The sequence below is a fragment of the Cucurbita maxima genome, unplaced genomic scaffold (assembly GCF_002738345.1).
Source record: "Cucurbita maxima cultivar Rimu unplaced genomic scaffold, Cmax_1.0 Cma_Scf00052, whole genome shotgun sequence".
In the NCBI taxonomy this organism is placed as follows: domain Eukaryota; kingdom Viridiplantae; phylum Streptophyta; class Magnoliopsida; order Cucurbitales; family Cucurbitaceae; genus Cucurbita; species Cucurbita maxima.
In genome coordinates this window covers 183,061-255,149 of record NW_019272068.1, presented here as the reverse complement: position 1 = coordinate 255,149, position 72,089 = coordinate 183,061, and the positions used below count along the sequence as shown (strand labels likewise).

Genomic DNA, 72,089 nt, shown 5'->3' with positions numbered 1-72,089 from the left:
ACGATGAGCATTTTGTATGTTTTTATTTATTCTTATGCATTGATTTGGGGTTTGGATAGCCCATTATTTCTCAGTTGTGAGTTTGACAAATTGTTATGTGCTAGAGATTGTGAATTGTGAATTTCATAGACTATGAGCTACTGTTTTCATATTTGTACTGAGTTATGCTTTCCATAGTTGCCATGGGTGATTAGGTACCTTGTAGGGACGGGTAGAGTGCAACCCCTATTCATGAACTAAACAACGGAGGTTAAGGTCTACTTGTTACATTTGATTTAGTTGTCACCCATAGAGGATATGAGTACCATAAGGAGTATATTACTAGTACCAAATCAGGGGTGCCTAGTGGGGAGAGCCATGACCTTTTTGCTGACCCAACCCGAAACGATGTAGAGGCAGGGTAGTTTATTGTTCTCGCCTGAAAAGGCAAAGTAATAAGTAGTTACTGTTCCTAAGAAAGGTAGTTTTACTGTTCTAAACCCGACTTGGGTTTAAGATAGTGGTAGGTAGCTACTGATCTTAGGAACAAGTAGATGTTGCTCGACACTACTTGGGAGAATCATTGATTTGAGCTCAGTAGGTAGATAGGTATGGAGAATCCATGTCAATGAGTAAACATAGGATTGGAGTAACCGCAACAGATTTTGTTAGAGATAATTTCGAGCACATAGCCTAAGATTCCGTGAATAGGATTAAGTCCGACAAGAGCCTACAGTAGTTGCTTACTGAGTATTTTTATACTCATTTCACGTTGTTTCTATTTTTTATAGGTGGGAAGTAGATCGGTGTCGGTGGCAGGAATATGCGGCGTCGTGCGGCTGCAGAAGAGGCCCTTAGATCGAGTCCTCTCTTTCCATGTCATTTTTAATATCATTTTGATGTTTATTTTGTAATTGTTTTCTTTTTTATATGACCCTGCGAATCTCGTTATGTTTTTTTTTATAATTATTTTGGATTTTGAAATGCATATCAGAAAACTTTAATTTTCTTGTGTCCCCTCTTTTATGAAAAAAGAAATATGGTATGGTTTTTATCCTTGATTCCACGTAGTGCTTTGTGATTCGATGCATCAGAGAGGGGTTGTTATAATTTGGTATCAGAGCCCTAGGTTGTTAGGTACTATAGATCCTCCGTTTAAGTAGAGTGTCAGTTGGGTCCTTTTACAACTCGACTGGTAGCCACGTTCCTCCTTGAACAGGTAACCATGTGAGTAAGTTACAAGTGATATATCATAGTTGTATCTTGTATTATAGTTTTACTTTTTATGATGTGACATTGACTCATAAACCTATTAAGGCTAAAGATTTGAGTTGACACCTATTAACTTGCTTGTTGTATAATGTAGATTCAGCCTGAGAACAGACATCACCTGTTTAGGCGCCTGAGAGAGTGCAACCGCAGCCATTACAGATACAGGGACAAACATGAGCCCCACCTTCAGACCTAGTATTGATTTCCAACAAGACCCTCCCGACGCTTATATGGGCAGCTGGGGCCAACAAGGGGAGGATAGCGCTGACATGATGAGGGAACAAAAAGTTATCAGAGATTTTTGGAAGCATAACCCTTTGACCTTCGAAGGGAAAGTAATTGGTCCAGCATTGGCAAAAGCATGGGTAAATGCAATTGAGACCATATTTGACATATGAATTGCAACGAGGATCAGAAAGTGAATTGTGCCTCATACATGCCCAAAGGCGAGGCACACATTTGGCGGAAGACTGCCCAAATAATGTTGAGGGGTGGAGACACAGACGAAGAGCAATATGTTGGCATGAAATAAAGAGGGCATTTTTTCAAAAGTATTATCCACCAGTGAGTCAGTATAGGAAGCCGCCTTCCTAAACCTGAAGTAGGAAAATAAGAAGATCGAAGAGTACGACATATAGATGACTCAATTTTCCCGATTTGTACTTGAGCATGTCAATACAGAGGGAAAACAGATTCAAGGGTTATTATAGGTCTTCGAGAGGAAATTCAGGGAATAGTGGGGGTCGTAGCACCTTCTACCTATGCAGGCACCTTACATGGCGCTACCATGATGGATGCCCAACTCCAGAAGATGTTAAGTAGGTTTGGAAATCTCCAGGATAAGTGAGAATAGAACGTGCATCCTGATAGGTCATCATGGCATGGGAACAAAGGAAGATCACATAGGCCACCTCAAACAAAGAGGCAGTAGAGCATTAAAATTGAGGCCCCAAGGCAGGTGGGGTAGGTTCTGACGCATGCTTCCATTGCAACAAAAGCGGCCACAAGAAAGCGGATTGTCCTCACAAGAGGCGTCTGGAGGAGAATAGTAGCACCGCTAGGGCAGCTACCGAAAATAGGGTAGATAACATGGACACTGTGGTGACAGGTACCTTACTAGTACTTGGCTTTCATACTTTCGTATTATTTGATTTTGGATCCATACACTTTGTTCATATCTACTACTTTTATAAGATAAGAATGGTTAGGACTAGAGCCTTTAAGATATATATTATTAATGTCTACGCCGTCATAAAAGATTTTAGTAGTTGATGAGAGGGTGCAAGCAAGCTAAATAGTAATATCAGGATGAAATAATCTCACGTACACTAACGATAGAGGGAAATGTCACGTACACTAATTTTTCTTTTTAGAGTGGAGAGACAAAGAACACTGAGTTTATCTGAAAAACCTATTCTATTACTTCTCTTTTTTTTCTTTTCCAATGCCTTACTTTACCATAGAAAAACTAACTTATTCCTAAGCTTTACTAAATCTAATCATATGACCCATATGCTACTATTTCTCTTGACCTTTTCTTTCCCCCACTAACTTTTCAATTTAAATACTAACAAATTAACTAAAAATGTCATTTAATGTTTATTCAACAAAACTTCCCCATAAACTTAAATACTTTTACGGTCTGTCATATCAATCATCTTCAACAACTACACTTGTGCCGTTTTCGTTTTCTCGATCTCAGCCATGGCTTCTTCAATTTCTTCTCCTTGTCCTCGAGCAACAAACTAAGCTTATCTCTCTCTAACAAAACTCCATTTAGAGTTTCTCGAAGACAACCCATTTAAGACAACTCCTCATTTCTCCCATTCTCAACCTCGCTCGACTCAGCCACAAACGTCATAACTTCTTTCAGTTTACTTAATTCCCTTCGCAAGTCCACAACGAAATTTTCCACTTCCACTTTTGCCTCCTTCATTTCGGCTTTATCACGAGTGATTATCTCAATCATGCGTCGTAAAATCATTGTCTCCTGTTGGACTCGATTCAGTTTCACATCAAATGAATCTCTCTGTTGAGTTAACATCTCTACATCTTTCTCCTCCCTCACTAACTCTTCCACTAAACCATCAACCTCCATTAATAGGTCATTCTCTTTCTCCACACCTTCTTCAATTCTCTTCATAAGCTTAGAAATTCCCTTTCCATTCTCTTCCTTCTTCTATTTGAGAAAGAAATAACTCACTCAGCTCAACCACTTCCTTCTCTAACCTTTCAATCTCCATTTCTAAAGCTTTCTTTTCTTTTCTTTTTCAATCTCTACTTTCTCCTTCGAAAGGAACTCGTTCAACAATTTCAACGTCTGCAACGGAGACTTCTCCACAGATTTATCCACGACAGATTTTGGTTGTTGCTCTAAATATCTGTTCTCCTCCTAATGATCCGACAATTTCTTTGGCTCGTTCGCCGATCGCGTGTTCAATCTATAGTTCTTCTTCGATTTTCTGGTCTCTGATATTGCGATTTAGCTAAATAGCGCTACGTATCCCCTCATTTCTAACAGTTTTCACCACCTCACGACTACAACTATCGTCTTTCACGCCGCCGTGTTCTTTCGCTTTCAGATCTTCATTTTGAGCCATCAAAAGAAGACCTTTGTTTGTTGCGTCTTTCATTTTGAGCCATCAAAAGAAGACCTTTGTTTGTTGCGTCTTTCATTTTGAGCCATCAAAAGAAGACCTTTGTTTGTTGCGTCTTTCATTTTGAGCCATCAAAAGAAGACCTTTGTTTGTTGCGTCTTTCATTTTGAGCCATCAAAAGAAGACCTTTGTTTGTTGCGTCTTTCATTTTGAGCCATCAAAAGAAGACCTTTGTTTGTTGCGTCTTCCAAGGCTAGGTTGATTGTTTCTTCCATCTTTTTATCAGCTTGACAATCTTTTGCAAAATGCCCCACTCTGCCATAATTGCAACATTTGCCGGAGTTACAATCATTTGCGTGACCACATATTTGTGACATTTGTAGAACTAAATGTTGGAATAAGTTAATCGGTCGCCTCTTTCTCGGCTGAGTCCTCTTCCACACCAATTTTCTTGACTCGACTGTCCCTTCTCCTTATAGTATCCTTTATGATTGTTGTCTTGACCACTGCGACCATTTCCATTACTTCTATGACCACAACCTCTACCTTGAAAATTTTGATTGATGTCTTGGTTTGAAGTGCTTGATCGAGTGTTTTCTCCTCCTTGTTCTTACATTGCACATGTGCCTCGAGAGAAACGGTGAACTCATTGATCGTGAATGTCGCTAGGTCCTTTGACTCTTCTATCGCGCATAAAACATTCTCAAAGTTGTGGGTTAATGATCTCAAAATCTTCTCCACAACCTGCGTCTCGGGTAATATTTCTCTGTTTCTATTGAGTTGGTTTACCATAGTCTGTACACACGTGATGTAGTTGGATACATTTTTTGACTCCTTCATCTTCATGCTCTCCAACTCGCCACAAAGAATTTGGAGACGCACTTGCTTGACTCAGTCTGTTCCTTTGAACACTTTTTCTAAAGTGTCCCACACTTATTTTGAAGTAGTTGCACTGACAATCTTCTTAAAGCCCGACTCATCAACGGCTCGGAACAACATGTTTAATGCCGCCTTATACTTTGATTGCAACTCTTTTAACGCCTTGTTTTGTGCCGCCGTATAACCCGTGGTATCTTTTGGTTCTTCAAAACCTTCTTCAACCACCTCCCATGCATCTTGAGAACCTAGAAGAGCTTTCATTTGGATGCTTCAATTCTTGTAGTTTGTCTTCGTTAATCGTAATAACGACATTTGACCCATCACATTCATCATTGGCTCTGATACCAATTTGTTAAAGAAAGCTCACAAATTTGTGAAATAAATCCCACACACACTAACGATAGAAGGAGATGTCACACAAATTAATTTTTCTTTTGAGAGTGCAGAGACAAAGAACACTGAGTTTATCTGAAAATCGCTCTTCTATTACTTCTCTTTTTTTCATTTCCTCTGCTCTCACTTTACAACAGAAAACAACGTATTTATAAGCTTTTCTAAATCTAATTATAGCTATAAGAATGTCACCAATAAACTGCCCCTATTCCTATAAAGGCTCTTGTCATTTTCTTTCACCATTAACTTTTCAATTTAAAATCTACTAACAAATTAACTAAAAATGACATTTAATGTTTATTCAACATAGGGGTGGTGTTAATCCTAAACCCTCTTGACATTAGTGATTTCAACTTGATCCTCGACATGGATTGGCTGACTGAGAACCATGCAATTATCAATTGTAGGGTTAGAGAGGTGATCTTTAGACCATTTGATGAACAATATTTAAATTTAAGTGTAGATTCTCAAAGCACCCCAAGGATTATCTCTACCCTAAAGGAAAGAAAGTTAATTGGTTATGGAGCTTGGGCTTTATTAGCTAGCGCATCAAACACGAGGTGGGGTACATGTAGTGCAATAAATGTGCTTATAGTACAAGAGTTCAAGGATGTGTTCCCAGAAGAGCTGCCTGGGTTACCACCAGTTAGGGACATGGATTTCGCAATCGAGCTGGAATCGAGAACAACCCCGATTTTCAAAGCACCATATAGGATGGCTCTTGTCGAGTCGATGGATGTAAAAGAGCAATTGCAGGATCTTCTAGATCGAGGTTTTATCAGGTCAAGTGTGTCGCCATGGGGGCCAAGTGCTATTTGTTAAGAAGAAAGATGAGATTGCATTGATTACAAAGAATTGAATAAAGTAACAAGTAAAAAATAAATATCCATTGCCTTGCATTGATGATTGATTTGACCAACTACAAGATGCTTCAGTATTTTAAAAAATTGACCTGCAATTGGGGTACCACCAGTTGAGGATAAGGGAAAGTGACATCCCCAAGACGGCTTTCAGAAGTCGGTATAGTCATTATGAGTTCACTGTGATGTTGTTTAGCTTGACAAACGCCCCAACAACATTCCTGGATCTTATGAATTGAGTGTTTAAGGACTTCTTGGATACGTTTTTCATAGTATTCATTGATGACATATTAGTATACTCCTGGACCGATGAAGAGCATGAAGCGCACTTACATCAAGTGTTGTTCAGGCTAAGGGCACATTGACTTTATGTTAAGTTTTCTAAATGTGAATTCTGGTTGTAGAAAGTGACCTTCTTGGGGCATGTTGTGTCAGGAAAGGGCTTATCAGTGGATCCAACAAAAGTCAACGCCAATATAGATTGTCTCTGACCTACATAAACAATTGAAATGAGGAGATTCTTAGGCTTAGCAGGATACTATAAAAGATTTATCTAGGATTTCTCCAAAATAGCTTCTAGCCTCATACAACTAACAAGGAAAGGTAAGGCGTTGTCGTGGGACAGTGCATTGGAGAAAAGTTTTAGGGAACTTAAGCACCTATGGGTTATAGTGCCAGTACTTGCAATACTAGATAGCTCAGGCAACTTTGTGGTCTATAGCGATGTGTCATGGAAGGACCTTGTTTGTGTCCTGATGAAGAATGGCAAGGTCATAGCCTACGCTTCGAGACAGTTAAAGGACTATGAGAAATACTACCCAACGCATGACCTGGGTTAGCTATTATTGTATTTGCTCTTAAGATATGGTGACACTACCTGTACGACGAGCATATAGACCACAAATCACAAGAGCCTAAAATACTTATTCACTTAAAAGAAACTCAACATGAGGCAAAGACGCTGGTTGGAGTTAGTAAAGAACTATGACATTGAAATAATTTATCACCCAAGTAAGGTTAATATCTTAGCTGACGATCTAAGCAAGAAGACAGTTCACTCTTCGAAATTAGTCATGAAGGAGTAGAGGTTGCAAAAGGATATGACGAAGGCTGGAATAGAAGTGGTGGCAAGAGGTGCAATAGGAAGACTGAGTCAGCTAAGGGTTCAACTAGATCTGAGACAGCGAATCATAAATGCTCAGAGCAACGACCCTCACTTATACTGATTTTCTAACAAGACGAGGCAAAAAGGGAAGAAGTATTCACCATGTCTTCTGACGGAGGGCTACTTTGGCAGGGACAACTATGTGTCCCCGTGGATGAATAGATCGAAGAAGACCTCTTTACTAAAGCTCATGAATCTTTATTTTCAATACACCCAGGTAGTACCAAGATGTATCACAACCTAAAGAAGTACTACTTGTTGCATGGGATGAAGTGGGATGTTACCCTCAGAGTTAGTAGATGTCTAACCTGCCAACAGGTGAAGGCCCTAAGACAGAGACTCAAGTCTATTACACCCCCTAGACTGTTGGGATTTATGCCCTAAAGCCTTGTAATTAATTATTTAGTTTTTAGCAATAATTTATATTACTTTATTTATAATTTAATTGTTATCTATGGTATGAAATTTCAAGGTTATTAATGTAATCTTGAATAGTATGTGGTTGACATACCAGAGGATCGTGTTCAAGTAATAACCTAAAGAGTCTATAGTGTATGGATAAGGTTGGGTGTCTTATCCTGGTAACACTATTGATACGACCCACTTTATAATCGTTACAAATGATTTGATCCAAATCGTTCATGTGGAGACATGTAAGTGGGGGTATTCTATATAATGAGTTTGTATAAGACTGAACCAAGAAATATTTAATCTCTCTTTATAAATCCGTTAATTGAGAAGATTAATATTTCACATGATGATCATATGCGACTCGATCTTAATCCTGAGTGAGTTATGAACTCCTGCCTGTGAGGGCTTGTCCTTTAATTTCCCTGGGTGAGAATGACTCTTTTAGCTCATTCAATATGCATACCATTTTGGGGACTTCACCAAATTGGGAGTTGGGAACATAATATCTTGAGATGAATTCACTCCTTTCCATATAAGGAAAGTAGATGAGTTATTCTCTTAAGTACTAATTTCGGGACTTGAACAATGGGGCCCCACCCTCTCATTGGCGCGAGAGGGACTTGGTTTATGTTGGATCATAAACAAATTGTTCATTAGAGAACCAGTGGTACTTAAGGTGAAAGATGTAATTACAGGGGTAAAATGGACTTTTGACCCAATTGTAATTATGAACAACTCGTGAAGGATCGACTTGCTTGTAATGATTAAATCAATGGATATAACTTGTCCTACAGTGCATAGGAGTCAACTCTAGGTCTATAGTGGAGTAATATGTAGTTAATGAATGATAATTGATTAATTAAAGAGTTTAATTAATTAATTTTGTATCATTGGAGCTTATAATCGGTAGATCTATAAGGTCTCCTTACTAGCTCATTGTAACCCTAAAATGTTCAATTTATTTGAAAGAAAAATTGAAGTGTTCAAATTGATCTTTAATATATTAGATATATTAAATATAAAGGAGAAAATAAATTTAATTTAAAATGTCATATTAATATTTAATATATTAGATATATTAAATAAATAGATAAAATATATTTAATTTGGAGGGTTCAAATTAATATTTAATATATTAGATATATGTTAAATATAAATGAAGAAAAATATATTAATTTGAAGGGTTAAAATTAATATTTAATATATTAGATATATTAAAGGAAAAATATATTTATTGTATTTGATACAATTAAATATTAAATTAATTAATGTATTTTGATACATTTGAAATTTGAATAGATTCAAATTAGTAAATATAAATTAGGATATCTCATAATATCTAAATATGATTTATATAAGGTATAATATTCTAATATATTAAATATGAAAATATATTATTTGGCAAATATTCTCCAAGAGTCCCTATAAATAATAAGATCTTCGGGTTGAGCTAAAATATGAAAATATAAATATGAAAATATATTATTTGGAAATCTCTCGCACTTTCTTTTGAGAATGAAATTACATCTCTAGAGAATTCTAGAAACTCTTCTTCTCCAACAATAAGCCTCCAACAGTAAGCCTCGAGTTGTTGTGTTATGTTCATTGTTTTGTTCCCAAAACCCTAATTGTCTCATGGTTCTTCATGTGTATAGGGTTTGACGTCGAAGGGTTTTTGGCTGATTTTTTGAAATGGGAAATGTAGTGAAGGTAGAGGGAGAAATCGAGAAGAAGATTGAAGGAGGTGACTAACCCGATCCATTTCTACGTAATTGACTAGACCCAAGCGTGTACCGCTCCTACCCGCTGGACCGACCCGCCTATACATGATCAAAACCCGAGATCTTTTTCTTCCCTTTCATACAATCTGGCCCATTTTCCATTCCAATTTTGGTACTTAACTCACAAATTCCATAATGACTCATTTTATAGGGCAATTTCAAAAAGCTTAGCTAAGTGAGATCAATCTTGAAGACTCGATATAATCGCGAGAAGTCTACAACCAAGTAAATAACCACATGGAGAAAGTTTCTAAGAAAGGCTTGTAGAAGTCGATTTGGAATGAGGGCAAATGATTTAATATCATACTTAGGGGTTGGTTAAATTTAGTCCCATGAGAATTATATTTTGATGATGTGAATGATTATCCCTCATTATAGTTACATTTATATAGCTTCCGCATGCATGAGTATGAAATCTCTAATAGAAAAGTGGAGTTATATGCTTCATAATATGTTGAAATTAACTATTATTACTTAATTCCCATGATGAGCATGTTGTTGTTGGGTTTTATGTCCTAAAACTCATAGTTTGTAAACAAAAATATATTCTATTTTCAATAAAGTTATTAGTGTTGTTTATTCAGTAAAGATTGTTATTGAATAAAGTGAACTTTACGATCATTAATCGAAATCCAATAAACTAAGAACACTCTGACTATAGTATGATTACTTGAACTATATGTAGAGACATAAGAATTGATCAAGTTCAAGTATATAGTCAAAATGATCTATAGTATAAGGATAAGACTGAGTACCTTATTCTGGGGACACTATGGATGCGGCCCACTTTTGTATATGATATAAACAATGTGATCACTAAATTGTACATGTGGAGACATGTGAGTGGGGGTGTCCTATGCAATGAGTATTGCATAAGATCGGACCATGAAGAAAATCACTCTCACTTTATAATGTCGTTTACTGTTGAGACTGATTTTCTTTTCATTCAATGACCTAGGTAACTCGATCTTAATCCTGAGCTAACCATGAACTCCTGTTTATTCGGAATTATCCTTAGATTTTCATGGGTGAGAGTGGCTCAAGTTCGCCGACTCAATAGGCCTCCCATTTCAGGGGTAAGACTAGGTAAATGGCTGGGGACGTGGGGTGTAAGATGGAATTCACTCCTACCCACTTTTAGGGATAGAAGAGAGGTAGTTCCCTTAAGTACTAACTCCAGGTCTTGAACAAGAGGCCCCACCCTCTTATTGGCCTGAGAGGGATTCGGTTTACTAGTTGGACCACAAACGAATTGTTCATTAGAGGATTAGTGAGACATGAGGAACAAGTAACTTCAGGGGTAAAATGGTAAATTGATCCACCTCTATTTACGAACAACCTGTGAAGGATCGACTTACTAATCATGGTTATATCAAATGGACATAAATATATCTATAGTTGTATGCCTTTATTCATTGTTATGCGCTGATATGGAGTTTGGATAGGCCATTATTGCCCAGGCAGTTAGACCAATTGCTATTGTTAGAGAATGTGAATTGTGAAGGGTGAATTTCATAGACTAGAGCTACGGTTTACATATTTCCATAGTTGCCATGGGTGATCAGATACCTTATAGGAACGGGTAGGGTGCACCCCGTATTCATGAACTAACAATAGAGGTTAGAGTCTACTTGTTATGTTTGATTTAGTTGTCACCCATAGATGATAGAATAGTCATATGGAGTATACTAATGTAGTACCAAATCAGGGGTGCCTAGTGGGAAGAGTCATGGTCTTTTTACTGACCCAGCCCTGAAGGGGGTAGAGACAGGTAGTTTACTGTTCTAATCTAAAAAAGTAAAGTTACAGGTAGTTACTGTTGCTAAAATAGGTAGTTTTACTGTTCTAAACCTAACGAGGGTGTAAGACAGGTAGTTTACTGACCCAATCTGGAAGGGCATAGTGACAAGTAGTTTACTGACCCAATCTGGAAGGGCATAGTGACAGGTAGTTTACGAGAATCCATGTCAACGAGTAACCATACGGTCTTCTCTTTATACTGTAGCGGATTTTGTTAGATACAATTTCAAGCGCATAGCCTAAGATTGTGTATAGGATTAAGTATGACAAGAGCCTACAAGTAGGTTACTTATGGAATATTTTTATACTAATTCCATGTTGTTTTTATTTTTTTTTCAGGTGAGAAGTAGATCGGTGTCGGTGGTGGGAATGTGTGGAATCATGCGGCTTCAGAAGAGACTCTTAGATTGAGTCCTCTCTTTCCATGTCGTTTTTAATATCATTTTGATATTTATTTTGGATAACTCATAATGTTTTGTAATTGTTTTCACCCCTCTTGGTTGAAAGGTGTTTGTTTAAATAATCGTTGGGTTAGATCCCGTTACTACTAAATATTTTTCTAGGGGCATGAGAATGACTTTGTATTCTAGTAGAAAGTCAATCTCTAACACAATATCAAAGTCATCCATCTTGACTATTATAAAGTCAGTTTGTCTAGTCCAAGTCTCTTAGAGTTCTCTTTGCAACTCCTAAGATAGGTAAAACAGTCAAATTGACGACCTTTAGTTTCATGTATTTTGATGTGAAAGGATGTTCAAGCATTTTGCTTCGGTCTCCGTCATGTAGTTGTGGGTGACTCTAGAGTCGACAATGGCATTTCTGATCGCTCTGTGATTAACCTAAACCTCTACATATATAAGACCACATTCCACTAGCTCCTCTATCTCTTCCACTCTCTTATGGAGTGCATGCAAGTACTTTAGTGCCCCCATCTGGGGTGTTCAACATTCTCAACTAACAGTATTTTTGTTTCTAACATCTCATACTCAGCTTCTAAATTCACTACTAGTTTTGCTTGGAAGGGGTATAGTGTCCCCTTCTGTGGGCATTCAGATTCTCGATGGGCTCCCTTGCATATGTAGGAGGAAAAGAAACCTTGACCATGACTATTCTAGATATGAGGTTTCTGCCATTGATTTCTACCTCTCTGTTGGGAGGATTCACTTTTCCGTCCTCTGCCTTCAAGTCTGTCATCTCCCCTACTTTTGGGGCAGTTTAGTCGATAATGTCTATCACTCCCAAATGTGGAAGTTTGGTTCTGCCTTTCATCTTGTGATTGATCATTGCTAAGGTCAAATAGTCATTCGACTGTAGCATAGGTCGTGAAAAGGTCTTGAATATTTTGTTCATAAAGCTTGGCCTTAGCCCATGGCTTCAACCCCTCAACAAAAATGAAAACCTTGTCTTTCTTGGACATGTCATGAATATCCAACGTAAACCTAGAAAATCACTTACGTAGTCTTAGATATTACCAGTATGTCTCAACTCCCTTATCTTCCTCCTTGTGATTATCTCGACATTCTCTCGAAAGAACTAAGAGTTGAGTTCTTTTAAGCTCTTCCAAGTGTCCACAGTACATCAACCATCTTTAATGTCCATGTACTTATATCACCACCACAACTTTTGATCGTCAACTAGATGCATTGTTTCCAACGTGACCTTTGCTTCATCTACTATGGGTATTTGTCGCTTTAAAGTATTGTTTTAGGTCGAAGATAAATTTCTTTAGAGCCTTGGCATCTCGAACTTCACTGAAGGGCTCGGGCTCTAGGACTTTTATCTTGTTGAATTGCACTACACCTCAGTTGGGGTGTGGTTCCCCACAACTCTCATGTTGAGGTTTTTTGACACTTAGATCTGCCAATTCAACCTTGACCACTCCAAAGGCTGCTCTCAAATTCTCAAACATTTCTAAGACCATATAAGTGATCGCTAGTTGGGTATTGTCTAAGCCTTCGATGCCTTTTTCCATTTGGACAACAAAGGTCGTCGAGCTATCCCTACGATCAAAGCTACCAACAATTGTGGCCTTGTCTTCTAGGGCCTCAAGCCTAATTATTCATTTGAGGACAACCATTGCTTCAAGGCGGAAATCTCATTCATGCGAGACTCTAAAAACCCTATTCCATCAGCAACTTCACTCATGTAGAGTAGCTGTTCTTTGATTTCTACCAATCCAAGGAGCCGAATCGACTTTGATACTACTAGTAACATCCTATGTAGTACATTTGCCCTATCTACATATAATGAAACCATACCATGTGCCCTAAGTATTGTTTAATTCATACCGCTCAATTGAGTATGTTTAAACATGATTGACAACTAGTCACATCCCATTATACCATGTGCCTTGAGTAGGAAGAATTAACAAATAGTCATATCTCAATATAGTACATTTTGAGGCATTTTACCCGTGGGAGGTAGAAACATGATTCTGGTGACCAGTCATACACCCTGCATTAATAAAGATCTATCTAGCATGAAAGAAAGTAAAAAGGGGTTGGAACGGGCATGCAGTCATGGATATCATGTCCTAGGCAAGCATGACCGGGACATCCAACATGAGGCTACATGCAACATGTTTTGGACAAGCATGACCGTGACACTTGTCATCATCAGCTTGGCTCCGCTTAAACAACTCCATTGGGTGTTTTGGTCCCCTCCTATCATTTTGGACCGTTCTTGAGGAATTTTATGATTTTAGAAACATTTGAGGTTAGTAACATTGCAATTGTGCAGATTTAACATATTTGGAGCGAAAAGAATTGTTAAAGAAGTTAGATAAATTAATTTTATTAGTGAGATCCTAAATATGATGTCATGGGATTTGGAGTTAGACTTCTAGGAGCGAGATCATGCTAACACAAAAAGTATTTAGTGACTTCAGCATAGATTACCTACTTTATGTCAACCAAATCAGCTTAGCTTAACTGTTTTATGTCAACTAAATAAGTAGATTTACTGTCGGAATGTCTTCGAGGTAGGTTGGATGAATTGAGTATTGTAGGAACGAAATGTACCATGTGGCCTATCTACGTGTCATATATATATATATATATTCGTTTTCAATAATATTATTTTTTTGTTTAAATGTATATTTAAGTCGATGACAATATTAATAAATAATTTTTTCATACAATGCCATAACATGCATATAATAGCGACAAAAACCCCTTTGGAAGGTGTGTCCCCTCCCACCACCTTACGGTTGGTTAGGCATATGTCGCCACTCTCCCATCTCCCACTTCCTTGGCAAATGAGAGGAATCCAACGTTTCTCTTACGTCGTCGTATTGCGCAAAATAATTATTTAATTGATGCTTTCATTCCGTACAATTATTGAAATATTCAATTGGATGGACGAAAAAGTAATTTTTTAATCATTGGATTCCGAGCCTAAACCGACCTACAAATAATTTAAAAAGTATTCTTAATATTATATAAATTAAATTTGGGAAAAATTTATTAAATATTTTTTAATGCTAATAAAAGAATCATGATTAATCATAATGTTTATTTTATTTATTATGGTTTTAAATTTTTTTAGTAACAGCTTAGAAGATAATAAGAAAAAGTAAGCTAAAATTAAAGTGGAATTTATGCTCAAATATAAATATTCCAAAAGCAAATCAAATTAGGCTAGTAAAAGTAGATTATATGCATTTGGAGTAAAAACTGGAATTTGCCCAAATATAAATATTTCAAAACTAAATAATAATAATAATAATAATAATAATAATAATAATAATAATAATAGTCTAGAAAGATCTAGATCAGGTTAGAATTTGATCCTAGGAGATTTGATGAAACTAGATAAACATTATTTTAAGGTTAGCGTGTTGCTGGATGTTTTTTATGCAAATAACATGAATATGGATAAATGATGTAACAATACAAGTGTGCCTGTGTTATATTCTATCTCTGGTATGTCATATGTTTGTCCGTTGTGGTAACTAGTGGAGCATTATTAGATACCTTTTTTTTTTTTTCTGATGAATAGGTCCACTTTTGTACTCACCACCCGTGCAAACCGTAGGATAACATGTTCTCTGTGGGTTTAGGGGTCTCCAACTACTCCATAGTCATGGTATTGCCTAAGTAGAGCAAGGGACTACATAGAGACTACGAGAGTTAAGATAACTACTTGGCTAATGAACTTAAATAAATGAACCAATTAACTAATGAACTACCGATATTTTTTTTATATACCATTAGTATCAAATGATAAGTAAATATAAACAAAATAAACATTTCATGGTAGGTAGGAGACTATACAATTTATATTGGTCACATAATGAGATTTGTAAATTACACAAATTAGATGTCAACAACATGCTAACTCCAAATAAGAATACATCATTTGATAGGTGCACAACAAATGTACGTACGTACTAGCTCGAACTCTCTGTCGAACACTCAACCCATCCACTTTTTAAATTTAATTAATTAACGAATTTCAACGTTTCTCTAGTAAATTCTTGTTCAGTCACCAATGAAGTAATTTCTTGAATATTTTCATTGACATTTGAGAGATGATTGCACGTTACATTCTCTAACCCATTGATTATTGCTACTAAGAAGAAGTCCACGATCTCCTTTCTCCATCTTTACTAGAGATATGTTTAATGCATGAGCAGTTGATTGTGTATATATTATATTTTGGTGTCACTCATTTGGTACCAACATTTCAACCTATATTGGATAACAAAATTTTTCCCAAAGAATAATCCATAGACCTTTTAATAGTCCAATGCTGGTTCTATTACAAATTCAATTGGAAGTTCTTGGTTAATATCCATGCATCAAATCATTTAAATGGTATTGTTGTCGAATACTTTAGAATGTATCTGCGGTATTTTCTTAATCCAAATTTATATATAAAAGTCCAATCTAAACTATATATAACTTGTGTAATTGTAATACAGAGTGAAGAAATGTATTAAAATGTCTACTAATTGTTTCTCCTAAACGTGTAAAATGTCGACGTATAACACTCTTTTTAACATCATGTGCAAGGATGGGTAAAGATATTGCAACCATATTTGTAAAAAACTCAGGTTCGAAAATGAAATTAAAAAAATATATATGTATGTTTATTTTTAGCACGAGTTTTTGTTAGTAAAAAAGAAATCAAATGAATTCAATGCGGGCTGTTTGAGAACGTATCAATAAGCTAGACCCATGATTCGAGTTGCTTCATGCCATAAATAAATACGAACACTCAAGAAATCCGTCGGACAGATAGATTTCCATTTCTTACAACCAACACCGTCTTCTGTTCTTGAAGTCGAAGCTATTTGTTTAACTTTGCGTCCTTTCCAATATATCATTTCTAATACATTTGTGGGGGCAAACTCGGACACACTAAATTAAGCATGGACGAAAAGTAATCTACACCATTTTTTTTTTTTTTTTTTTGTTGAATATTTTGTTTTTACACCAATGGGTTCTTTCTCTCCTATCACATTTACATTATATTCAAAAGGAAAACAACAAAACACTATAGAAAGAAAAGAAAATCTATCTTTTTGAAAGAAAAAATCTATCTTTTTGAAAGAAAAAATCTATCTTTATGCTCCAATAATTGATGCAAAAGAAAAAAAAAAAATGTTTATACAACCCACTATGACATATAACCTTAAAAGTTAGAAGAAAATTGAAAAATTAAATGAATATGATGTTGGGGAGAAAGACAAAAGTGGAAAATGGTGAAAGAGGATGCAAAAGAGATATGTTTATGCATATAACTTTTAGGTTTAAACTATGGATGGAGATATATTTTCTACTACTTACCCAATAGAGTTATACTCATTCATGCTATTTTTCTTTTTTAGATCTTAACTTATCTGTGTGGTAGCGAAAATCACGCACGATGAAGCCTATACAAAAAATCACGGGACTTGCAACTTTGAACTCTATGGATATCAAGGCTACAACTTTGATGATGAAGGAGGTAACTCAAGTCGAGGCCTAGAACGCTAGAATAAATTCAATATTCAAATGCACGAAGAATGCCTCACGTGCGCATTTTGCAAGGTGGAAGGATGAAGGCGCTAATCATTTCACCGATCAGCATTGGCGAAAGTCAACGGTCAACTTCCGATTTTGACTTCTCAATTATTTTAACCTATTTGGACCTTTTGAAGTCCACTTTCAATATGTTTTTCACTAGTTTCTTTATTTTGACTCAATTTAGGAACTCCTTCAAAAATTTGGTGACATTTGAAGTTTCAAAAGAAGAAAATCGGGCTCCAAAACACGCCCGAACAAGTCAATATTCACTTTAAGAATTTTTTGTTCATATAACTTGAGGATGTAATTGAATTCCGAACATGTTTTAGTCCAATTATGTCATTGAATGAGATTTTTGAAGCACGATAAGTTTATGTTTAAGTCCATAGGACGTACTATGCCTACTTAGAATATGAAACATTGATTTATGGCCTTTTGTTAGTTAAATTAGTCTAATATAAAAGAATTTGGCCGTTATACCTGCTTTAATCGAACTGAGCTTATTGAATGACTTGTTTGTGTATTAAATTGTATGTTAAAAGTTTTATTATGATTTATGAGACATCGACCAACTCTAACTCTAGAATCATGAATAGGGCTAAACAAGTTTGAATAGTACATTGTATTCTCTAGATTGAACCTGTTTAGCGGAGCATAACTAGATAGTTAACAAGCAATGAACATATGAACCAAGTAATAAGAATAACGACATCCACACAGGTCTGATATTGTCCACTGTGAGCATAAGTTCTCATGGCTTTCCTTCTAGTTTTTTCAAAAGGTCTAAAAAGTTCTTTCCTCGAACAAAGTATATCATAGAACCTCCTTTGAGGCTTCATTCTCTAGAGTCTTCAAATAGTCTCCTCTTAATTGAGACTTGACTCCTTCTTTGGAGTTATCGAAAAAAGTACATCTTTTGTTCCACACTTAAGTGCCTCATTCTCTGGAGTCCTCAAATAGTCTCCCCTTAATTGAGGCTCGATTTCTTCTCTAAAGCCCTCAAACAAAATACATCTGTTTTTGACACCCAAGTCACTATGATTACACCTTCAAGATTTGTAATTTCTTTGTTCGACAGTTGAAGATTTTATTTGCATGTCTAAGTTGACATTAGAACACACCCTTATTATGAGATATAATTTAGGTGTAGGGCAGTTAACGGTTGATTAGAATGTGATAGAACTAGGTAACCATTGAAATGTCGGTAAGGACAAAGAAGCTAGATACTATACTAAGCAAGAGGAAGCCCTTACTATAAGAAATGATTTAGAACTCTGTTCATATATATTTGGAACGTTGTTTAGTATGCCTCCAAGCTCCAATATGTGTCAAGATCCTAAAGTGTTCTAGCTTTGGCCTTGATCATAACCCATAGTGCTGTTGGATGATGAAAGTCCCACATCGACTAATTTAGGGAATGATCATGGGTTTATAAGTGAGGAATACTAACTCCATTGGTTTGAGGCCTTTTGGGGAAGCCCAAAGCAAAGCCATGAGAGCTTACACTCAAAGTGGACAATATTCGTCTAACAAGTGCAACTCACTAGAATATGCTTTATCCTTCTCTCGAAGCTTGCTCGCATCTGCAAAGTTAGAATTGAAAAGGAAATGTCAAGTAGCTTTAATATCGTTTCTATTTCCTCAAACTCCTTCACCTTCTCAAGTTAGGTGAATCGACTCTAGGACATTCCCAATGGCCCATCCCTGCTTGAATATTTTTTTTTTGAGGTTATTCAAATATCATCCCTATCACTATTCTAATTCTAATAGGGTTAAACCCAATAAGTATTTTAAGGAAAAGATTTAGGTATTTTATTCAAAGAGATTTAGGTATTTTAGTATTTTAGAAATAGAGATGAGTAGATATTCTAGTAAAGTGATTTAAATATTTTAGGAATAAAGATACTATTTTACAGAAAGAATTTAGTTCCTCTACAAATAAATTAATAGATATTTTATGAATAAATTCTCTAGCCTCTCCTATACATCCAAGAAATCCCAAGTAGCCTCAATAGAGCAAAGTGTAATAGTATTCTATATGGTGTCTTGTAATATCTTTTCAATTCGTCTTAAAATAAAGAGAGCGAGTGTTTCCCACAAAGAGTTGTGTTCAACAATTAGTATTAGAGCGAGGTTGTGTATGTTTTTGATCTCATAAAATTCTTAATATGCTATGTGGTTGCAGCTCTATCTAATCTTCCACATGAAAGATGATTTCTTAAGATTATTAGTGAGTGAGTTTCTTTGTGACGTGTGTAGTCTGTGACTCTGCAAGTTTTGTGTCAAAAGGTTTGTTTGGTATTTCTAACAAGATGGGTGATTTCCAAATCGTTGGAGGAATTAAGAAACTCAACAATAACTACAACGTGTGGGCAACATGCATGATGTTCTATTTACAAAGACAGGACCTCTGGTATGCCGTTGCCGGGAGTGGAACTACGATGCCAGAGAAGGATCCTAATGACGTCTTGCACAAATGGAGAATCAAAGCAGACAAAACAATGTTTGCCTTGAAAACCACAATTGAAGAAGAGATGTTAGAGCATATTCGGAATGACAAGACACCAAAAGAAGCATGGGATACGTTTAAGCTGTTGTTCTCAAAGAAGAATGATACGCAACTACAACTTCTGGAAAACGAAATTTTATCAATCTCACAACGTAACATGACGGTTGCTCAATACTTTCATAGGGTCAAGTCAGTTTGTCGGGAGATTACTAAACTATATTCAAAGTTTGTTATTGGAGAAGCTCGAGTGAAGATGATTATTATCCATGGATTGCGACCAAAATATAGAAGCTTTGTTATTGTTATACAAGGATGACCTGCTCAAACATCACTCGTACAGTTTGAAAATTTGTTAGCCAACCAAGAAGCCACAACTAAGCAAATGGGAGACATCACGCTGAAGAGTGAAGAAGAAGCAATTTACACAAGTAATAGTTGGAGCAACAATAAGCCACATGGATACAAAAAATGCGACAAAGGAAGAAGCTACCAAGAAACTACATAACCTTGAAGAGCTCAAAAGAATGACAACAAGAATTCTCAAGGGAAGAGATTTGAAGATACTTACTACAATTGCAGGAAGAAATGCCACATGTCCAAGGATTGTTGGTCCACGAAAAGTCCATTGAAAATAATGTGGCAACCTCCAAAAAGAAGATGGAGGATGAGTGGGATGTAGATGTACTAAGTGCCATAGAAGAAGACGAGTTAGTGTTCATGGTATTGATGAGAGAGCATATCGATTATGAGAATGACTGGATCATTGATTTAGGGTGCTCAAACCACATGACTGATTATCAGAGCGACACAATGGAAGTGGGGTGGCCCTCGTAAAAAGACATTTCGTGGTCATATCGTTCCCTAACTTATCACAGCCTTAACATTTTTATATCTATCACGATCATAACGTTACACGAACATACCTTAGTCATATCATCACAAGAATGTATTCTAACTCGCTATCGTTCTATCAATCTATCATAATATTATCCCTTTCTACCCATAACCTAACCATATTCTTTTATCAATTGATTGTGACCATATCATTTTTATCAATCTCTCATATCCATAGCACTTCGATACATAACCTAACCTTAACGTTTCATGAAAGTATCTTACTCCTATCATTACATTACGTTTAGTGCATCCTTCTCGTATCCTATCTCAAACATATCATTGAACACATCGTACCATAAGTATTATCATACCACTCACATATTATACCATACACATATCATATCATAAGCATATCGATTCATATCAATATATATAATATGTGCACAACCATAGGGCATGTGTCAACATCAAATATAACTATGCCGATAGTAAGCCCACTTATCTGATTAGCTTAGACTAGTGTCACCAATTTATTCTTAAGAAAGTTCGATTTTGTTCATTGTATTCAAGTCAACCTCTTCAAATGACATATCTCCTCGGGTAAAACTATTTCTACTTGACCTTTCTGTTTCTTTATTTGTTTTTGTAGGAAAGAAGGGAGTTTGAAATGGGTAAATGTGATGTTGTTTCTACAGGAAAAGGAATTTTTTATCTGTTGACAGATTTATTAGGAGAGTTTGGGTGTGAAAGCTCCCATTAGAAGAATAGAAAAAAAAAAAAAAAACACATTGTTTCTTAATGCTTCCAAACATGTTCCTTAAATCATGCTAATACATCCACATCCAAACCCATCCCTTTTTTAACTCGAGATTGAAAAATTAGGTATATTCCATTATGTTTTGAATTTTCAATTGAGATCTAAGTTCAATTTTGATTCATGTGTTGTGCTCATTTGATCACCATAGTACTATATAAAAAATGTGAAGTAGGAGGCAACATGCATGTTTTAGTGAATCACCCATTTAAAAAAATTGATACTGATGTCTTCGTTTGTATCATCCATAGTTCTAACCTTTGTTTTTAATTTTTTTTTTAATTATTGGCTACAAAGTACTAAATATATAATGACATGTACGTTATTGTATGAATGTCATAACGTTTTCAAATTAACTCAAGCAAAAAACAATCATACTTTAAAGTCGTTAGAAAAAAAAAATGAGTATTTAAAAATACTCAGTAAGTGATATAACTGATAGAGTCGAGAATTGCAAACACACACACAACATATATCATGACTATTGGGACCTAAATTCATGATTGTCTTTGGGCTCTTTTTGCATTTTGGATACATTCTACTTCTCTAAATGATTGTCTCTTAGAGAATTCAATCTAACAATCTTATGGAAAAATATGACCTTTAGATCTAAAATATACCAAATCTTCAAAACAATAAGAAATTAACTTAAAGAAAACTTTTTTTGTGAATCGAATCACTTCATAAGCATAATCGATCCTATCATGCTTAAATGATTTTAAGCATGCAGCCTAAACTACATATAATTGCAAAAAAAAACTAACACTTGGCTAAAAGACAACTTAGGTGGCTTTATATAGTCTCAAAATGAAACCATTGACCATAATTAACAACTTTGTAAATGGAACCCTTCTCGAAGGAATTTGAAGAGTGGAACTTTCATACTTTATGACTATAATTAGGCAGGGTGTAAATGTAGCTTAGACTTCAAACACATTAATAAAATACTATAAATCTAGATTTCTATCGTTTCTCATCAATTTGTAACCATCTAAAAATAAATTAAACTTCACTTAAACTATCTTGAACCCTTAGCTTGTTGCATAAATAAAGCTTGATTCTTCTTAACGAGACATTAATGGTAACTTAAGTTCAACTTGTCCTCTTAATGTAACTTGACTTTATGTGGTAGTAATTTAAACAGTATTCTTCACACTTCCTTAAAGTTCACATTGTATGATTGAAATGTTTAAATTATGTCAAAGAATCGGTCATATGTCTATCACTTTGTCCTTTTTAATAGATACTTTTGGGTGTCGAATCCATATTCTAAATCTTGAATATGGGGCGTTACAAATGGTATCAGAGTGGTACCTCTCTTAATAGAATGTGATTTAAGGACGTACCAAGGCGTAAGGTAGTGGGCAGGTGACACCAGAGTAAGGGGTGGGTATACGAAATAATTGAGATCTCTAAATGAGAATGAACCTTAGGGTATAATCCTTGAGAGGTTTAAACGAATTGAAACTATTATCTATACCAACATGGTGCACCATTCCTTACGAGCCTTTTTATCAGTAATTATGCAAACTCACCATTTTTTCATGATTTGCTCCATTTATTATAATTAGTAACCAAGAAATAGTCATTATGATTCCACGTGAAAATATGATCTGAACGTAGCCTAATTGTATATTTAATTGAGTTATTTTACAGAGAGACAGAATGCTACAACAACTAGGGGAACCATCCAATTAGGATGACATGCCTCTCACTCGGAAGACCCTTACGTTTCTTACGTCACCATCGAAACTCGAGTTCCAATTGACTCAGAGATCAATGAATTTGTGGTTTTAGGTACATTTGGAGACTTAAGCAACCGTGGAAGTGAAGGAAACAAAGAACAGAAGGTCACGAGAGATGAAGGAGTGACGAAAACGGCTGCAGTGAAGAGAGAAATTTGAAGAAGAAATCGTGAATTCGACGGATCCAGATCCGGGTCGAACCCATGCACTATACCCAACCTGCAGCAACTCGCAAGAAGTCCACTAGCCCATTAACCTTTGAGCCCAAAAGCCCAAAAGCCCAAACACTGGCACCTAGATCTGCGACCCGCGCGTCTATAACAAATCGTCGGCCCAAAAACCCGCAGCGACCTAAACACCTACAGCCCGCGCACCCGAATCAGTGATCCGAAGTCTGCGTTTCGACCCGAGAAGTAACCCGCAGCGCGTCTCCTTCCTACGGTGACACGTGTCGAACCTGCAGACGCCGACTCCCTCGTTTCTAGTGACTTGACTTGGCTCATGCGGCTCTAACGACTGAAACTCGGCTATTTGGCTTGGTAAAGGGTATTTTTGCCCAATTTCTACGGTTCTGACCATCCTCAACCTGATTTTGATCCTAATTAAGGTAATTACTATTGTTACGATGTCCTATTTCATACATTCAAGTTAAATTACAATAGAATTGTGAAATACTAATGAAACAAAATGACTCCCGACCATAATTGGAGCAACTTTAAGGAACATAAGACAAGCCTACTCGAATTTTAGCGAAAATACCAGTTAAGGTCAATCAAGTGGTCTTACTATAGGATAGGTTGGAACAATTATTTGATGTATGACGACACGTGCCTAGTGACCCATGCACGTGTCATTTATGCTTTATACCTATGATGCTTTGATGATGATGTATGATATATTACATATGATGACATGAATAAGTTACATGATGATTATGATGTTGTTAAATGATGATATTGTATGATGATAATGATGCATGAAAACGTAACGATGAAAGATTGTGGAATTTTCTTAATATGATGTTATTTTCAAACATTCCTGTCAATGTGAGCTCTTGGGGAAGATCAGTCATTTTAAAATGAAATGTGTGTTTTAAATGTCATGTTGCATTATGATGATGATTTTCCTAGGACACAACCCTAGTCAATGTTAACGATGATGAATGTATGAAGACCAATGCATATATATTACTTATAGTAATATAAGGATGGAATTAGGATTGTGTCATAAAGATGTTTTAAAGATGAGAAACCATAGGAACCATAGGGACCTCATGCATTTTGTGTGTACATAAAAATCGGGCTACTTTCCCTTTTACGATGGTGAGTATGGACGCGTACACTACAATGATGATGGTGTTCATTCCTCGCATGACACTCAGGGGTCTGCTGACCACCGGACGTTGCTACGGACAACTAGCTTAATTATGATAGGTCTAGGAGGGTCCAAACCACCTGGGGATTCATGCTCGAATGTAATGGGTCATGTGTAGGAAAATACTATACATCCAATTTAGTCCGGACTAGAGGCCACCCCTATAATGGTTTTAACGATAGGTCCCTAGAGCATGAGTTGCATGTGTTTGCATTTGCCCGACTCCAGTAGAGGGGACACTTACTGAGTATTTCTTAAAATATTTAAGTCATGTGCTACTTCTATTTCAAGTAAAGGCAAGACACTCTTGTACCACTGGCAACTACATCGCCATAGAAACTATGGCATGTGCCTAGGCTAGTAACATTTAAAATTTTAGACTTAGGTTAGTAGAGGTTGTTTTGCATTATATGTTTTACTTTATTTATTATTATTATTTTTAGCTTGTTTTTTAATTATGTTTTCAAATACGTAAAACCATGAGAAATTATGATTTACAATGACGTTTTAAGAGTTAAATTCCGCAAAAGAACTTAGACTAAGATGATGGTAGCAGCTTTAAGTTAACAAAAGTCTAAGGTCGTTACAACTAATGAGAAAAAAAGAAAAAAATGGATTAAGAAGGATAGCTTAAGGCAAAGATCGGGACAAGAGAGCTCAAAAGAGGGAAACTTCCATTGAAGGACAACAAACAAGCTTAATAACTCTCTATTCTCTTACTCTTTTTTCTTATTTTATTAATTTTGTATAATTAAGATGTTGATTTCTATGTGTAAATCAAATCAATGTGTTTGGAGAGCTAAATCTTATAAAGGAGATAGGAGAGTTCTATGTAGTTAACGCAGGTTGATGATGTTATTTTAGTTTATTAAAGAGTTGTTATTAAATAGTTTATTTTGAATAATGGATGGTTAACATAGAAGAGAGTTGCTCTAATGCTATTCATTTAGCACATGACAGAGAAGTAGCAATCATAGCATATGCACACCTAACCATAGAGGAGCTAAATCCATGCATTATCAAACTTGAAAGCCAAGCAACTACTTTTGAGCTAAAGCTCATGATGTTTCAAATGTGTAAACCATTGGGCAAGTTTCATGGACTACCGTTGGAAGATCCCATCTACATTTAAAATCATTTTTGGGAGTGACTATGATTCCAAGAGTGGATAAAAATGTGATTAGCTCCCAAAATAATTGAATCTTGGAATAGTCTAATATAGAAATTTCTGATCAAGTACTTCTCACCCATTAGATGAAATGCACGGTTTAGAAATGAAATAGTTGTTTTTCAACCGTTTGAAGATGAGACACTAAGTGAGGCTTGGAAGAGATTTAAAGAGATGTAAAGGAAATTTCCTCATCATGGACTACCCCATTATATCCAAATGAAAACTTTCTACAATGAACTGAATATTACTCCCAAGTGGTGGATATTTCGCAAATGGAGATGGAGCTATCTTGTCGAAGACATACATATGAGATCTTAGACAAAATAGCATCTAACATTTGTTAGTAGGCTGGTGTGATGAACAATCCAAGAAAAAAGACCCGAGGAGTACTTGAAGATGATGCTTTGATCTCTGTTAACGATCAATTAGCTTCAATATATTCTACAAACTCTAGCATTCGGACCGGGTTCAATGACTAAAGCACTTGTCCAAGTTGCAGCTCTAATGACTCAACCAGCAACTGAATCTTGTGTATATTGTAGGGATCTGACCAACATTAAAGTAATTCAACCTCAGTAGCTAATCAGAGCAACTAGAAGAATAAACCTCCTCAAACACAACCCAACCGAGAGTGGAGAAACCATCCAAACAACCCCTCCTCAGACACAACTGAGAGTGGAGAAACCATCTTGGAAAGAGACAAAATTCATACAACAAATGCCACCTGCTACCTTCTAGTCCAGTGGAGTCCCAAATTAACCTTTTTCAAATCCAAAACCCATAGCAACCGTTTTCTCCAAACTTCAAACAAGTTTCAAGAGTTTTGAAGGGGCAGCTTTGAAGCTCTGGACAAACAAATGTTCTAAACACTTCTTTATTTGTTTTATATGCAAATAAACTTGGTGTATATCATGGAAATCTTTGAAACCAGAATTCCATCCAAGTTTACAAACCTAATTTAGCCCATCCCAACCCTGCCTGCCTCCTATGAATCAGTAGTAAATAGGTAATATATAAACAAAGTTGTAAATCCCATTTTCTGGTGCTTACAAATGTGCAAACTCTTCCAATGGAAGTGTGAGTTCAGTTGTAACCACAAGAAAACATAAGTACATAGGAAGCCCCATCTTTGCAGGCCATAACCACCCATTTCAAAACCCTACTACTCTCATCAAACTTATTAATGCTCAACTACAACCACTGCGTCGAAATTCCAATCGCGTACCAGGTCCCTTCTTACTGCCCGGCTCCGCACCAGCCTTGGGGCACCATCCATTCTGTCACTGATGACAATGTTTGGATGGGGAGTTACCTTGGCTGATGCTGCATATGATGGGTGGTGTGTTGGAGGGAAAGATGGTCTCCAAATTAGACAGTTAGCCATTGAGGAACATCTTCCCTCGTTGTCTGAACTCGAAACTGAATAGCTCCGAGAAGAGTGTGAAGGGCTCTCTACACTATTGCATACAAGACATGTCAGGCTCATATTTATACACTTCCACCAATCTCGCCTACTCTCAAGTTCCCAGCTGCAATTCATTGTCAAAGGAACAAAATAGACAGTCAGATCTTTCACGAATTTACCTATAGTACCCCCCCTAGCAGGAAAGGAGTAGACAACACTGGAACCAATCATAACAGTTTCATCCAACCACAAAAGCAAATCGTAAACAAAGCTCGTCATTTTTCCATACATGCAAGATGATTGTGTGATAAACAGAACAAGTTGTATTGATATATCCTATATATTAGAACTCAACTCCCTTGATGAGTTTCCTCAAAAGTGAGCATATAAAAAATAGGGTATCAACCATTGACCTCCTGGTTGATCTCAGAGTCCGTTAACATTCATATGATCAACCATTTTGGAGCTTTTATCAATTTCAGATGTCAAAGAAGACTTGTGCAGTACAAAACACTGCACGGATTTGTAATATTGTTTAATCAAACTGGCAGTATTTGTAAATCAAGCCAAATCTACCCACCAACTTATATCCTTACACATAAATACCTAGAAGCTACCTCAATCCACAAAAGGTCCAATATTTGTAAATGTAACTGGTATTTGATAAAACAGAACAGATCAGAAAACTAACTTGCAAATCGATGATCAGTAGTATAGGCCAACATCACACAGCTCAAAATTTTCAAACATGGAGATGAAGAAGAGATGATGAAAATAACAAGAATTAAATTATTAATGACATTCCCTGACTGCTAGAGATCATCTAACTAGATCTGTTAGTTTAATTGAAGAGAATTATTTCTTAATATAATTCTATAGTTCAATAAACAAATATATTTAAACATGATTACAACTTTGAATTTTTAGATTAAACTGATTTGAAATAAGACCAGCTCAAGGCATTACTTCAATTATATGTCATCAGCAAGGATGTAAAGTTTTAGTCATGGTTATTTAACTAAAATTTAGTCTTTAATCTTCGCATAAAAATCCACTTTAGTCATTGTCATTTAATTAAAATTGGCTGCACGACATCAATTGTTCAAGTAAACACATGCATGCCTTTTACCACTATCCATTGTACATTATGTTGTTTTTTTCTTTTTTTCGAGTTCAACAACATGAACGGTAAGAATTTAAACCAGGATATAATAGTTTAAGGAGTTAAGTTATGTTGAGATTAGTTACTTGGGTTGGTATTAAATAATTTATATAGAAAGAAAAGAAACACAAAGCCGCTATTTGCAAGGACTAAAATAGAATAAGTATCAGAGTTCGGAGCAGAATAGAATCGCAAGGGGCAGAAAAGCGTGTAATTATAAGTATCATAACCAATCATCAACTGGAATCATACATATCAGAAGAATCACTTTGATCAAATCTAATCAATAACAAAACCATGGGCTGCAAAATCACAATTAAAACAAAAATCCACAAAAATTTCCCAAACTTCAAATCAACAGGCTAAAACAGAAATGCTTCACTAAGAAATGGAGGAAGAAAGAAAAATCAAAGCATCAAACAACATCCAACCTCATCAATCACAACCTAAAAAAAGAAAAAGAAAAGACAATCTCACAATTAGATTCAGCAGAGATGAATGATAAAAGAAACAGAGGTGAATTGAATCAGAAAACAAAGAACATCAAATCCAGGTAGAACCTGTAATTGTTCTCCTTAAGATTCGGGAAAAGGTGAAGAGAGAGCGGGATGTGGGATGAAGTGAGACCCTGAGAGTAGACTTTATTATCGAGTGTTTAATACGCAGAAGCCGAAGGAGCGATAGAGGAGAGAGAATCAAGATTGTTCTTCTTTTGTATTGTGCTCCAACCATTATTCTTTTTTTAGATAATACAAAATGGTCAGCCATGAATTGAGACGTTTGTAGAGTCGTTTTATGAGTTAGGTTGGGTCGGGTCGGGTCTAGTTCAAATATCTTTTAAATAATTAAAAAATACTTATCAAATTAAATAAATATAATATATTTTTTAAATTTTAGTTAATTTGAGAATTCCGGCAAGGCGCCGGAGTTCTCAGGCAATGCTCTGGAGAAGCGCACGCACGCCCACAGCTCACTGGACAACGTAATCCTTTGACCATACTCCCCACCGAGTTGCCTGCAGCTCACACCCCTAGGATGATTTTAACGATAGGTCCCTAAAGCATGAATTCCATGTATTTGCATTTTCATGGCCCTTATAGCGGGGTCACTTACTGAGTATTCTTCAAAATACTTAGGTTGTGTGCTATTTTCAGGTAAAGGCAAGTTGCTCCTGTACGGCTGACAATGGCATCGCAATCAAAGACCATGCCACGTGGATAAACTAGTAGCATATTTAAATTCTTAGACTTAGGTTAGAATAGGTCGCTATGCTTTTCATGTTTTTTGAATTATTTATTATTATCATTTTAATTTTGTTTTTGAATTATGTTTTTGAACACGTAAGACCATGTCAGTGTTTTCAACGATGATGTTATGCTTATGTTGACATTATGATTTTAAAGATGATGTTTTAAGAGTTGATTTCCACATGGTAGCAACTTTAGGTAGCAAAAATCTAGGGTTGTTATAGTTGGTCTTAGAGCTCTAGGTTACAGATTATTTAGACTAGCCTACAAAGTAGGCTTGACACATTATATGGTCCCATGCCTCATCACCGACAAATATGTCCGGCATAAGATAACAAACAAACAAAAAAAAAAAAGCCTATATTTTTGTGATATTGTATATGGTTAATTAAGAAAGTTGTTGATTGTGGCATGTTGATTGAATTAATACCATGTGCTATAGTATGATTTTGTGCTATGCAATATTGTTATTCATATTAGCGAGTCTTAGACTTAAAAGATATTATCTTAGATTCTAGAACCATGTCGTCCGGAGAATGTGGAAGAGGAAGAGGAAGACGAGGAAGGAGACGACCCCTTATTAGAGGTGAGGCTGAAAAGAGCCCTCTTTGAGAAGGATCAGTAATAAGGACGGACTAATCTGATGTGATAATCGTTTCAAGCTATGATGGTCACTCAACAAGCCTACAACTTGCGACTTGTTAGAGGAGCGAATTGGTTATTGGACTTCAAACAGTACGGTACGATCCACGCCCATTCATTGGTACTATGAGAGATCCAATAGAATCTTAGATGTGGTTTCATCCATGGAAACCATTTTCGAGTCGATGGAATTTCTAAACAACAAGAAAGTCCCTTGTGCATCATTTATGCTGCAAAAGGACGTAGAAGTATGGTGGACGGATAATAAAGATAGTATTAACCCAGGAGGGGGAACTATGATGTTGGTATAGTTTAAGGAGACCTTCGGAGATCTTCCTAAAGCAGTATTATCCTTAAGAAACAATAGGAATTCACCTATGTAATGATTGAATTTTTTTAAATAAATAAATAATAATAATAATAATTTAAAAATAAATAAATAAATAAATGATTGATTGATGGCTCTCTCCAAATAAATGATTTATTATTATTATGTACCTAGAGAATATGGTATTATAACAAACAATAGTTGGATGGAATGATTTACATATTTTTAATTTAAGTTTTACCACCCAACAAAATTTAGAAACAATGACAACGTGGAATTCGATTTTTACTGAGACCGTTTTAGAGCCGTATTTCACATTGTTAGTTGGATTATGAATTAAAATGTGAAATACTTGTATGAAAGGTGACGAGGCGAACCCAACACCTTTGGAGTAGCTCTCGAGGAACGGGAGCTTATGTTAATTAAATTAGGGAATACTTCGGCTAAGGCCAACAGATAAGTGGCCTTACTATAGGATAGGCTAAAGATTGTTTGAATTATGATGGTGTATGAGTATGACGTTGTGTTGTGATGTATGTTAAATGTACGTTATTTATGTTTTGATGCATGACGTACATGTTATATCTGATGCACTTAATGACTTCTATGATGAGTATGATGTATGCATGACGATGTTATTAACATGATGATGTTTTCCATGTTGAACATGCCTTATGATATTGTATGCCATATTGCATCACGTCGTTAGATCAACATAGAACACAACCCTAAGAGCATGAAAATGATATTAATGTAAATATCCACGAGCACATGTTGACAGTGTAACAAAGAGATGAGAGTAGAGGGTTGTGTCAGAAGAAACGTATAATTGGACTTATAGGGATCTCATGCATATTGTGTGTTCATAAGCATAGGGCTACTTCCCCGAGAGATGATGAGTGCAAACGCGCACCGTATGATGATGAGTGTGAATGCGAACAGATGAGGGTGTTTATGAAGTGCATGACACCGTGGTGTTCCATTGACCTCAGGATGTCGCTATAGATTAGGTTGACCAAAGGGTCCAGGGGGTGTGGGAGTGCCCTGGGGATTCACACTTGGACGTGGGAGTCGTGTATAGGGAAGTATTACACATCCAATTTGTCCGAGACTGGAGGCCTCTCTTATGATGATTAGAGATAGGTCCCTAATTCATGATTGCTTGTGTTTGCATTAGCATGACCCCTATAGTGGGGTCATAAGTATTTCTTCAAAATACTCAGGCCGTGGGCCATATTGTTTTTTAGGGAAAAGCAAGGCGACCATGTACGGTTGACGGTGGCATTGTGATTAGAGATTGTGGCGCGTGCATAGGATAGTTGCATATTTAAAATTCCTAGTATTGGTTAGGATAGGTTGTTTGCATTTAATTTGTTTAAATTATTTAATTTGTAATTGTTTTTTTTATCTTATTTTGAACTCTACCATGATGTTTGAAATATGTAAGTCTACAATGTTTTCTCGTGGTTTAATGTATTTTGAAGTTTTAAATTTTCTGCTATTTAAGATATCATTTTTAGAGTTATATTCTACATTTAAGATGAGCATGAGACATTAGTGGCGACTCTAGATATGTGGAAATTTAGGGTCGTTACAGGTAAGATCTGTGAAAAGTTGCACCAAGGAATGTATGGCCGGGGCGAGATTTTTTTTTCGATGTGGCCATATCGCCATCAACTGCACGAACAAGAACACCGAAAACCCACCTAATCCACCTAGAGCATTGGAAGAAGCAGACAGACCAGTACAAACACGTGGTCAAGCTAGGGCATATGCGTCCACCAGTAGAGACATTAGAGGTCCGACACCGTCGTGACATATACACTATCCATTTTAGGTCATTAGGCTTTTACAATATTTTATTCTAGTTCTACGTATAGTGTTCTACGTAGTCTTTTTCACTATTTTTCACTGTGTCTTGATCTAACAATTTTCGCTCTTGTCTGAAATCAATTGCATTGAAAAATAAAACAACTATGTTGGCTTTTTGTGATCCTAACACCCCTAAATAAATGGACATATGTAAAGAAATGGTCTAAGCTAACCATTTCAAAACTAAAGAAATGGTAATATATGATCTTTAATAATCTCCCTTGAATTGATTGGAGAGATGCTTTAAGTTTACTCGTGGTACTACACATATACCCATTGACTCATGTAGTTTTATGAACGCATCCAAATTCAGCGGTTTTGCCATAATATCTGCAACTTGTTCTTGTGTGACACAACGCTTCAGCTCAATAACTCCATCTTTGGTCAAATCACACAAGAAATGAAACTTCACATCAATGTGTTTGTTGCGTCCATGCATGATTGGATTATTAGATAGCTTAATGGTGGAACTTTTATCACATAACATAGTGATACACTTGTCTTGAAAATGACCAAGTTTTTCCAAAACTCTCCTCATTCATACCCCTTGACAAGCATAAGAGGCGCTGCCACAAATTCTTCTTCAGTAGTGGATAAAGTAACTACAGGTTGTTTTTTGGAGGACCAAGACACAACTCCATCACTAAGTAAAAACACGTAACCATAAGTGTTTTTCCTATCATCTATATCTCCTACATAATCACTGTCACATTACCCTTTTTTCGATAAAGAACTCTCAAATCTCAACACTCTTTTTCCAACTTGCAAATGCAACTCAGTTGGACTTGCCATAAATATGCTAATGAGAGAGACTATGTACATTAAATTTGCCCATGTTGCAGTTAGATACACGAGGCTTCCAATAAATTGTTTATACATTATAGCATTGATCTTGACTCCTTCTTCATCCTTTGTCAGTCTAACTCCAGGAACAATAGGGTTTTCATACTATTACTTTGTCAATCTAACCCCTTAAACTTCTTACTAATATAAATTCCTTATGTCATCTCAAATTCAGGTTTCATAGAATTCTTGAACATGACAAACATGCTCTCATCATTACCAGTAAAAATTAATCGTCAACATATATGCTTAACAATCAAAATTTTACTTCCATCTCCTGTTCGTATGAATTAAGTATGGTCAAAGTTGCACCTCTCAAATTCTTCTTTGACAAAATGTGCTTCAATTCGATTGTACCATACACGTGGGGCTTGTTTAAGACCATATAATGCCTTCTTCAATTTGTATACTTGTATTCTTGACCATTTTTCATATAACCTTGTGGTTGCTCAACAAACACTGCTTCTTTAAACTCTCCATATAAGAAAACACTTTTCACGTCGAGTTGATACACGTTCTAACTATTCAAAGGTGTTAAAGCAATTATCATTCAAATAGTATCCCACCTAGCCACATGTGCAAACACCTCGGTATAATCTAAACCATATTGTTGTGCGTACCCTTTTGCTACCAACCTAGCTTATACTTGTTAACTTCTCCCTTTTCATTGAGTTTGGTTTTGAAAACCACTTTACTCCAATATTCTTCATTTCCTTTGGGCAAATCTGTTAACTCCCAAGTCTCATTTCGTTCGATGACTTCTATTTCCAAGTCCATTGCAACTCTCCATTTTCCAAGTCTCATTTTGTTCGATGACTTCTATTTCCAAGTCCATTGCAGCTCTCCATTTTGAACTTTGAACAACTTTCTAGTGTGCTTTCTGCCTCGCTAGAAAATAAATACTAATTGATTGGTTCATTTTCTGAAGTATGTAAGCTAATTTTTTTTTTTTTTTTTTTTTTTTTTTTTTTTTTTTTTTTTTTTTTTTTTTTTTTTTTTTTTTTTTTTTTTTTTTTTTTTTTTTTTTTTTTTTTTTTTTTTTTTTTTTTTTGTATAATGGTTAGAATATGTATGTTGTTCAATTATAAATATTGTGAAAATCTATCTGTATGGAGTAGCCAAAACCCTAAAAATAGGGTTGCTGGAGAGTAATAATATACAGTGTTACTATGTTAGTTACTATGTTAGTTGTGATGTGCGTAATTAAACTTATCGAAACATTTATTATCATTTTGAAAGTTCGTTAGCAAGACCATTTACTCAATAATAAAATACTTAAGATCAAGGTTATCACTACATGCATAGTATATCTATAATGTGTGGACAAATTTATTTAAAACATTTCATAAACGATATTATGAACTTAAACATTCGTAAAATCCATTTCAATTAACAAAAATTCTTTGATGTAACCTAAGGGTTTCAATATAAAAATAAGTACAACTATCCTAGATTCGATTCCATGGTCTTCATAGTGACACCGTCATCCTTACTGGGGTGCCTTATCTTTACTTGAAAAAAAATAGCACGTGGCTTAAGTATTTAAAAATACTCGTAACTAACCCTACTATTGAGGTCAGTAAATGCAAACACATGCAATCATGTTGTGACCTATCCTTTCATTATCATCATGACATTGGTCTCACTTTCTAGTTCAGGCTGATTGGATGTATATTACTTCTCTACACACAGTATACACACATGGACATGGACCCCAACGTAGACTCGTATATGTACCCCTGGGCTAGGTTTTTGACTAGTGCACTTTTGCGCTACCGAAAAAGTCGTGGAGGAAAAAGAGCGTGCATAATACCATGGTGTACACAATATTGTATTGTATGCATTTGTACTCATCATAAGGGGGAAGTATCTCGATGCACATGACACATAAAATGCATGAGGTCTCCACATGACACACTACATACATGAAATATATGTATGATGTGGGTCATACCTTCGTTATTTAATAAACATAACTTTCATGAATAGCATACACAGCTAAACAATATTTCATAAATCAGAAGAGAATATGTTAATATAGTGTACATGACATAACGTATATATAGAGACATCATGCATCATACAACATGTCACAAGATACATAACATAACATCATATATATATGTCTTAGGGGATCCCACAAAATATAATATAGATTTAGTTATAACATAACACCATACACGTCATCAAATAGTCACAAGTACGACATGTATATGGGGCATAGAATACACGTCGTTCATACTACAATTCATCTAACCAATCTAACAGTAAAACCACTTACTTTGTTGGCTTAAGTAGTCACAAAATTTTCTAAATTGCTATTTGTTTGATCCTACTCGTCGAGGCTTAGTTCCGAAATCGACTCTCAACCTCATTAAGGTTTGATCCTATTCATCCTGGTTAAATCTACAATCATATTATTGTTAAACAAAAATTTCACTCCTTTATCATTATGAAATTAATTCATTTCATTTAATTTCATAGTTGCATAACTATAAAGTTACTTATTCAAATTCTATCCCATATATAGTCAAATTAAAAACAAATCAAATCATTTTATTCTAGGCAATCTCAAATTTGTACCACACATCTGTTCAAACTGAAACTAAAACTAGTTTATAATACTATCTTGAAAGAGAATTTTTGAGATCTGTGCAGTACATTTAATTATGTGCTCTCTCTCTCCCATTTTTACTCTCTATATAGTCCCAGCAACACTTCCATCCAAAAACACGTTGGATATGACCCATTAACAAAATATATGAGACAACAAAAAATATAACAAATACATAAATATCTCGGCGCATGGCTAGCACGTGGCAGGAGCGTGTAAGCGTGTTTTGGCTCGTTCGACTTCTGTTTGCTTGATTTTCTACCCGATTTCTATTCTAACCCAATTTTTATGTGATTTAGGACCTAGTTGCAAAATCAGTATAGCTTAAGAACCCTAACGTAAGGGCACACGTCAACCAGTAAGTCACCACACGGTATTTAAGAAGAGATACTTGTAGGATTCACTTGGTTTGCATGCATGCTAGAATATTTTCCTTAGAGATAGTTTTCTTTTAATGTATTTTGATGAGTTCATTAATATGAAGAATGGATGTAATATGTGAAACATTATGCGAACTTTCTGAGTGTGCAAATATGCTTTAAGCTTCCGCTATATTTATGTATATATTAATTCATGTTGAAAGGATGTTAGAGAATATTTGTTTATTTTTTCCTAAGTTATGCGTGATGATGCTAGATACAGTTGCATGCCATGAACCAGTGTAACGATAAGTCTAGGGTTTTGTGGTTCAAGTGACAAGTCACTAAGTAAATATCTAACCCTTCCCTTAGGAGCCTAACAAACCACCACGACATACGAACCACCTCTAGAGTACTCTAGGCTACATGTGTGATTTGTGTCATAGCTTCGTGGGGGACTAGGGGGTTCCAGATTAGGACTCGACTGCTCCTCGCCGTTTTAGCATGGGAAACGTGAGACCCATGTTGTACAGACCATTTAGTTGGATGGGTTAAGGAGGGTAGCCCTCCCCGAACAAGGAGACTATTATGGACCTAGGGGGTTGCAACTCACTTCCTAGTAGGTAAGATAGTAGGTAGCCTCAAAGCCGCTCACTTCCTAGGTAAGATACCTAGCCTCAAAGCCATGCCGAGGTAGCTACTCGCAAGGCGCCGATCAAACACAAGTTGACATGGAACTCTTAGGGTTTAAATGAAAGGACGAAGAACCAAATAAGCCCTAAGGGGCAAGTTCCTAGGAGTAAGCCCTAAGGAGCTAAGACCAGAACTAGACGTTCTAGAACCAAAGAAAAGTCCGTGAGAATTTTTTAAGCTTAATTTGCGATAAGAGACTACAAGTAGGTGGCTTATTGAGTATAACTTTTTCAAGTAGGTGGCTTACTGAGCATTACTTTTATACTCACTATATTTTCCTTTTTCAGGTACGTGAGGCGTTGGGTGAAGAGAGGGCGCGTTGAGGGATGTGGATTGTTACAGAGGAAAGCATATCCCAGGGAGTCAGTCTGGTCTTAGCTTTTAGTACACTTTGTCCTTCATGTTTTCTTCCATGGTCAAAAATTAGTCACATATGGATTCTTTGTATTGAAACGCTCTTCTTATGAAATATATGATTGATTTTTTGAAATGATGTTTTCCTTTGAATTTCATACACACTACACATCATTGTCATTTTCAGTCACGACTCGTAGTAAATATTGCTCTTCTTATGAAATATATGATTGATTTTTTGAAATGATGTTTTCCTTTGAATTTCATGCCTACACACTACACATCATTGTCATTTTGAGTCACGACTCATAGTAAATATTGGGTCGTGATAGTGATGATAACATGGCGGCACACATCATCCTAACTTTGTTTTCTTAACCTCTGTGTACTATTTAGATGGATTCACCTATTTTTATATTTGTTCTCATAATGATTTTTTATTTTCAAGAAAATAGACTAAATTTGAGACCTATCTAAGAAATTTTAGGAAGAAATAGCTATAGAAAGGACGTAAAAAGTGATCACCGAACATAGGTTAAATGGTAAATCATTGAATTTAATGACCTTTACTCACTATTCATTGTTTTGACACCTATTCAGACCCGTTCTCATAAATATTTTTGTTGGTAAAGAAATTAGACACTATTTGCAACCTACCCTAGAAATTTGGTTGAATAGCACCTTTAGGAAGACCTTGAACCAAGCACCAGAACATACTTGAACAAGTTACCAATATGGAACAAGCATCAAATAGTACTATCAAGAGTCGATTAGGACAAGTGTCATATGATTACAAATCATATCTATGGATCAAATTGATCAATTATCATGATAGTTAAACCTATGGTTAGTTTAGCAAAGTTTACAACTTTATAGTTTTTGCTTGCATGTTTGAGAACTCAAATATTCTTAACATGTTTATGAGTTCTCCAGCATGCCTAGGTTGATTTTATTCCCAATATTGTGCCTTTTGAGTATGATGTATGTTGTGATTGTCTTTAGATGCATGTTAGAGGAGTTTGGAAACATGTTTATGCCCAATTATGCATTGGACAATCGGTAAGTGCCCTAGAGCGTGTGTTATGCTGGTTATAGATTATGAACCATTGTTTTACGTTACTAAGATACTAGAACCTAGTTACAGGCTCCATTGTCTCCTTTGGGTTTACCAAGTACTTTGTAAGGATGATTAGGGTGAAACCCCTATTCATGAAACCCCTATGATTAGGGTCTATGTGGTATATATAGTCGAGTTATCACCCCTTAGTGAGTTACATGAGTCAGAGAGGATAGGTTACTGAGGTAGTTTTAGTTGTGCCCCGTGGGAGAGCAAGGTTAGTTATTGTCTTGTGAAGGGTGACATGATAGGTAATTTACTATTGTAATGCAAGAGGGGGTGTGAACAAGTCAATTGCTATCTTCGTTCAGAAGAGCAATTCGACAGGCCAATGACTATTTCACCTGAAAAAGCGGTGCAATAGGTAGTTATAACCCAGCACCACTAGGGGAATTTCTCTGATATGAGCTCAGTAGATAATCAGGTGTGAAGTACGTATATTACGTTAGAGCAAAAGGGTTCCTCCATAGTTACGTGACTTACCATAGGCCTGACCTTTTCCGTTATGAACTCGAGTGGTGCTAGATTATAACTAATTAGAAGAAATCCGTGTAACTTTAGATTTGAATGCACGCCTAGGAGCCTAAATGAACCGATCTGTTGTTGCCACGTATCATGTCCAGGGCGCGAATACTATTACTTGGTGCGTGACCTATTCTCGCACGAGCAGCTCTCTAGTCGCATGTGAGTCACTTAAAGGTCATTTTCTTTCCCATTTTAAATCTCGTCCGTCAGTTTTTCGTCTCAATACTAACCCTTATTTTTCTTGAATTAGGACCTACTAGAGAAATTTCATAAATGGTAGAGATTCAAACCTACAAAAAAAATGCTAGATCAGGAAGGCACACACCAGGCATATAAGTAGTCGCACAAATTTAAGCAAGTAATACTTGTAAAGATCGCTAAGATGTCCTAGCATGAAGGCATCCATTGTCTTAGCTGGTTCGAATATGCATGATTAAGACTACAGAAGGGAAACTTTGGATAAAAATACATTATATGTATAATATAAAAAAATTATCGTTATGTCCCTAAAATAAGATTCCGAGATGCATGTTGTTTTTATGTTACACAAAGCCAGGAAGAGACTTATGATGAATATGAGTTTGGCCATACGGATGAGTAAGATGTAAGAAATTACCAAAATGTCTCTATAGTGAGACTTATGATGAATTTTTCTTTATATATTTTCCGTTGTGTTAGAGAAGAGGACGAGATATTATGATATATATTCCAGACAATTGATGGATGTTATCTCCCAATTATGCTTGTTTGATTTCATGAATATTTTAGTGTATGTTTCTGGTGCTTTAGTTGATTGATAGGATATGGAACACCCAAAAAATGAAGGAAAGCCCTCTATGCAAGACCGAAAGGATTCAAGGAAGGAAAGTAAGAGGATTAAGCAAGGAGAAGGATCATAGTAAGTCATTTCCATACCCTAAGAAGTAATCTTAAGGACTTAAGGCCTTTGGAGAAGGATTCCGAATGAAAGCATAAGCGAAAAGGACGAAAATGTCATTTTTCAAATTATCAAGGATCTTTCCTGATTTTTAATTCCTTATCTAAAAGAAATTTCAAGATACTCAAGAAGGGAGAAATAACCAAAAAGGGATGAATACTTTTTAGAAAAATTATGAATTTTTCGAGAAAATAATAATAAAATATACATAAAGCGGAAAATTACCAAAATATCCTTGAAGTTAAGGATAATTACCGATTTGCCATTCCATTGGATCTCCTCCAAACTTGGATATATTCTAGAACATCACGGATGATCACATCCAACGGCTAGGATTCAAAACCAAAGATGGTGAGGCTCTGATCGGAGTAGATATTTTCGATGAATTTTTCAGAAAATCCAACCGACTATTCACGAAGATTCTGGAGCTCCCATTGTCGGTTTAAGTTTCTCCTATAAATTCTGAAGTTTGGGCAATCGTTTGGAACAAGAATCGAGCAAGGTCGAGCTCCCAGTCATTGGCAATAAGTGTTTAGATTTTGGGTCTCCTACTCTCGAGTTTCTTCCAAATTCGAGATAAATTCTCCACCATTTCCTTTCAAACTTCTTTCTATAGCTTCTAAACAAGATTACCCACAAGTTCTATGAAGGAATAGAGTTTTGAAAGTGCCTAGAAACCATTCCCCCTATCCCATCCACCATTAAAGAGCTTCAAGGAAATCTCAAAATTCCAATCCGAGGATACACAAGAATTTGCCTATCAAAGATGATCCCAATAAGTTTCTGCACCTCCAAGGAATGTTTCCATATAAGACCACGAAGAGAAATAACCTCAAGAATATGCCCAATTGAAGAAAATTCGTTCCGGGCTCAAATTGGAGGAATCAAGAGCTGAAACGTTGTAAAACAAGATAACCAAGAAATCAAAAATTGAAGGTGTCGGGTAACTTGCAGATCGAGAGTGGTTTCTAAAAATTAAGATCCCACACTCAAATTCGTTCCTCCGAACATATTCCTTTAGATTTAGGGAAGAATAAGGAGAGGTTCTGTGAAGAAATCGAGCCTCGAAAACCCATAGAATTAGCTTCCCAATAAGAAATCCTCTGTTTTTACTCCAGCAAGAAATCATATTTTGGACGAACTTTGGAAGAAAATATCTTAGGCTACGATCCAGAAAAAGAAACTAGAAAAAATAAGAAGTTTGTGGAAAGAAAGTTGAGGTAATTCGGGTACCGGAAGCTCAAGAGCGGAGGTCCCAAACGTCGACAACGAGGAAAGTAGCTACCTTGGACTTTTTGTTAAGAAATACTTGTAGGAATCATTTGGATTTCCATATGAACCCTAAAACAAGTATGAATTTAGGATATATGAAAGAAAAACTCAAAGAACGGTGAGTTAAGGCCCTAAATCGATCAAATTGCTCACGAATTAGGTAACATTAAAATAACCTACTAGATGAACTCCGTTACTTATGAAATTTTTATGGTGAGAATATTTTAGCATGTTGAGGTTATATATGAAGTTTGGTGGTCATTGGATAAGGATAAGTAGGTAAACCAAGAAATGGTACAAAATGACAATAATGCCCCTAAGGAAGACTACCTACGGTTCATGATCTAGATGACCTCCAAATGCTATGAACCTCTGTAGTAAATCTTATTTTATAAAGTTTGATTATTTGGTGAAGTTTGAAAGTTATTGGAACACGTTAAGTAGCAAAACTAAGAATTAAGGTAAAATGATCAAAATGCCCCTAAGACTACTTATGAGATTTCAAGGTCTATACGTGCTCCGAATGATTGCTACTTCTTATAAGGCGGATTATGAAGGACATGAAGATAAGTTTGAGGTTTCAAGTTGATTGGAGTAAGTTTGGAACCAAAACCAAGTTAGGACCCAAGAAACACCTAAAGAAAACATCACAAGAATCAAGACTCTACTAGAACCCTCTAATGAACTCTCTAGGAATCTATAACCTTCTAGAAAAAATCATGCTAAGATGGGTTCATATGGTTAAAAATACAAGTTACAACTTATGACATTAAGGACCTTAGAAACTGAGAAGATTAAGAACCAAGAACAACACACAAGCTTTACTACTACCCAAGTAAGAAGAATGCTAGGTGCCACTCAAGTATGAAGAACCAAGGTCCCCAAACTCAGAAACTCAAGAATGCTAGATAATACTCTAGTCATGTCCAAAGTTACCGATGACCTCCCACCAAGCGGTGCACAAGAATTTCTCTTCTAGGTGGGATGCCCTGCACCATGTTTCCTTTGCAGGATGTCATGCCTCAAGTTTCACTCACCTAGAAGAGATGCCCTTCAGACTTGCAGGATGTCATGTTCAAGTATGCACCGAGAAAGTGACCTTTATGGTCTATCAAGGGGAGTAGTCTAAGGTCACAGAGGAATAAGAAGAGAGTAAGTTACCTTAGCCAAGAATCAAGAACCTCTCAAGACCTCCCATGGTATAACATGCTCATAACTTAGACTATGTTACTTGGAACGTATGAAGCCTTAAGCGTAGGTTAAGCAGACTGTATTATAGGGCAAGCCCTTGATGCAATATTAGACTATATCGTGTAAGAAGCCTTGGATGCAATATTAGACTATATCGTGTAAGAACGCATGAAGCCTTGAGCATAGGTTAAGCAGACCGTATTGAAGGGCAAGCCCTAAGATGCGGTAAGACTTCATCGCTTGGAACGCATGAAGTCTTGTCGTAGGTTAAGGCTGTGTCGCTTGGAACGCATGAAGCCTTGGACGTAGGTTAAGGTTGTGTCGCTTGGAACGCATGAAGCCTTGAACACAGGATTGTTAGGTCCATGTCTAGTGCCTTAAATCCTAGGGGAAGTGTCTTGGAGAAGGAATCAAGAACAGAACAAGAATTTAGAAAGTACCAAGTGTTAAACACTGTCATAAGCCCTATTCTCTAGGACCAAGACCTATTCTCACGGTCTTGCTAATATTTTTAGGCTTGTTAGTTTATCTTTAGGTTTAGCAGAAGGCTATATAATGTCATTCTTTCTGCCGTTGAAAAATCAAGTTTTTGAGTGCAATATTGTATGTCTTGAGTGATTTTGGTGTTGTGAGTACATTTGTTCCGCTTTCGGCGCACAATAAGTGGTATCAGAGCCAGGTTGTGGTATTTTGGGGTATTGTGAAAGCTTGGGCCTCATCGATCATTCGACGTGCTCACAATCGTGTTTATTCTCTTGAAATTCAATTTTCAAGAATTGTGGTTTTTTGAGTTTCATCCAGATTAATTATTGCAAATGACAGAACCATCACGACGTGGATCGAGAGTGTGGAGTTCCAATCTCGAAGTAGAGAAATTTGATGGAACCAATAATTTTGGTGTTTGGCGAGGCGAAGTTAGCGATTTGCTGGTCATGCAAGACCTCGATGTTTCTCTCCAAGAGGAAATGCCTGAAGACATGACAGAAGCAGAATGGACGAAATTAAATCGACAATCCTGTGGAATTATTCGATCCTGTCTGGCAAGGATCAGAAATATCCATTTATGAAGGTTACCATGGCGAAAGAATTATGGGACAAGCTTGAAGCGAAATATATGAAGAAGAGTGTGGAAAATAAACTCTATTTGAAGAAGAAACTCTTCCATTTTGACTACAAGGAAGACATCTCAATGGCTGAGCATTTGGATGATTTTAACAAAATCATCACTGATTTGCTCAATCTTGATGTTAAGATTGATGACGAGGACAAGACGTTGTTGTTATTAAACTCTTTGCCGGAAACCTACGAGTTTTTAGTAACGACCCTACTACATGGAATCACTAATATTGATTTTGAAGATGTTTCAAATGCCTTAATAAACAATGAGATGCGAAAAAAGGAAAAGGAGACGTATCAAAGCTCTAGCTCAAATGTTCTCACTGCTCATGGAAGGACTTCTAATTGGAAAAAGAACGAATGTGGAGAGTCTCGATTAAAGTCGAGAGGTAGATCTGACAATTGAAGAAAACTTGATAAAAATGAGTGTGCATATTGTCGACAGAAAGGCCATTAGAAAAAAGATTGTTCGATCTTAAAAGAGAAGGGGTCGAAGTCCAATGTGGTTAGAGATGACGACACTGATACAGATGATGCCTTGACAATCTCCCTATCAATCAGCCAAACCAGTGAATGGATTCTTGATTCTGGGTGCTCCTATCATATGTGTCCCAACAAAGTGATGTTTTTGGACTTCAAAAAGTTCAATGGTGGAGTTGTCTATATGGGCAATGATAGTACTTGCAAGATAATGGGAATCGGCTCAGTACAAATCAAGATGTTTGATGGCGTTATACGAAAACTCAAAGAGGTGAGGTATGTCCCTGACTTGAAGAAAAATTTGATTTCACTTGGCGTTTTGGTTGCGAGTGGTTATCGCATCATTTTGGAAGGAGGGAATTTGAAAGTAGCTCGTGGAGCTTTGGTGGCAATTACAGGAACTAGAAGAGGTAGCATATACTACCTCAACGGAACCACAATAATTGGGCATGCTGCTGTGGCAAGTTCGAAAGAACAAGACATATCGAAATTATGGCACATGCGACTCGGGCATGCTGGTGAGAAGGCGCTTCAGACACTGGTGAACCAAAGAGTCCTTAAGGGTGCCACAACTGGAAGAATTGATTTCTGTGAACATTGTATATTTGGTAAACAAAAAAAATGTGAAGTTTGGTACAGCTATACACCAAACAAAGGGCATTTTGGATTATGTTCACACTGATGTATGGGGTCCCACAAAGAATGTCTCATTGGGAGGAAAGAGGCGGTTCGTCACCTTTATTGATGACTACTCGAAGAGAGTTTGGATGCATCCCATGAGGCACAAAAACGAGGTTCTCCAAATCTTCCTAGAGTGGAAGAAAATGGTAGAGAATCAGACGGACAGGAAAATCAAAAGGCTGAGATCAGACAACAGGGGAGAATATACTTATGATCCATTCCTTAAAGTATGCCGAGATGAAGGGATCGTTCGACACTTCACTGTTCCTGGTAAGCCACAACAAAATGGAGTTGCTGAGAGAATGAACCAGACATTAACAGAGAAGGTTTGATGCATATTGTCTCAAGCAGGATTGAGTAAAGCATTTTGGGCTGAGGCTCTCAGTTATGCAGTTCACTTGGTGAATCGTTTACCTGTTTCTGGAAACGGTGGGAGAACTCCGCTTGAGGTATGGTCAGGTAGTCCTGTTAGTGATTATGATAAATTGCATGTGTTTGGGTGTCCTGCTTATTATCATGTGACAGACTCAAAGCTGGATTCTAGAGCAAAAAAAGCCAAGTTTATGGGCTTTAGCAAAGGTGTGAAGGGCTATAGGTTATGGTGTCCAGAAACAAGTAAGATTGTTAATAGTCGAGATGTGACATTCGATGAGTCTGGAATGTTTTTGTAGAAAATTGAAAATAATGACGAGGCATTGAAGTAGGTGGAGAAGGTGGTGTTCTCTCCTGATGTGGTTGCTCCTACTGAAGAACCTATTGATCAGGTAAATAATAACTTTGATGTCTTAGAACAGAAAGAGCAAAGTCTTGAGGAGCAAAGCTTTGTAAATGAAAGAGTGGAGAACCTAAGTCAATCGCCAAGAATAGACCACGAAGGGTAATTCGAAAACCTGCAAGGTTTGATGATACGATAGCATATGCTTTCTCTTTGATTGATGGAGTTCCTAACAGTTACAAAGATGCTATTCAGAGCCCGGATAGCTTACACTGGCAAGAGGCTGTGAATCAGGAGATAGCATCATTGAAGATAAATCAAACTTGGGATTTGGTACAGCTTCCAAAAGGTAAGAAGGAAATTGGTTGTAAATGAGTTTTTGCAAAAAAGGAAGACCCTTTTGGTATACGTTATAAAGCTCGACTTGTGGCTAAAGGCTACGCACAAAAAGAAGGTATTGATTACAATGAAATTTTCTCACCTGTGGTAAAACATTCTTCGATTCGAATATTGTTGGCTTTGGTTGCTCAATTTAATCTTGAGCTTGCACAACTCGATGTAAAAACTGCCTTTTTGCATGGAGATTTGGAAGAAGAAATATATATGGCGCAACCAATTGGTTTCCGAGTAGTTGGACAGCAACATTTAGTATGCAGATTGAAGAAATCTTTGTATGGGCTGAAGCAATCCCCTCGCCAATGGTATAAAAGGTTTGATCATTTCATGGTAGAGCATATGTATACTCATAGTCAATTTGACCATTGTGTGTATTATCGATGTCTCGATGATGGATCGTTTATTTACTTGCTCTTATATGTTGATGATATGTTAATTGCTTCAAAGAGACAGGTAGAGATTGATAAACTCAAAGATAAGCTTTCTAAAACATTTGAAATGAAAGACTTAGGCAATGCAAAGAAAATACTTGGAATGGAGATAGAGCGAGATCGAAAAAAAGGTACAGTCTGGTTGACTCAGTCTCAATATCTACGCAAGGTATTGTCAAGATTTAGTTTGAATGATTCAACCAAACCCGTTAGTACTCCACTTGCTCCTCATTTCAAGCTTAGTGCTTCCATGTGTCCAAGTTCTGACAATGACAAAAGGTATATGGAGAACATTCCTTATACAAATGCTGTTGGTGCGTTGATGTATGCTATGGTGTGTACTCGACCTGATCTTTCACACGCAGTAAGCATGGTGAGTCGTTATATGCATAATCCTGGTAAAGAGCATTGGCAGGCTGTAAAATGGATTCTTAGCTGGTTTTGTGGATTCTGATTATGCTGGTGATTTGGATAAGCGACGATCTACTACGGGATATGTATTTACTATGGCTGGTGGACCTGTTTGTTGGCGTTCAACATTGCAGTCTACTGTTGCATTGTCTACCACTGATGTAGAGTATATGGCAGTAACGGAAGCTTTTAAAGAAGCTATTTGGATGCATGGTTTGATCAATGACTTGGGTATTTTGCAGGGACATACAGATGTATTTTGTGATAGCCAGAGCGCTATTTGCTTGTCAAAAAATCAAGTCCATCATGCTCGTACAAAACACATTGATGTCCGTTTTCACTTTATTCGAGAAATTATTAGCAAAGGGGATATTCGTTTACTAAAAATTGGAACTGCTGATAACCCTGCTGATATGTTGACAAAAGTGATCGCTCGTGAAAAGTTCTGCCATTGTTTGGATCTCATCAACATCGGAAGGAAGGAGTAGTGTGTTGACGTGGTAGCAACCAAATTCGCTATCAACTTGGAGATCTTATGACAAGGTGGAGATTGTTAAACATTGTCATAAGCCCTATTCTCTAGGACCAAGACCTATTCTCAAGGTCTTGCTAATATTTTTAGGCTTGTTAGTTTATCTTTAGGTTTAGCAGAAGGCTATATAATGCCATTCTTTATGCTGTTGAAAAATCAAGTTTTTGAGTGCAATATTGTATGTCTTGAGTGATTTTGGTGTTGTGAGTACATTTGTTCCGCTTTCGGCGCACAACACCAAGAACAAGAGAAAGATCAAGGACTAGAACATGGATCAAAATTTTAGTTCTAAGGACAAAAACCAAGAACAAAGAACCAAGAATCAAGAACCATAGCACTGAGGCCCTTAAAGGAAAACTAAGATTTTAGAATCCAAGGTCCAAGGTCTTCAAGAAAGATCAAGATAAGAACCCAAAGTCAAGAACAAGAACTAGAGGTCCTAAGTACTTGCAACAAGAACAAGACACAAGGACAAGAACAAGAACAAGAACAAGAACAAGACAAGAACAAAGAATGTGGTACCCTAGCATATCAAGGACACGATTAAGAGCCTACAAGTAGGCTACTTACTGAGTCTTGTACTCATTCCTTATTCTCCATTTTTTTTTCGGGCGATAAGGAGCTGGTCGAGGTCAGGAGTGGATTCTAGAGTAGGTGCCATAGACAAACCTCACCCATCATCCTCAACCCTTTTTGTTTTAAAATCTTTTGTGTTTGTTTCTTATTTTGTGTTTTAACCATTATATTGTATTTTAAATTAGTCATGTGTGCACACCATTTTATTATATGTAAATTATGTTTTAAATTTTAATAGTTTTATTTTGTGAAAAATTTATCTGTCTTTTAGAGTTATCGCATCAGCCCGGTCCTGACAGAGTGGTATCAAAGCCCAAGGTTTCTCTATGGCTCAGCTTAAGAGGACGTCTTGTCGAGACCAAGTAAGTATGCCCTTAAGACTCGAAGTTTAAGCATGCTTAAGGGGTATTGCATATAAGGAAAGAATGTACCATGGCTAAGGAAGCCAATAGTCTTGATCAAGCAGAAAGAGGTATGCCTTTAAACCTTGACTTTATGACATATGTATTACACATAGAAACCCCTATAAGATTCTTAGTCAAGTGGTTTCCTACAAAAGGACCTGAGACTCTAAAGGAACATGAGGTCGTTAAGAAGGATAACCTAGAATAAGAACAAAGAAAACTCAAAAGATAAGAAACATAAGAAGGACTTTAAGCCCCCAACGATCCATTGAAAAAGCCTTACACAAGAAGGATTTAGGGAAGCCTTCAAGGATACAAACTTTAGGACCAAGATTATCATGTTAAGGCTTGATGTGGAAGGAAGATAAGTCCTAAGATAAAAGAAAATGCAAGGAAAATTAGTCATTTCAACAAGGACGTTGGGAAGACAATTAAGAAGAACAAGCCGGAATAAGTACTTGGCCTCAAGATATAAGTAAAGGACTAAGACCACAAGGACAAGGACAAGTCGGAGAAGGGTACGCCAAAAAAGGACCACTAAGAAGAACAAGGTTAAGTATGGACACCCCAATGATAAGGACACAAGAAATTAAGGACAATGAACTTTCTTCGAGGACAAAAGTTCTTAAGGGTGGGAGGATTTGTAACACCCTAAAAATGAAGGAAAGCCACCTATGCAAGACCCAAATGATCCAATGAAGGAAATTAAGAGGATTAAGCAAGGAAAAGGGTCTTAGTAAGTCATTTTCATACCCTAAGAAGAAATCTTAAGGACTTGAGGCCTTTGGAGAAGGATTGAGAATGAAAGCATAAGCAAAAAGGATGAAAAGGTCATTTTACAAAATATCAAGGATATTTCCAGTTATTAATTCCTTATCTAAAATGAATTTCAAGATGCTCAAGAACGGAGAAATGATCAAAATGGGATGAAGACTTTTTAGAAAAATTATGGAGTTTTCGAGAATATAATAAAAAAATATTTAGAAAGCGACAAATTACCAAAATACCCTTGAAAGTAAGGTTAATTAAGGATTTGCCATTCTGCAAAAAAATCAGAACCTTCACAGTACCTTATACACAAAATCCTTCGAATCTCGACTCTCAGCCGTTGGATCTCTTCCAAACTTAGATATATTCTAGAACACTCATAAATCATCACATCTAACGGCTAGGATTCAAAACCAAAGACGGTGAGGCTCTGATCGGAGTAGATATTTCTGACGGATTTTTTCAGAAAATCCATCCGACAATTCACGACGATTTTGGAGCTCTCAATGTCAGTGTAAGTTTTTCCTATAAATTCTGAAGTTCGGGCAATCGTTTGGAACAAGAATTGAGCAAGGTCGAGCTCCCACACGTTGGCAATAAGTGTTTAGATTTTGGGTCTCCTACTCTCGGGTTTCTTCCAAATTGAAGAGCAATTCTCCACCATTTCCTTTCATACTTGTTCCTATAGCTTCTAAACAAGATTACCCACAAGTTCTATGAATGAATAGAGTCTTGAAAGTGCCTAGAAACCATTCCCCCTACTCCATCCGGCATTAAAGAGCTTCAAGGAAAACTAAAAATTCCAATCCGAGGATACACAAGAATTTGCCGATCAAAGACGATCCCAATAAGTTTCTGCACCTCCAAGGAATGTTTCCATAGAAGACCACAAAGAGAAATAACCTCAAGAATGTGCCTAATTGAAGATAATCTGTTCTAGGCTCAAATTGGAGGAATCAAGAGCTGAAACGTCGTAAAACAAGATCCTAAGAGATCGAAAATCAGAGGTATCGGGTAACTTGCAGACCGATAGTGGTTTCTCAAAATTAAGATCCCACACTCAAATTCGTTCCTTCAAACATATTCCTTTAGCTTGAGGGAAGAATAAGGAAAAGTTTTCGTGAAGAAATCGAGTCTCGAAAACCCCTAAAATCGGCTACCTAAAAAATCCTCTGTTTTTACTCCGACGAGAAATCATATTTTGGACGAACTTTGGAAGCAAATATCTTATGTTACGATCTACGAAGAGAAACTACATATCATAAGAAGTCTTTGGAAGGAAAGTTGAGGTAATTCGGGCACCGGAAGCTCAAGAACGGAGATCCCGAACGTCGACAATGAGGTAAGTAGCCACCTTGGACTTTTTATTAAGAAATAGTTGTAGGAGTCGCTTCAATTTCCATATGTACCCTAAAAAAGTATGAATTTAGGATATATGAAAGAAAAACTCAAAGAACCGTGAGTTAAGGCCTTAGACCAATCAAATTGCTTGGGAATTAGGTAACGTTAAAATAACTTACTAGATGAACTTCATTGCTTATGAAATTTTAGTACGGAGTATATTTGTGTATGTTGAGGTTATGTATGAAGTTTGGTGGTCATTGGATAAGGATAAGTAGGTAAACCAAGAAATGGTGCAAAAAAAACCATAATGCCCCTATGGAAGACTACCAATGGTTCATGACCTAGATGACCTCCAAATGCTATGAACCTCTGCAGTAAATATTATTTTATGAAGTTTGATGATTTGATGAAGTTTGAAAGTCATTGGAACACGTTAAGTAGCAAAACAAGGAATTAGGGGTAAAATGACCAAAATTCCCCCTAGGACTACTTATGAGATTTCAAGGTCTATACGTGCTACGAATCATTTGCTACTTCTTATAAGTTCGATTATGAAGGACATGAAGATAAGTTTGAGGCTTCAAGTTGATTGGAGTAAGTTTGGAACCTAAACCAATGTAGGACCCAAGAAACACCTAAAGAAAACAACACAAGAATCAAGACTCTATTAAAACCTTCTAAAGAACTCCCTAGGAATATATGACCTTCTAGAACAAATCATGCTGAGATGGGTTCATATGGTTACAAATAAAAGTTACAACTTATGGCATTAAGGACCTTAGAAACGGACAAGATTAAGAACCAAGAACAACAACACACAAGCTTTACAACTACCCAAGTAAGAAAAATGCTAGGTACTACTCAAGGACGAAGGACCAAGGCCCCCAAATTAAAAAACTCAAGAATTCTAGGTAATACTCTCGTCAAAAAGTGACTCATGACCTCCCACCAAGCAGTGCACAAGAATTTCTTTTCTAGGTGGGATAACCTACACCATGTTTCCTTTGCAGGATGTCATGTCTCAAGTTTCCCTCATCTAGAAGAGATGCTCTGTAGACTTGCAGGATGCCATTTTCAAGTATGCACCAAGCAAGTGACCTTTATGGTCTATCAAGGGGAGTAGTCAAAGGTCATGAAGGAACAAGAAGAGAGTAAGTTACCTTAGCCAAGAATCAAGAACCTCCCAAGACCTCCACGGTACAACATGCTCATGACTTATTCTGTGCTGCTTGGAACGTATGAAGTCTTGAGCGTAGGTTAAGCAGACTGTATTATAGGGCAAGCACTTGATACAGTATTAGACTACATCACTTGGAACATAAGAAGCCTTGGATGTAGGTTTTTAGACTATGCCACTTGGAACGCATGAGGCCTTGGACATAGGTTAAGCAGACCGTATCGAAGGGCAAGCCCTAAGATGCGGTTAGAGTACGTCTCTTGGAACGCATGAAGCCTTGGACGTAGGTTTAGGCTGTGGCGCTTGGAATGCATGAAGCCTTGGACACAGGATTGTCAGGTGCATGTCTAGTGCCGTAAATCCTAGGGGGAGTGTCTTGGAGAACAAATCAAGAATAGAACAAGAACCCTAAGGTCATGGAGGAACAAGAAAAGAGCAAGTTATCTTAGCCACGAATCAAGAACCTCCTAAGACCTCCCACGGTACAACATGCTCATGACTTAGACTACGCTGCTTGGATCGCGTGAAGCCTTGAACGTAGGTAAGCAGACTGTATTATGGGGTGAAGCTCTTGATGCATTATTAATACTACATCGCTTGGAACGTAAGAAGCCTTGGATGTAGGTTTTCAGACTATGTAGCTTGGAATGCATGAAGCCTTAGGCATAGGTTTAGTAGAATGTGTTAGAGGGCAAGCCCTTGATGCAGTATTAAGACTACATCGCTTGGAATGTAAGAAGCCTAGAGGTAGGTTTTCAAACTATACCAACACAATTCTTCTAATAAGGAGCTCTTCCTTCTTTCGTCAAAGAATTGAAAGGCTGAGAATATAAAATGTCAGTCAAGCATCTCGGTAAGAATTTCTTGAAATTGGGCTTTGTAAGAATTTCATGCCCCAAAAGTTTCTAGAGCTCAAATAGGATGTTTTTCATGAGAAGAGCTTAAAGAAAAACAACCAAATGATGTCCTCAATTTCTCATTTTAAGTTTCGGCGAAAGTTTATGAAAATCAAGAAATTTCTTCCCCATGTTTAAGCTGTTCTTTTAAGACTTGTTTGTACAGCTTCGTGGTAAGGAACAAAGAAACTTTGATGAATGAAATGAAGGTTAAAAGTCACTGGAAGCAAACAACCCATAGATTGACTATCGGTAAGCTTTCAAGTTTAAAATTTAAAAATTTTGATTTTGAAATTCGACCTCTATTGCACAAGTCGTGACATGGATCTTATATCATTATCTTGGGAGAAAATATAGAACAATTTTGCTGAAGGAATTGAGAGAAGATAAGCTCCAAATCAGTTAGACCAAGAGCAAGAAACAACTTAGAATTGTTGATAAGTACAACCGAGTACCCTACTTTGACCTCTTATAACCTTACTCAATTAGTCATTCCTATTTATGCAGTAGAGGGTTCGAAACCAAGCCCCTAGCTCCTACACGTTGTGGCAACTCTCCTCTTAGGTGTCATCCTTTTAGCTTTCCTCTGTAGTGTCACTTATTGATTCCATCTTAGGTTGATATCTCTATTTCCTTCCAACGGGAAAATCAATAACCTTATTTTAATTCATAGTCTTAGGTCTTTCTTAGGCATAAGGTTTTAAAGGCTTACCGGGCCGTGAAGGATCGTTTTTTAAGCTGAGCCATAGAAAAACCTTTGCTCNCAGAGTTCTTCTTGCAATTTTCCCTGTCCTGTTCTTTGTGTTTATCTAGATTGAGTGTGTGCATTGTTGTGTGATCCTAACAACTGGTATCAGAGTTAAGCAAAATTCACCACGATCTGTGAAGATGGAAAGTTCAAAGATTGGAATTGAGAAGTTCGATGGATCCGATTTCGGTTTCTGGAAGATGCAAATTGAAGATCTGTACCAGAAATATCTTCAAGAACCCCTGTTGGGGGTAAAGCCGGATACCATGACCACGAAACAGTTGAAGTTCAAGGGCGACAAGCCTTAGGACTTATCCGGTTGACACTATCCAGAAATGTGGAGTTCAACATTATCAAGGAGAAGAAAACGTCAGATCTATTGAAGACGCAGTCAAATATGTATGAAAAACCGTCGGCTATGAACAAGGTGTATTTGATGCAAAGATTGTTCAATCTACAGATGTCTGAAGGTGAATCTGTTGCTGATCATATAAATGAATTCAATATGGTCGTAAGTCAACTGAGTTCGGTGGAAATTAATTTCGAAGATGAAATTAAAGCGTTGATTTTGATGTCATCTTTACCCGAGTCATGGGATATTGTTGTTGCCGCAATCAGCAGTTCCCGAGTCATCTGATAAACTGAAGTTTGATGAAATTCGAGATGTAGTTCTCAGCGAAAGTATTCGCAAACGAGAAACTGGAGATTCATCAGACAATGCTCTTAGTGTTGATCGAAGGGGAAGAAGTAAATCAAAGAGCTCAAACAAACATGAGCAATCAAAATCAAAGAACCGAGGAAAATCTTCAAACAAATCCAACGTAACGTGTTGGAGCGGTGGGGGAAAAGAACACTTTCGAACAGATTGTACAAAACTGAAGAAGAAGCAGAATCATAAATCTAAAGATGATGATTCTATAAATACAACAGAAGATACTGAGGACATTTTAATCCTTAGTGTGGACAACCCAGCTGATTCCTGGATTTTGGATTCAGGTGCATCGTTCCATTCATCTCCAAGTAAGGAATTGTTTCGAAATTTCAAATCAGGAAATTTCAGGAAGGTGTATCTTGCCGGACAACAAAACCTTGGAGATTGAAGGGAAGAGAGATGTCTCCATACAAACTCTAGCAAAAAATCAGTGGACATTACAGGATGTCAGATACATTCCTGGTCTTAAGAAGAACCTAATCTCTATTGGTCAGATGGATAGCACAGGTTATGCAACAGAGTTTGGAAAGAGTTCATGGAAGATTGTGAAGGGCGCCATGGTTGTTGCACGTGGTACAAAATCCGGAACCTTATACACTACTGCAGAGTGTATAAACATGACTGCTGCTGCTGAGAGTGCCTCTAATTCAAGTCTATAGCACAATAGACTTGGACATATGAGCGTCAAAGAAATGAAGATGCTGACTACGAAAGGAGCTTTAGAAGGTTTAAAATCTATTGATATGGGTTTTTGTGAGAGCTGTGTTATGGGCAAATAGAAACGAGTTAGTTTCAAAAAGGCTGCCAGAGAATCGAAGAAACTGCGGTTGGAAATGATCCATACAGACGTCTGTGGACCATCTCCAGTTTCATCACTTGGTGGATCAAGGTACTACATCACCTTCATCGATGACTTCAGTAGGAAGGTATGGGTTTACTTTTTAAAACACAAGTCAGATGTGTTTACCACCTTCCTACTGAAGTTGAAGTTGAAGATCAGTAAGAAGTGGAAAGCTGAAGTTGAAGATCAGACCGACTTGAAGATCAAATGCCTGAGGTCTGACAATGGAGGAGAGTACAACAAATCAGAGTTTATAACATTTTGTGCAGCTGAGGGAATTAAATTAATAAGAACAATTCCCGGTAAGGCAAGACAAAATGGTATTGCAGAAAGGATGAACAGAACATTGAATGAGCGAGCAAGAAGCATGAGGATTCATTTTGGACTACCAAAGACATTCTGGGCTGATGCTGTGAACACAGCAACATATTTGATTAATAGAGGGCCGTCAGTACCCTTGAAGTTCAAATTTCCTGAAGAAGTATAGACAGGAAAAGAACTCAAGTACTCTCACTTGAGAACTTTTTGTTGTACTGCGTATGTTCATGTTGATCCAGAGAAGAGAGATAAACTTGAAGCTAAGGCTGTGAATGCTACTTCATAGGCTATGGCTTTGACATGTTCGGGTACAGATTTTGGGATGAGAAAAATATGAAAATCCTAAGACACTGCGATGTGACCTTTGATGAAAATGTCATGTACAAGGAGAGAGAGAAGATAAACTCTGAGACTACGAAGCAAGTGAGAGTTGAACTTGAGTGGTAGGAAAATTCACGTAGTGATGTTACAACAGAAGCTCAAGAAACTCCTGATCCTATTGTTGAACCAGATGTGGAGCAAGTTACACCTGAGCAAGTGTTGAGGAGATCATCTAGAACTATCAGAGCACTAGATAGATATTCAGCCTTATTACATTATTTGTTGCTGACTGACGAAGGAGAACCAAAATCTTTTGATGGGGCCTTACAAGTGGAAGATTCAACAATGTGGGAGCAAGCCATGGATGATGAGATGAGCTCACTTGAAAAGAATAATACGTGGGTGCTGACTGAGTTGCCTACAGGAAAAAGAGCTCTGTTGAACAAATGGGTGTTCAGAATCAAGGTTGAACCAGATGGCAGAAGGAGGTTTAAGGTTTGGTTAGTAGTTAAAGGATATTCACAAAGAAAGGCATTGATTATGCTGAGATTTTTTCTCCAGTTGTGAAATTAACTACTATCCAAATTCTGCTGAGTATTGTTGCATCGGAAAATTTACACCTTAAGCAAATGGATGTAAAAATGGCGTTTTTACATGGAGATCTAGATGAGGAGATCTATATGCAACAATTAGAAGGGTTTGTAGCTCCAGGCAAGGAGCACATGGTGTGTAAGCTCAATAAGAGCTTGTATGGACTGAAACAAGCACCAAGACAATGGTACAAGAAGTTTGACTTCTTCATGTGCAAAAGTGGTTTCCACATGAGTGAAAAGGATCAATGTTGCTACCTCAAGAAATACACTGATTCTTATGTGTTTCTACTCCTGTATATGGATGATATACTAATTGCTGGATCAAGTATGAGGGAGATAAACCACCTAAAGGCAAGCTTGTCTTCAGTATTTGAGATGAAAGATTTGGGTGCAGCGAAGCAGATTCTTGGGATGAGGATTTCGCGAGATAGATCTGCTGGCACATTAAATCTATCCCAAGAGCAGTACATTGAGAAGGTGTTGTCCAAATTCAAGATGAATGACGCTAAACCCAGGACTACCCCCTTGGAAAATCATATTAAATTGTCAAAGGGGCAATCTCCCAAGACAGTTGAGGAACGTGAGCACATGGCATCAGTTCCGTACGCTTCTGCAATTGGGAGTTTGATGTATGCTATGGTCTACACTAGACCTGACATAACACATGCAATGGGAGTTGTCAGCATGTACATGGCAAATCCAGGTAAAGAACATTGGGAAGCTGTAAAGTGACTTCTGAGATATCTGAGAGGTACATCCAATACTTCACTTTGTTTTGGCAATGGCAAAGTAGTTCTGCAAGGTTTTGTGGATGCTGAGATCTGAGTGGAGATGTAGACTCTAGCAAGAGCACATCTGGATATATCTACACTATAGATGGAACAGAAGTGAGTTGGATGTCCAAACTTCAGAAATGTGTTGCTCTTTCATCTACTGAAACTGAGTACGTGGCAATAGCTGAAGCTGGAAAAGAGATGATATGGATGACAGACTATCTAGAAGAATTAGGCAAGAAGCAGTGCAAGAAGATCCTTTATACAGATAGTCAGAGTGTCATACAGTTGGTGAAAAACCCAGTCTATCATTCAAGGACAAAACACATTAGAAAGCGATACCATTTTACTCGCAGGTTAGTGGAAGAAGGCGATATGTGTTTGGAGAAGATAGAGGGTGCAAAGAATCCAACCGACATGTTGACAAAATGTGTTGATATTGGAAAATTAAGGTTATGCAAAGCCTTAATTGGTATGGTGTAGTGATTGTTTGAGAATGGAATTCTTGGTTGACTGGATCAGTCTCCAAATCGGAGAATTGTTAGGTTATGGAGTCTGCTCTCTTATTTATAGCTTGGTCAACGGTTATATTCGAAAAAGCTATATTTGGTAAAGCTATATCTAGTAAAGCTATATATAGTAAATAGTATATATATTAGATGGATAAATCTGGTAAAGGTATATATAGTAAACTGAACTATATATATATTCCCCGATAGAGCTTTGAAAATGTACTTTCTATTCCCTATATTCTCTCTTATACATACTCATCAATACAAATTCTTTTAACCAGAGTTCTCCTTGCAATTTTCTCTATCCTATTTTTTGTGTTCATCTAGATCGAGTGTGTGCGTTGTTGTGCGATCCTAACACTTAATACATATCTAATTTAAGGTTCATACATACATCCAAGCGATCCTACAAGCATTTCTTAAGGAAAGTATAAGATGGCTACCAACCTCTTGTATGGTGTTTAGGCTGAAGTTTCTGAAAATTGAGAAATTTCTTCCCCACGTTTAAGCTTAATCCTTTAAGACTCATCTGTACAGATTCATGGCAAGAAGAAAAAAATACTTTGACGAACGAAACGAAGGTTGAAAGTCGTCGGAAGCAAAGAACCCATAGGTTGTCTATCGATAAGCTTTTGAGTTTAAAATTTTCAAATTTTTATTCTAAAATTCGACCTCTATTATACAAGACAAGACGTGACATGGGTCTCATACCATTAGCTAAGGGTAAAATATAAACAATTTTGCAGAAGCAATTGAGAGATGAGAAGATCTAAAATCAGCTAAACCAAGAGCAAGAAACAACAGAAAATTTTGGATAAGTACAATGTTGAGTACCCAATTTTGACCCCTATAACTTGCTCGAATACGAATCAATTTAAGTGGAATCTGTCTTAAATGAACTGTGATATGTAGGACTACAAATTTTGTGAAGAACTCAAGTAGAAATATTTGTTGAATCGCTGGAAAACAAACGAATATTCGGAGGAAGAAAATCACATTGACTGCCTTGTTTCAGCGTCTTAAGTTTAGAGACGATGATGTTGCAGTCTATGAGATAGATACATCATCTTAACTTTGTTTTCTTAACCTCTATGTACCATTTAGACTCGTTCACCTATTTTGAGATCGGTTCTTATAATGATTTTTTTTGTTCCAGAAACTAGACTCAATTTGGGACTTACCTAAGAGATTTGAAGATGAAATAGCTATTGAAAGGGCGTCAAAAGTGATCCTTAAACATAGGTTAAGAGGTTAAGCACTAAATTTGATGACCTTTATCAGACTGGTTCACTCCTGACACAATTTGCATCCTACCCTAGAAATTTGGAAGAAAAGCCGCTTCAAGAAGACTTTAAACCTAGTATCTAAACACACCGGAACAAGTAACTAGCCATATAGAACAAACATCAAATAGTACTTGTAGGATTCGATTAGGACAAGCACATATGATTAGAAATCATATCTAGAAATGTAATTGACCTAGTATCATAATAGCTAAATTATTAGAAATGTGTATGGTTTACGGTTTAGCATAGTTTACAACTCTATAGTTTCCGCTTGCATGTTTGAGAATTCTAATATTTTTACTATGTTTATAAGATTTTCAACATGTCTAGATTGATTTTATTCCTTATATTGTGCAGGTTGAGCATGATGTATGTTAGGAGTGTCCTTGAATGCATGCCAAAGGGTTTGCAAAATTTGTTTATGACCAGTTTTGCTTTGGACGATCGATATGTGTCCTAGAGTCTCAATAAGTTGGTTATTGATTATGAACCATTGTTTTACGTTACTAAGGAATTAGACCTAGCTACTGGTCCCACTATCTCCTTTGAGTTGACCATGTGCCTTGTAGAGATGACTAGGGTATAACCCCTCTTCATGAACTAGCCAAGAGGTGTTAGGGTCTATGTAGTATATATACAAGTTGTCACCCTTAGTGAGTTACAGGAGTCATAGAGGGTATGTTATTGAGATAGTTTTAGTTGTGCTTCGTGGGGCAGCCAGGTTAGTTATTATCTCCGCTTAGAAGGGTGACTAACAGATAATTTACTGTTCTAGCGCAAGATTGGGTGCGAACAAGTAAGTTACTATCTCCGCTCGAAAGGGCGATGCGACAAGTCAGTGACTGTTTTAGCCAAAAGGTGACGCAACAGATAGTTATAACCCAGCACCACTAGTGGAAATCCTTTGAAATGAGCTTAGTATATAGTTAGGTGTGAAGTACGTATATTACGATAGAGCAAAAGGGTTCCTCCATACTTACTAAACTTACCCTAGGCCCGACCTTTTCAGTTATGAACCCAAAAGGGTAGAGCACTCCTTAGAGGAGGTATGTATTGGGTTTTGGTGCATAGAGACCTAAAAATGTCAACTACATTTCATGTTTTTGGTGATTAATAAATCACTGGTTACGGTCGTGTGGCTATGGAGAGGACCTCATTTACCCAAGTCTTTTGAGTCTTATATTTATTTATATGTGTCTTTTATACCTATTTCCAATTGTAACTGATCTTTGTATTTAAAACAGCATGTATTTAACTTCTTGTAATTTAATGTATTACTTTATTTATTTTATGTCTGGTATTTTAAAAAAAATAAATAAATAATTTTATGACCTATTTCATTTAACTTCTTTTAGGCTTAGGCCAATATGCAGAATAGGGTAAGGGAAAAAACCACTTTGGAGTGGATAACTCGGCACAATTATGTACCCTCTATGACTCATGTAACTCATTAAGGGCGATAACTCAGACTATATACACCACATAGACCCTAAAAATAGGTGAATTGCATTGTCACCCTTGGGGTGCAACCCCTGTTCATGAACTAGCCAATAAGAATTAGGGTCTATGTGGTATAAGGTATTTAAAACCCAGCACCACTAGAGAAAATCCTCTTGTATGAGCTTAGTAGATAGTCAAAGTGTGAAGTATGTAAATTACATTAGAGCAAAAGGGCTCTTTCATACTTACTAGACTTATCCTAGGCCTGACTTTTTCAGTTATGAACCCGACGGGGTTAGAGAATTCCTTAGAAGAGGTATGTAATGGATTTTGGTATGGAGAGACCTAAAAAGGTCGGTATAAATATTGAACCTCAGTTTGGCTAATAATTTCATGTATAGAAATGAGTTTGACGAGAGCTTAGATGTAGATTGCATACTCAGTATTTTTTATATATTCATATTTTCAAGTGAGCAATAAATCACTATGACCAGTGGGGACATGTTGGGCCACATTGCTATGGAAGGGACCTCATTGACCTAATTCTTGTATTTATTTGTATGTCTTTTGTATCCCCGTTCAAAGTGAAATTGATCTTTGAGCATGGGCGCGAATGTATGTAGTTATATCTCCTTTTAATTTAATGTATTACTTTATTTGTTTTATGTCTTGTATTTCAAAAATGAAAAAAATAAAATTACCCTTTTATCATTATATAACTTATTTCATCTTGATGGTCCATTACCTATGATAAATATGAAGATGATTTATGGAGAAATGGTTAATTAAAGTAGAGAGATTTGAGGGTAAAGGAGGGGTGAAATCTTAGGGGTGGAGTGGGTAAAAATAAATTTTCCCATATTTTTTTTTGAGTTGTTACATGTGAGTCGGAGCCCGTCTAGATCAGCGGCCTCCTTTGGTCTTGTGAATTTTTGAATGGGTCGTCGTGTTCATATACATTATCTCCCTCTTTTATGATTTGAACTCGAACTCTTATGTATGATAAATATATATACATGCATCTGTACGTTGTATGTTTTTAAACGTCTTAAGTCGCATTGTTTTTTTAAAAACCAGATATGTTACCGTATTTTTATTTACATCTCTTTCACGTTAGTCTACATCTAATTCAAACAACTCAAAAATGAGGTATGATATTCACAAGTATCCTCTCTAAGTCAAGGGTATAATAGTTTTCTAACTCGGTTAGAAACGCCATACATTTTTCTTAAAAAATAAAATTTTGAATATTTGTCTTAAAAAAAAATACATAATTTATGTTTCTATATTGATGCAAAACTCTCTCTCATCCTTTACGGTCAACTAACCTGGGAATAAATTTAGGCATTAGTTTTACAAGTTCTCACAAACAGTGATGTTTTTACCCTTTTTGACTTCAAAACCTAACATTTCCATCTATTTTCGCTTGACCTCTCATTCCATTGAGTGGTTTCAACGAAATAAAAATTTTGTTTCTTTCCTTCTCTATAATTTATATAATATGTTTGGATCTCATTCCACAAGAACACAAACGAACAACATGGAGTTTAAAGCTCGTCTTTGCCTCTTCCTTTTGCTCTCGTTCACCCTCATCAGCTCAGCTCGAATTGTGCCTCATCCAGGTACACAAATCATTACCAATTCAAATAATTTAGATTCATGTAGCTTGTGCGCTTTTAATAGGATGCAATTTTTAAGTCGTTCGTTCTTTATAAACCAAAGCATCTCATGTAATAATTGAAATTTCAGAAGAACAAGCAACAACGGTTGTGATAAATGACTATGCTGAACCAGGAGCTAATAACAGACATGATCCAAGGCTTCCACCACCAGAGTTTAACGCTTTTACCGTTGCCGATGACGAGAGCAATAAGAAACCCTACACAAATTTGTTTATTGGAAGACAACTTGTTGGCAGAAGCATCAACAAGGAAACGTAAACAAAGAGCTAATGATGTGCCAAAGTAATAATAGTACTAAAAATATTATATTATTGATGTAAATTATGGAATAATATGTTATCAAATTAATGTAATGAAGAAAATAGTATGGTACTAAACCAAAATATCTATTAAATTTTTTTGTGATCCGAAATCTCTCTTTTATGGCTACAAATATTTACGTTTAAGAGTTTGAGATAATTATTCATATCTTAGGCTAATGAAGGCAATATATTTTAACTATTCTCGTAGTTAATAATGGATTACTTCGATCACTAAAAACAGGTTCTGACCCTTTCACCTCTAAATTGTGCCATACACAATTTATTATTTAAACAAGTCAAAAATTTGTAAGCAATTTAATAAAATCTCCAGATTTTGTGATCAAGTCGTGTGAAAACTTAGGCAAGCAATCATTAGTTGATGGGTAGCAGCTAAAGCACTTCTTCTGCCTATGAAACATTGTCTACTAAATATTGTGTTATAGGGAAGAGTTAGGGATTGGATTCATACCTTCTCGTAGATAATAGCATAAGTTATTTGCCCCCAAAGTACGTTAGAAAACATTTTCCTCGTTGGAGCTCAAAGCAGAAATTTTATATTGGGCAGCCAATTCTAAAGGTTTTGAGGATCCGATTTCTTCATGGAACCTCTTCCTTATCTTTCCTTCTACCTAGGAATTTTTTAGAGTAACGTCTTGAAGTGTGTGGTCATAATTTGGATAAATTATCCTTGGTTTGTAAGTTACTCGAAAACACAGAGGTTCGACTTTTAGAACAGCTTGATCAAGGATGTGTTAGCCCTCTATTTCTTCATCAAAGTTACTCATCTTAATCCTCTTAAGTTAAAGGAATACTCAATTTTAAAAAATGGACTATAGATTGGAATTCGATCCTTACCCCCAATTTGATCCCGAAACTAAAGTTCTCCGATTACGCATGTTCTTGGGGTTAATTCTTGTAACGCCCCTAATTTCATTATCCTAATCAGTGATGTCACACATGCATGCATAACTCATTATGTGGAAGCTCATCATAAATAACCTTAGTAAACAACACAAGTCTTTCATAAATGTTCAAAATCCAACGAAACCTAACTCCAAAACAAAACATTCCATAACTAAATTCAAAAGTTTAAATGAAATAAATGTTCAACATCCTAATTTAAAAATCTAAATAATAACATAATCTACTAACTATGCCCTCTCCTTAACTTTCATGGTAATCTCAGCTCCACCGTCAACTCGTACATTGACATTTTTCCTTTACCTGAAAAATGTAGGTAGCACGTGGCTTGAGTATTTTATGAAATACTCAGTAAGTCACCACGATTGGTGTTAGATATGCAAACACATGCAACATATGAGTGGGACCTAACTTTCGTAAACTTTGCATGACCTTGGGTGCTTTCCTATTCTGGGTAATGTTGGATGTGTGGTACTTCTCCACACATGGCCCATGTACGTGCACATGGACCCATCAGGTGGGCTCATATACGTACCCCTGGGCCTGGCTTGGTTGAGCACAAAGTATTACAGGTCGCCGAACACCACATAACAATTTTGAAATTCGACCTCTATTGTACAAGTGGTGACGTGGATCTCATATCATTAGCTTCGAGGGGAAATATAGAACAATTTTGTTGAAGGAATTGAGAGAAGATAAGCTCCAAATCAGTTAGACCAAGAGCAAGAAACAACCTAGAATTGTTGATAAGTACAACCGAGTACCCTACTTTGACCTCTTATAACCTTACTCAATTAGTCATTCCTACTTCTGCAGTAGAGGGTTCGAAAGCAAGCCCCTAGCTCCTACACGTTGTGGCAACTCTCCTCTTAGGTGTCATCCTTTTAGCTTTCCTCTATAGTGTCACTTATTGATTCCATCTTAGGTTGATATCTCTATTTCCTTCCAACGGGAAAATCAATAACCTTATTTTAATTCAGAGTCTTAGGTCTTTCTTAGGCATAAGGTTTTAAAGGTTTACCTGGCCGTGAAGGATCGTTTTTTAAGCTGAGTCATAAAAAAACCTTTTGCTCGGATACCAATTATAAAGATTCAAAGTTTTTTTTTTTTTTTTTTTTTTTTTTTTTTTTTTAACTATTAAAAAAACATAAGTTCATATATATATACTATTGGTATATTAATGTAGCGTTTGTACAGACTCATTTCAAAAACAAAATAAGAAAGCCTACTCAAAAGAACAACTCAAAATATATTTAACTAAAGACGAAGGTTAATCTATGCTCCATAGTCCGCTCCCATCCACGACCAACTCCTAGTTACATGAAAAAAAATATGATAAGTATGGAGTGATTAAAAACTCAGCAAGTTACCTACTTGTAGGTTCTTAATCGCAACCTTAAGCTAGAATATCATTTCTTATTATGTTGTTAGGGTCATGGCACTTAGAACTCATCTTGTTATATGTCATATGCTGATTCTAAAAAACTTTCTTTAAAGTAACCTTTAGTTCTCTCCCTGTAACACATGAGTGGTGCTATCATGATTGTGTCATCCTGCTAGTGAATTGTGGTGCATGTCATCTCTTAGAGGTGAGGGAAAGGATAGGCCCTTCATAAGTTTGCTCATCATACATAACACAGGGAATCCCCATAAAAGAGAAATAGGGGCCTCGTAGTACACCTCATGATGGGAGATAATGGTTATTTTTGGGCATGAATCTTTGCAACTTATTTGTCATGCTATTCAAATAAAATAATCCTAGATACATTCTTTACACATGGATCGTTGGTGGACCTAGACTTGTACATAATACCATAGGGTAGGCTTAAAATTTAATGGTTTTTTAATTTAGGTCAAATCTAAAGGGCAACCTAACGTGATTCCATGAGCGTGAGTATAAGATGGCTACTTACCTCTTGTATGGTGTTCGAGGCCTTGATTTTTGAGCTTCCGGCACTCAATTTCTCCAAATTTTATTTGGTAGCTTCTTTAGTGAGTCTAATTTCTAGAACCTTTGAGAATTTTGTGAGAACATACCACAAAGGGGTCCAATTTTATGAATAATTAAGGGGGCATAAAATTAGGCTAACGTGGTTGTTGGGTTTTATGTCCTAAAACTCATAGTTTGTAAACAAAAACATATTCTATTTTGAATGAAGTTATTATTGTTGTTTATTCAGTAAAGATTGTTATTGAATAAAGTGAACTTTACGATCATTAATCTAAATCCAATAAACTAAGAACATTCTGGCTATAGTATGATTACTTGAACTATATGTAGTGACATAAGAGTTTATCAAGTTCAAGTATATAGTCAAAATGATCTATAGTATAAGGATAAAGCTGAGTATCTTATTCTGGGGACACTATGGATGCGGCCCACTTTTGTATATGATATAAACAATGTGATCACTAAAATTGTACATGTGGAGACATGTGAGTGGGGGGGTCCTATGCAATGAGTATTGCATAAGATCAGACCATGAAGAAAATCAGTCTCACTTTATAATGTCGTTTACTGTTCAAACTGATTTTCTTTTCATTCAATGATCTAGCTAACTCGATCTTAATCCTGAGCTAACCATGAACTCCTGTTTATTCGGAATTATACTTAGATTTGCATGGGTGAGAGTGGCTCAAGTTCACCGAATCAATAGACTTCCCATTTCAGGAGTAAGACTGGGTAAATAGCTGGGGACGTGGAGTGCAAGATGGAATTCACTCCTACTCACTTTTAGGGATAGAAGAGAGGTAGTTCCCTTAAGTACTGACTCCAGGTCTTGAACAAGGGGCCCCACTCTCTCATTGGCCTGAGAGGGATCCGGTTTACTGGTTGGACAACAAATCAATTGTTCATTAGAGGATCAGTGAGACATAAGAAACAAGAAGTAACTTTAGGGGTAAAACGGTAAATTGACCCAGCTCTAGTTACGAACAACCTATGAAGGATCGACTTACTAATCATAGTTATATCAAATGGACAGAAATATATCTATAGTGAGGGGAGTGCAACTACTAGGCTATAGTGAAATGTTTTAGTAGTTAACGAATGTTGGTTAACAAGGTTAATGAGTTTAACCGGTTAATCTTGGATCGTTGGAGCCCATGATTTATAGGTCCATTAGGTTCCTCTGCTAGCTCATATCGGACTAAACCATAGAACAGTGTGACGAGTGAGTTCGAAGTGTTCGAATTCAAATTAGGGAGAATGCGCTACATATATACGATATATTTAACCGCATTTTTGTTTTATTTACGAATTAAACAAAAAGAGAGAATCTGAGATATTTAAATAAGATTTAAATATCTTAATCAAATATGTCGGAATTAATTGAGATTGACATTTGAATTAATATTAAATATTAATTAAATAGTTTAATTAATCATTTAATATTACTTTAATTTGAAATTAATAATTCATATTCATCATTGAATCAAAATGAAGAAAGTCAAAATGTTGACTTCATTTAATGGAAAAATACATGTTAATGGAATTTTGAGATGTCAAAATTTGGTTTAACCAAACTTGCATGCTTGCCAAATAAATCCCACAAATTTGAGTGGAACTTTGAGTGTCAAAATTTGGTTAACTCAAGCATGCTTGCCACATAATCCCAAATATTTGAGTGGAATTATGAGTGTCAAAATTTGGTGATCTCAAATTTGCATGAACATGCAAACACGACTCTAAAAATAGAGTGATCATAATACATGAAAGGTGTTCTTGTTGGTGAAAAACCTTGAGAAAAACCTCTCACAAACACTCTCTTCATATATACAAAATCCCTTCCAAGTTTAGTCACTCACCGGATTCCACAATCTCGTTCTAAGGCCGGAGAATAGTGGAGAAGACACTAGTGGTGGTTCGAAACCAGTTCGTGAGGAAAAATAAATTTAAACTACAAAAAGTTAGTATTCAAATTCATTAAGTTTTAATACTTATGAACATGCTAGTTATTTACTATAATTGATGTTCTAAAAGTTCCTAAGATCCAAATTGCTTCCGCATGTGTTATATTAACACCTTCCGTGGTAAGTTGAGTTCAACTAGCCACCTCTTTATCTTTTTCCTCCGTCTGAAAATGGACTCCGCCAACTCATTTTAGAGCATTTCTCCCCTCGATTTCTTTATGAAAGGTAAAGATGGAGTTTCGTGGAAGAGATTGGGACTCGTCTGTACAAATTCATGGCAAGAAGAAAAAACACTTTGACGAACGAAACGAAGGTTGAAAGTCGCCGGAAGCAAAGAACCCATAGGTTTTCTATCGGTAAGCTTTCGAGTTTAAAATTTTCGAATTTTGATTCTAAAATTCGACCTTTATTATACAAGTCGTGACATGGGTCTCTTACCATTAGCTTTAGGGGAAAATATAAACAATTTTGGAGAAGCAATTGGGAGAAGAGAAGATCTAAATAGCTAAACCAAGAGCAAGAAACAACATAAAATTTTGGAGAAGTACAATGTTGAGTACCCAATTTTGACCCCTATATAACTTACTCGAATACGAACCAATTTAAGTGGAATCTTTCTTAAATGAACTGTGATATGTAGGACTACAAATCTTTTTGAAGAACTCATGTAGAAATATTTGTTGAATCGCTAGAAAACAAACGAATATTTAGAGGAAGAAAATCACATTGACTACCTTGTTTCAGCGTCTTAAGTTTAGAGATGATGATGTTGCAGTCTATGAGATAGATACATCATCTTAACTTTGTTTTCTTAACCTCTATGTACCATTTAGACTCGTTCACCTTTTTTGAGATCGGTTTTTTTAATGATTTTTTTTTTTTTTTTTTTTTTTTTTTGTTCCAGAAACTAGACTCAATTTGGGACCTACCTAAGAGATTTGAAGATGAAATAGCTATTGAAAGGGCATCAAAAGTGATCCTAAGTTAAGAGGTTAAGCACTAAATTTGATGACCTTTATCAGATTGGTTCACTGCTGTTTAGACTGGTTCTCTTAAAATTGTTTGTTGTTAGACACTAGACACAATTTTCATCCTACCCTAGACATTTGGAAGAAAAGCAGCTTCAGGAAGACTTTAAACCTTGTATCTATACACACCGAAACAAGTAAGTAGCCATATGAAACAAACATCGAATAGTACTTGTAAGAGTCGATTAGTACAAGCACATATGATTAGAAATCATATCTAGAAACCTAATTGACCTAGTATCATAATAGCTAAATTAGAAACGTGTATGGTTTACAGTTTAGCATACTTTACAACTTTATAGGTTCCGCTTGCATGTTTGAGAACTCTAATATTCTTACCATGGTTATAAGTTTTCAACATGCCTAGATTGATTTTATTCCTTATATTGAGCATGTTGAGCATGACGTATGTTATGAGTGTCCTTAGATGCATGCTAGACGGTTTGCAAAACCCATTTATGACCAATTTTGCTTTGGACAATCGATAGGTGTCCTAGAGTATCAATAAGTTGGTTATTGACTATGAACCATTGTTTTACCTTATTAAGGTACCAGACCTAGCTACATATCCCACTGTCTCCTTTGGGTTAACCTTGTACCTTGTAGAGATGATTAAGGTGCAACCCTTGTTCATGAACTAGCCAAGGGGGTTAGGGTCTATGTAGTATACATAGTTGAGTTGTCACTCTGAGCGAGTTACATAAGTCATATAGGGTATGTTATTGAGGTAGTTTCAGTTGTGCTTAGTGAGGGAGCCAGGTTAGTTATTATCTCTACTTAGAAGGGTGACCGACAGGTAATTTACTGTTCTAACACAAGATGGGGTGCGAACAATTAAGTTACTATCTCCGCTTGGAAGGGCGATGAGACAAGTGAGTGACTATTTCAGCCTAAAAGGGTGATGCAACATATAGTTATAACCCAGCACTACTAGGAGAAATCCTCTGGTATGAGCTTAGTATATAGTCAGGTGTGAAGTACGTATATTACATTAGAGCAAAAGGGCTCCTCCATACTTACTAGACTTACCCTAGTCTCGACCTTTTCAGTTATGAACTCGAAGTGGTAGAGCACTCCTTAGAGGAAGTATGTATAGGGTTTTTGGTGCGTAGAGACCTGAAAAGGTCAATACATGTATTGGGCCTCACTATAACGACCCTAAATTTTCACATATCTAGAGTCTCCACTAACATCTCATACTCATCTACAATGCGGAAATATAACTCTTAAATGAACATCATTTATAATGTAAACTTTGAAAAACGTTTAAAACAACTTCTCTAGAAAACACAACCATGGTCTTACGTGTTTAAATACAAAATACTAAAATTTAGAGATAATAAAAACAAATACAAAATAATTTAAAACAATGGAATGCAAAACAACCTATTCTAACTTAAAACTAACAATTTAAATATGAGTCTACCCTACGCACGTGCCACAGTCTCTGCTGGCGATGTCGCCGTCCTCCGTACAAGTACGCATTGTCTTTACCTGAAAAATGATGTGGCATACGGCCTGAGTATTTCAAAGAATACTTAGTGAGTGACTCCACTATAGAGGCCATGCAAATGTAAACACATGCAATCATGATTTAGGGACATATCTCTAATCATCTTAGGGGTGACCTCCCGTCTCAGAAAAATTGGATGTGTAGTACTTCCCTACACACAACTCACACGTGCGAGTGTGAATCCCCAGGGCGCTCGCAACCCCCTGGATCCTCTGGTCAAGCTAATCTGTAGCGACGTCCGGAGGTCAATAAAACCTCATAGTGTCATGCGCCTCATGAACACCCTCATCTGTGTGCATTCGCACCTGTGCGCATTCGTGCTCATCATACGGTGCGCGTCCGCACTCATCATCTCTAAGGAAAGTAGCCCTATGCTTATGAACATACAATATGCATGAGGTCCCTCTAACTCCATCATAATGTCTCTTCTGACACAATCCTCTAGTCTCATCTCTTTGTTACTCTAGGTAATACATACTTGTGGATATTTATATTAATATCATTTTCACGCTCTTAGGGTTGTGTCCTATGTCGATCTAACGACATGATGCAATATGGCACTCATCATCATATAGCATGCTCAATATGGAAAACATCATCATATTAAGGTAAACGTCATGCAATCATCATACTCATCATATTGCCACAAAGTGCATCAAACATATCAAGTACTACATTCATCAAAATATATATATACTAAGCACATCATCAAGTATCGTAACCCACACATCATCATAACTCATACATCATCATAACTCATATACCGCATCGTACGACATAGTTCATACATCATCGTAACTAATACAATTTTTAGTCTATCTTATAGTAAGGTCACTTACCTTATTAGCTTATACGGGTGTCACCAAGCTAACCTATAAGAATCCATGGCATCAATTTCATGTTCAATTCTCTAACTCTTACAATGGTTCATGTGCTAAACTTCATGCGAGCATTAAATACTTTGCATGGATAAAGTCTTGGAACGTTATAATATACATCTAAATATATAAACATATTATATATATATTCTATTTATATTAAGATTTCATTTTCTATTTTTTATTTTGAGTGACTAGTTTCTTGTCTTCTGATATTTTTTCTGTACTCTGCTTTTTCTCTCAATTTTTTGTTCAAGACATATTGTTGACCAATTTTTAATCGATTCTTACTTAATCATATTATTGGTCAATTCCGATCAATTCTTACTCCCAACTCTTCCCTTTTATTTTTCTTTCTCTGTATTTTATTTCTTTTGATTTTTTATTTTGGCCTTTCTCTGTTTTTTGTTTTAGTTTGTTCCTGCCCTCTTTATTATTATTTTTTCTCAGTATGCCTACTCTGTATTTTCTCTTTTAGTTCTTTACTGCTCTCTTTATTTATTTTTTCTTTTCTTTGCATTTCTACTCCTCTTTCTTTCCATTTGATTTTGTTTACAGTATTTGGCCTCCTATCGTGTGTGTGTCTATATATATATATATATATATATATATATTATCTTTTCTTTTGATTTTGTTAACAATATTCTTGCCTCTCTCTAGTCTTCTCTTCTGTATCTTTTTTTGTTTGTTGACTTTTGGAAAAATGACTACCAAAAACAAACGGCGAAGAAAGTTTCTTCAAAGAAATAATAGAAAATTTGTTGAAGACCCGATGTTTATTTCTCATTCAGTTGAATTCTTTAAATAACAAACCTAATTACAAAAATATAAAGAGTGGGCGAAAACTTCGCCCAAAGTTGCAAAAAATGGCCGACCAAATTTAAGCTCTTACATCAGCGTGAATTCAGAAATTTAAAAGGTCAAAACAACTTGCGACTAAATTTAAGGACCATAGCTTTTATTTAATAATCTCCTCCTAAAAGTTGTGTTATATCTACCTTATTATTTGAACTCCGATCTTTGAGCATAGTTCTTCAAATTTTACCCGCGCCAGGGACTTAGTGAAAATGTCTCCAAGTTGTTCCTCTATTCGGATGAAATCAATCTTGATGAGCCCTCAATCTGCACATTCTCAAATGTAGTGGAATCTGATTTCTATATGCTTGCTTTGGTCGTGCAAAACTGGATTTTTGATCAGGGAGATCGTAGCTTTGTTGTCCACGTATAGCATTGGTGGATCGCTTTCTCTCCCAATGAGTTCTTCCATTAGTCGCGCAAGCCAGACCCCCTATGTTGCTGCCATTGAAGCAGTGATGCATTCTGCTTCGCAGGAAGACAAAGCAACTACCTTTTTTTTTGTTGATTGCCAGCAGATCGCGCCGCCTGAGAGAAAGTAGATCATTCCGCTGGTGCTCTTACGATCATCAATGTCATCGGCCATGTCACTATCACTGTAGCCTACCAGCTTGAGTTTCTTCTTTCCTCTCCCTTTGCAATATCTTACACCCCAGCCTCTGGTTCCAGCTACATAGCGCAGGATGCGCTTGACAGCCACTAGATGCTCCTCCCTAGGTGCTTCCATAAACCTACTCACATATCCAACAGAATAAGCAAGATCAAGACGAGTGTTTACCAAATAGCGCAGACTCCCGACAATGCTGCGGTAATTGGTGGAGTCAACTGTCGTCGTAGTGCCGGCCTTCCTTAGTTGGAGTCAGGCCTCCATTGGCGTCCTTGTAGGATTACTGTCCGCAAGTCCAGTTGTGTCCAGTAGCTTCTTCACGTACGCACTTTAGTAGATGAAGATGCCGGTAGAATTCTGTTGCACTTCGATGCCGAGGTAGTAGCTGAGCACGCCGAGATCGCTTATCTTGAAGTTCTTTGACATCTCCTTCTTGAACCTTCCGACCAGTGATTATGAGGTCGTCGACGTACACTCCCACGATCAGTCGCTGCTTGCCATGGTTGTGCGTGTACATGTCATGCTCAGAGGCACAACACTTGAACTTCAGTGATAGCAGGGTACTGTCGAGCTTCGCGTTCTAGGCTCATGGGGCTTGTCAAAGCCTGTAGAGTGCCTTGTGCAGGCGCAGTACCTTACCGGAGTTGTCGTTGTCCAAGAAGCCAGGTGGTTGTTGGACGTAGATGGTCTCCTTTAGCTCTCCGTTAAGGAAAGCAGACTTCACGTTCATATGGTGAACCTCCCAAGAGCAATGTGTCGCA

At 36.6% G+C, this 72,089-nt stretch overlaps 1 protein-coding gene, 2 long non-coding RNA genes and 1 other non-coding gene across 4 annotated transcripts; 1 reads left to right on the top strand and 3 right to left on the bottom strand.

Annotated features, from left to right (window-relative positions):
• Nucleotides 1-25,692: 25,692 nt before the first annotated feature.
• Nucleotides 25,693-25,798, bottom strand: LOC111471450. The gene has a single exon (XR_002715202.1). It is a non-coding gene; the product is annotated as a Plant small nucleolar RNA R71 (small nucleolar RNA).
• A 646-nt stretch (nt 25,799-26,444) lies between these two features.
• Nucleotides 26,445-27,124, bottom strand: LOC111471444. The gene has a single exon (XM_023117171.1). It carries the CDS (start codon nt 27,082-27,084, stop codon nt 26,779-26,781), a length of 306 nt encoding a protein of 101 aa, XP_022972939.1. The 5' UTR covers nt 27,085-27,124; the 3' UTR covers nt 26,445-26,778.
• A 1,040-nt stretch (nt 27,125-28,164) lies between these two features.
• Nucleotides 28,165-28,871, bottom strand: LOC111471445. The gene is made up of 2 exons (XR_002715199.1): nt 28,726-28,871; nt 28,165-28,611 (listed from the first exon to the last, which is right to left on the bottom strand). It is a non-coding gene; the product is annotated as an uncharacterized LOC111471445 (long non-coding RNA).
• Nucleotides 28,872-58,447: 29,576 nt separating this feature from the next.
• LOC111471437 lies at nt 58,448-68,618 on the top strand. Its single transcript, XR_002715198.1, has 3 exons — nt 58,448-59,083; nt 65,538-65,541; nt 68,413-68,618. It is a non-coding gene; the product is annotated as an uncharacterized LOC111471437 (long non-coding RNA).
• The last annotated feature ends 3,471 nt before the right edge of the window (nt 68,619-72,089 follow it).

Bases quoted from the DNA above. Each gene is read 5' to 3' on its own strand.
- LOC111471444 (XM_023117171.1), bottom strand. From the start codon at position 27,084: ATGAGCCTGACATGTCTTGTATGCAATAGTGTAGAGAGCCCTTCACAC.